General features: G+C 36.9%; 1 protein-coding gene and 1 long non-coding RNA gene across 3 annotated transcripts; both read left to right on the forward strand.

Annotated features, from left to right (window-relative positions):
• The first annotated feature begins 37,454 nt into the window (after positions 1–37,454).
• On the forward strand, positions 37,455–39,389 carry LOC113276151 (elongation factor Tu, chloroplastic-like). Its single transcript, XM_026525729.1, has one exon. The coding sequence runs from the start codon at positions 37,585–37,587 to the stop codon at positions 39,055–39,057; it is 1,473 nt and encodes a 490-aa protein (XP_026381514.1). The 5' UTR covers positions 37,455–37,584; the 3' UTR covers positions 39,058–39,389.
• A 25,252-nt stretch (positions 39,390–64,641) lies between these two features.
• On the forward strand, positions 64,642–68,332 carry LOC113276152. Of its 2 annotated transcripts, XR_003324089.1 has the most exons (4): positions 64,642–65,382; positions 65,535–66,162; positions 66,263–67,032; positions 67,099–68,332. It is a non-coding gene; the product is annotated as an uncharacterized LOC113276152 (long non-coding RNA). The 2 variants fall into 2 exon arrangements; XR_003324088.1 differs by having other exon boundaries at positions 64,642–66,162.
• Positions 68,333–72,089: the final 3,757 nt, after the last annotated feature.

Genomic DNA, 72,089 nt, shown 5'->3' on the forward strand with positions numbered 1-72,089 from the left:
CTGCTGGTGTTGAAGACGAAGATGATGAGATATTTGTTTGCTGCTCGTGTTGAAGATCTCGATTTGTTGATGTTTTTCGTGTTGATGATGATTTATGTTTGTTGCTCGTGTTGGAAATCTCGATTTGTTGATGTTTTTCGTGTTGATGATGATTTGTTGATTTTTTTTCGTGATGATGATGTTTGTTGCTGCTGTTGAAGACGTCGAAGAAGATGAAGATGATGTTGCTGATGTTTTTATATGGAGTTCATTCCAGAAATGAAGTCTGGTTTGTATATGTTTTTATATGGAGTTCATTTCTGGAATGAAGTCTGTCTTTTTAGGATTTTATATGGACTTCATTTCTGGAATGAAGTCTGTTTTTTTAGGTTTTTTATATGGACTTCATTTCTGGAATGAAGTCTGTTTTGTAGGTTTTTATATGGAATTCATTTCTGGAATGAAGTCTGTTTTTTAGGTTTTTATATGGAATTCATTTCTGGAATGAAGTCTGTTTTTTTTAGGTTTTTATATGGACTTCATTTCTGGAATGAAGTCTGTTTTTTAGGTTTTTATATGGACTTTATTTCTGTAATGAAGTTTGTTTTTTTTAGGTTTTTATATGGACTTCATTTCTGGAATAAAGTCTGTTTTTTAGGTTTTTATATGGACTTCATTTCTGGAATGAAGTCTGTTTTTTTTAGGTTTTTATATGGACTTCATTTCTGTTTTTTTTAGGTTTTTATATGGACTTTTGTCAGTTTAATATTTTTAAATAATTATGGACCAAACAGTAAAGGCGTTTTCCTAAAGGACTAAACAGACGTGGGCCCACCTAAAAAAGGACCAAACGATTATTTTCCCAATTTTAAAACCAGGACTTGAATTAAATAAAATTTTATTCTGATACTAAATTAGCCCTAAATATATATATATATATATATATATATATATGTTGTAGCTTACCTTTTTTTCAATCAGAAACCATTATTTCATTTTGAGGAGAGAGAACACACAGATCTCACTCTCACCCAAAAACAGAAACAGATCGACGATCACTCAAAAATCTCGTTAAACTCAGTTGCAGAACGCAAATCGAAATAAATAATACTGATCATTTGCTGGGGAAAAAAATTCAGATTAAAATCAAAACCCTAAAAATAATAAATTCAGATTAACAAATTCAGTTTCAGATTCTGATTCAAAATAGAAAACCCTAAATCGCTGAGAAGATGGGAGGAAAGAGTCTGATAATGAATCAACATGTTTGTTTTACTTTGATTTTTTTAGTTTTGATTCTTGTGATTGAGGGGATAATTCTTTTTTCTTCTGCGAATCACATTTACGGTTTCAAAACCCTAGAAACAATAATCTCATTTCTCTTTTCTTTCGATGTTTTCTTAATCACTTGTTATCTTATTTCAGATTCAAAGAATTCAGTGATACTGCACAATACAAACAACGATCATTTTTGCTGGTAAAAATATTTGAAGATGTTTGTCTGCATGTTTGTCTGATTCAACTGCAGAATTAACATCAACTAATTTGATTTTCTTACTATCTCAACTGCAGACTCAGATTCAATTTTTTCAGAAGATGAAAGGTAAAAAGAACGCAGTTGAAGAAGATCCAGCATTAACAGGTATTAAAATTCAATCAACTATTTTACCCTTAAGATTTACTATTGGAGTATATTTTTGTGATGATCTCATGTTATTTTTTTGTTCTGAGATAAAAAAAAATGAAAATCAAACAAAGGATTAGTTCTTAAATGATTATAACTAATGATTGCGGGTAAATCACCACTGGTTGGTTAGAGAAAATCTTATCAGAAGACTTTGCTCTTTCCTAGTAGTATATATCTAAAAGTCTATGTATTTAGCTTTTATATCTAGAAGTTAGCTTGTGTAACTTATACTTACACATACAAATGAGCATGTGTAACTATTAGTTACACATTCAAAATCTCGCCAATGACTTGTATTATAGTTTATACAGTATTTTGATTGAACAGATGAGCCTGTGTAACTATCAGATACGCATTCAAAATCTCGTCACTGACTTGTATTGTAGTTTGTATATTTCTTGTAACTTATAGTTACACATACAAATGAGCATGTATAACTATCAGTTACTCTTATAGCATTGCTCGGTTGAACCCACCAAGCGTTGGTATGTCAAGTTTGGTTGTCATATTTTAGTGAATCAAAACTCATGTTAAGAGTCTCTTGATTATGTACTAGAGTCAACTTCGTATAGGTTAGCTTGAAAGTATTAGGATATGAGACATTACAAGTATTGCGAAGACTTGAAGATGTGAAGAAGCAAGGAGATACAACGACAATAATCATCCTTCCACTTGAGGTTAGTGATATTTGACTTGAACTGTTTCATTCACTAACGTATCTTTCAAGTCGTGCATATTGAAAACATAACTGCGAAGCATATTTGAACTCTAGATAGACATAGTATTAAGGAATACAATACGAGGTTTATTGCTTAACCATTAAACTTTGTAGATAAGACATCACCATAATCATTTGAATGCTATTGTGATTATGTATGGGTATGAGGTGAGGATTGCATTTTAGGGAACAATTTTTTACATGTGTTCTAAGGAAGTAAGTTCATAAACTTGTTTGTGAACCGAAAAGGAAATTGCCAGGTTTTATTGGTTTTGTTATTCATTGCATATCTTATGAACAACCAATATGTGTGATTGAGTATAACCGCTCACAACTTGTTTGTGTTCTTGGTAGAACTATTCACAAAGGCTTGAATTATGTATTAGTATGACTTTTATTAGTGAAACCGATCTTAAGTAATCACCTGAGATGGTATGATCGGGTTTGTGTTATGTCTGACCAAATTTGGGAAAGGGGAACCTATCCTAGTAAGAGGTGCAATACATCACAAAGGGGAACCGATCCTTGTATGAGGTGCAGCAAAGTTTATAGCAGAAAGGGGAACCGATCCTATGGACATGTGCAACACGTTTTTAGGCAAAGGGGAACCAATCCTATGGACATGTGAAACACGTATAAGTTAGATACCATATATATGTGGGGAACCGATCCTAGTACCTAGTCAACCGAATTTTGGAAAGCTAGTGTGACTATGCATAGTACTCGCATGGAGGTAGAACCGAAACTTGTTTTGGTAGAAAAGTTAAACCCATGATTGTGATTGAATGTTTGTTTGATCAATCACATAGTTCTTTAAATTCAGATGAACCAATTCTAAACTTGTTTGGAAGTGTGGCAAATCGATTTCAAGATTGTAAGTGTGAAAGAGAACTTACAAAGTAAGGATGTCGACATACTTTGAACATGTGTTGTGAATGTTTATTTCTTTAATTGTTCAAAGTTATTCCTTAATAGCTAAAGGAAGAAAATCCCAGGATCGAAACATAAGTAAGTTAAGAATCTTTTAATTAAGGTTATTAATTTCATTTTGTTGGGAAATATAAAAATTAGTAATGTGCATTTACTAATTAGATTTTCCGAGAGATTTCGATCATTATTTTTGGACAGAGCAATTCTAGGAATTATGGAAACCAAATTTGTGCTTTAATGAGTATCTTGAGAATATTTTCGTTCTTGGAAATTTCTTGGTGTCCAAACTTCCTTGTCTATAAATACTTGAAGTTTGCCTTTCTAGCAAACTAATCCTTCGTAACAACAGACTTCCTCTTTTGTTGTTGTTACTGGTGTAGCCGCCTAATCGGAGATGAGAGTAACCTAATTAGGCGAAATCTCTTACGGCCGCTCAGTTTAAAGTCTTCTTTGGGATTGAGAAGCTCTAGCGTGTACCGTTGGTGGGAAACTAGATAATTGCGGTTTATCTTTTGTTTTCAATTGATTTGATTAACTAACGGTGGTTGAAATATTATTGCACCTAGTTTGTTTATGCTTGAGGATCTTCTCTTCTGATATAAGATTCACTCAAACTAGTTCAGAGTTTCGACAGGGATCTTTAGACTGTTGTTAGTTCTAAAGACGATCTTGTGATAATCATTATTAACAGACTCCGTTCTGTGCGTGATTGATCACAAGAGATTCAAGTGATTGTGTGCAAGTTTTTATTGAAGATTTAAGAAGATTTGAAGACAAAGAAGATATTGAAGATCTGACTTGGGTTTATAATCTTTGGTGTGCACAATACTTTTATTGGTAAAAGAAGATCCAATTAATAATCGGTTTATTCTTGTGGTAGATTGGATTGATTAATTGAGTAGATCGGCATCAACACAATTCTTTGGATTAAGAGTGTTGTTGGCTTAATCTTAAATGATTACTTCGGTAATTGAACATAAGATAGATCTAAGGACCTGACGAAGAAGTTTATGTTAAGATAAACGTAAGAGCCTTTGTCCGACTCATATCACTTGGTTGAATAGAGTTGATACCAAACAGATTTGTTGTTCCTTTACTGTTTGGAATACAATCCAAAGGAATTGTTCCAAGTACGTGACTTATTTATAAGTTGGAAGCGTGAGAATACAGACGGAACTAGGTGAACTGTAGTTTAGTTGCTTGGTCTCAACTATACAAAGTTAGGTGTAATTTTGTGTAGCGGCTTAATCCTGAGAGTATTCAATTCTGGACAAGTTCCCGGGGTTTTTCTGCATTTGCGGTTTCCTCGTTAACAAAATCTTGCTGTGTCATTTACTTTATATTTCCGCATTATGATTGTTTTATTATAATTAAAGTAAATTACACAAACGTTAATTTCCTATTTACTTGATAAGCAATCCTATTGTGTTTGGTTAAGTCTGAACCTTTGTATCAAGTAAACATACTTCGTTGTTGCATTGTCTCGATCTCGTATCCATAGGCGATTACACGAAGTGTGAACGGATTAGTTGTATTTTCTCGACTCAGTTCATAGACAATCACTTTCGGAGAAAGGACTTATAGGTAGGAAAAGTTTTAGCTTGTGGTATATTTGGGTACCCTCGCCTTTTCAGTTACAACATTCGCCACTGACTTGTAGTGTAGTTCGTATCTAGCTTGTGTAACTGATAGTTACACATGCAAAATGAACTTGTGTAACTATCATATGGATGTGTAATATGAAGTTACACCTTCATATGCATGTATAAGTTAAAGTTACACCTTCACATGGATGTGTAAGATTAAGCTACACAACACATTATAGCAAGATTCAACTTGTGTACTTGGAAGATACATATTCTTTGTAACATGATTTTGATTTTACGATTAAAAGAGTATATTTGATAAGTACACAACATACTGATTCATGTTGTTTTTTTGTGTGGCGTGAAAAGGAAAGTTAATACATTCGTTCATGCAATTCTGGATTTGGTGAAGGAAATAAAACTAATTGGGATATCTAAAAGAGCAGAAAAGTATCTTCGAAAAGCACCTTAAAGTAAGCTAGTAATGTTATATTATAAGGAATATGATGTTAATACTATTAACAGATCGAAACAAATCACTACAAACAAGCACAGGGTTGTAAAGTTGTTAAATTGCTTTGATTGAGATGGTGAGACACCCTATTCATTCAAATTTTAAAGATATGTTCATACACTCTACACCCGTTAAGTGTGTTGGCATACTTGGAATGCAAAGGGTTGGAAGTAGAAAAGGTCAGAAGTTGTTAGAACGGTTTAATCTAAGTAAATTGGATGACAATATATTATACAACATGTATTTTTTCTGATATTAAAGAAACAACACATCCAACGGTAGTGAGAAAGAAGAAAATTATAGAGATGATAAAACAAGTGATGAACAAAGGGTAAAAACCACAACTTGATGATAAACATGTAGTATGTTTGATAGGTTTGTATCTTTAATTGTTGTGTACTCTTTTTCGACGACATAAATGCTGCAGTGAATGTTCGCTATCTTGTTCTTGTCGAAACTTATGAAATTGTGCTCAAGGTGTCGTGGCCCGATTTAATACACGAGTATTTATTTGACCAAATTCTAGATAACGCTGATTATGTTTCAAAAGTAAAAACTTGTGTGCCATACTTACTGGTAAGGATGATATTTTTACTTGATTGTTGTTCAAGTAGTTTTACTGCTACATTGTTTTTTTTGTTTTTTTTTTTTATCGACTAATTAAATTGATTGATTGTCGTATGTTGCAGATCTTGTTTGCTGAGCATACAAAAGAAGGCTTAGTCCTAAAATTTCCAATCAACGAACAAACGCTCCCAAGGCTTGGAAGGTGGGACGTGCTACAGATATTAGATTTCATATATGAGGCAAACATGACAGAGTTTTCAGTAAGTGTTTTCTATTATTTAAGTTATATGGTATAATTAAGTTACAAATGAAATTAGTAGTAACAAATCAATTTTTTTCATGTGTAGCTATAAGTTACACATGCAAAATATCACTACTGAATTCAATTGTAGAAGTATATGGCTAGTGTAACAATAAGTTACACATGCACATGAGCTTGTGTAATTATCATTTACACATGAAGATTTCACCACTGGATTCTACTGAATTGTATATTTAGATTGTGTAACTTATAGTTACACATGCTTTTTTTTTTTGGTAAATCCAATTGTATTAATAAATAGCAATATGTACAAAGAGTTTACAAGAAAATTACATATGCATCTGTATAAGGAAAATGCATGTGTAACCTGAAGTTACAATTGCATTTTTTTTTTTGAGAAAACATGATTTAACCTCTCCATCTCTTGAATGCAGCCAACTGCCAACTTTGTATGAGAGTTTTCACAACTTGAAAAACAGCTTGGAATATCAACCGTGGAACCAAGCAAGGAACAACTTAAAAGATGGTTGCGGGACACAACGATTGAGAATGGAACTCTAAAAAGAAACTTCTAGCAAACAAAGAAAAGTTTGATAAAGTACGAGCAATTTCCACATAAGGGATAAGAAAAGGGGATAAGAAATGGGGATATTTACGGCACACCAAATTTCAATATGCACGTTTTTTGTTGCGATATTATTAAAGCAACTGGTATTGAACCTTACGTAGTGTCCCATGAACATACTATGCAACACAAAAATGGCGGAGAAGTACATGAAGTGACTGTGCATCAAGCAACTTGTGTTGATCCTAATAAAGAGTCCGACGAAAAGAGTGAGAAATACGAAGATGGTGGGGAAACTTCCTTGCAACAAGAGTGTAAGTGGTTGTTCTTAGTGCATTTTTTTTTAAACTTAACAATATCATCATCTTAATAAAATACATGTCATATTGTTTCTCCTTTCGATCCTTGTGCAGTTCCATGTATCAGTTTTGAAGGTGGAAATACTATCACACTTTTGCAAGGTCAAATAACTGAAGAGGATGGCAAAACACCACGCATAATATACAGTTACAGTAAGAAGAGTGTTACAGATAACAACAAAAGGGCCACTCCAAAGAAAAATCCCACTCCGAAGAAACCTGCATATGTTGTTGATGAGTCGCAGAAGAAAGCCGCAAAAGGTGTTGTTTTGGATGAGTCGCAAAAGGGCCAAGAAGAATAAAGGTACCGCTAATGACGAAACAATGGCTGCAGTTCCGGAAGAATACGATGGAACAATGAGCAAGGATGTCAAAGATTCCATGGTAATTGGAAAGCTGGTTGGCGCTCAAAAGGAGAAAGTAATTGAGTATTTCAATACACATCCTAAAACATAAGTAAATATAACTGAAACTGAAGAAATTATAATTGATTCTGTTATGGTATTTAAATGTAGATTTTAATATTAAACATTATATCTTTATTGCTTGATTTTTTTATGGTGTTTTATTTGTTTCTTATTTCTGATGTAGATACATTAGTTGGATGGAATACAAAAGCGATGGTAGCCCGTTTGTTAATATATTTGGAGAGCTTATGCTTCAGCTTACCAAACAAGAAGAGAACTTGGAGTCAGAATTCATAGATTTATACATTAGCAGGTTAAAGAGAAAGATGAACTCGGGCACCAAGTATGAAAAAGCGATATTCCTCTCGTCGAAAGCATATGTAAGTACTTCAAAAAAGTAAAAATATTCTTGTATGTAACTTTTGATTACACATGCAAAATGCATGTGTAACTTCTTACAAATTCATTACCGCATTTGTAACTTTTGGTTTATGCATTTATATTGCATGTGTAACTTCAGCTTACACATAGTCTATGCTTTGAAAATAAGAAATTGTGTTTGATATTCCAAGCGGTGTATGCAGGAATCTTTTCTGAAAAATGATGGTGATCTCGGTATATTCTGGATTCCCAAGATTGCTAAGGAATTTCTTCATTGCCACCCAGTCAGATTGTGTGCACCAATGTGCAAAGACAAGACACACCACACACCACTGGAGTATGAATTGACCAGCACTGCCAAATGGTCCCACATGAACTCGTCAAATATACCGATGAAAAGTAAAGAACACCTTGTGCAAGCCAAGTTATACGCAGTTGCAATAACTACAACACTGAACTTACACACTCCTCTTGGATTGAATTCAAAGGCCTAAAATCACCCTTCGCCCAAACAAGGTTCATATCCTAATTGGCTTCTATTTTTATGTTGTTATATGAAGCTGAGGATGAATAACGGCCCATTTGAGCATCCAAGTCGCATAATAACACCAATGGTGATGCTAATAGATGAAAAGGTGAACCGCATGAAACAAGCATGCTTTAAAAGATTCTTTCAGATCCATACAGTCTGACTCAATGAACATATATGTAAAGCAGTTCCTTAGATTAAAAAACTTTTATACTTTTGTTAGCTATAAGCTGTTATTAGACATGCAAATATGTTGTTAGAAATTCTATACTTCGTCAGTTAGTAGATCTTTAATTAAATATAAAGTTTTTTTTTGGGGTGTTTGGAATAGTTCAATCATATTTGCTATAAAGTAGTTTAAAATTAATCAAGCACGTATTGATGTATATCGTGGTTGAACATATGGTTAGGAAAAAAGGTTATGTTACTTAATGTTACACATGATAGTAGAGTGTGTAACCTGAGATTGCAGAAGATTCAAACAGGCTAACTAACATGAAGTTACACATCAGATTAAGATATGTAACTTTAAGTTACACATGCTAAATAAAGAATAACAGTGTGCAACAAATAAGTACTTGCCAAATTTTTTGAAATATAACAATGTGTAACCAAAGGTTATATATACATTTATAATGTGTATTTTATAGTTACACATCCATATTTTGTAAGTGTAAACCCAAGTTACACATGCATTTCCCCTCTGTGCTCAAAAGTTACACTAAATAAAAAGAAAATATAAATGCATTTTAAATGTGTGCTCATAAAATAAAATCAGAATGAATTATCCTTGCATATAATCAATTGTTGCACAAATAAACGTTTGGTCCATGCAAACCGACATGAAGAAAACTCTGGGCACCCATTTCCAAAAAAAATATTCATACATGGGCATCTGGCGGCGAATAGAATTGGAATCATAAGATAAGCATTTTCTTGGAAAAGGATGAGGATGAAGGGTGTCCGACCTATTACCCGATAGCTTTTGGAGAAAACAAGGACCTCCTATTGTGGCAGAATGGGCGTTTATTGCGTTACAATGTACTCACCAGAACTTGGACGGAAATTTGGGGGACACTATTGTGGCAGAATGGGCGTTTATTGCGTTACAATGTACTCACCAGAACTTGGAAGGAAATTTGGGGGACACTATTGTGGGAAACAATCAAGGTTGCAATTATTCCTCATATGAGGAGCGTTGTCTCGTTGAAGAATTTTGGTGGACAATGGGAAACATGTACTCATGATGTCCATGCCACCAACACATTCCTTGGGTTATCTGTATAGCTTCTTTTTTTCTTGTAGTTGTGTTGTTTTTTTGTTTTTTTTGGTATTTGGATTTTTTTCTATGTACAATTTATTCCTTGAATTATCTATGTATCTTTTTTTTTTCTCTTATAGTTGTGTTTTTTTTTTTGGTGTTTGGATTATTTTCTATGTTGAAATGTACAATTTAATTAGTTTGGGTCATTGTTTAACTAGCCAACCTTTGATTTTTTCATTTTTTGGCGTTACACCTATGGTCCAGCCGTCCGGGCCACCCCAACCGACCTAGGTAATTAGTCGAAAAGTAGAAAAATTATTTGGGTATTTCCTAAGAGATCATGATTTATTTTAGTTTGTTATGTTCAGAATGTATATTAGATTAAAAAGGAAATTAGATAAACATGAAAATATTCATTCCATATCTCATTATATTGCTACAATATCTCATTTTTTAGTAATATGGAAATTGAAATATTCGGTGTAAATACCAAAGAATAGTGATTTAAGATGGAAAACCTAAAAAAATTAGCCAACAGGTGTATTGGATGTCTATATATATATAAGCTTTACTGGTATCTGCTTGTAGCATTCTACAATAAGAAAATCATAAAATCTTGTAAATTTTTTTTTTTGATAATCTTTCATCAGTATAATAGTGATGGATATGTTGCCGGAATTAACTACCTAGATACTTCAGCGCATCCAAACTGCAGAAAACGTTTTAGCAAGCAAATGTGTAATGCAAAGAATGGAATAATATCCTTGGGGACAAAAGAATTGGATTTATTTTTGGTGTCGTACCAAGAACGGGGAAAGATAAAGTTACCCAACTCTTTTATAGAGAGAAAGATATCAGCCGGATCGTAACAGCCAACAATCACGACGCCCCGAATGATGGAACCCATGATGATTTGACTATGTTTCACCCAATAGTTGGATCTTGCAATGATATGGTATGTTTTTATGTTTCACACCACGACATACAAGATCCTGCATATATTATGAATCCAGAAACTGGTGAGCACCTCCATCTGCCATAACTATGCATCCCAATTGCACCGGATCCAGTACTTTCGTGGCATCCATGATACAACATAATTGGGGGTTTCGGCTACTGTCAACGTACCAATGAGTACAAGGTAGTTCGAATTCACATGGATGGTAAAGTTCAAATACAAACTCTAGGAGACAATAGGGGATGGAGGAACATAGCAGAGGAGATTCCTTATACTTTTAGGAGTTCAGGTGTGTACGTACATGGTTGTATCTTTTGGGAGGATTGTTGTCAGCAGGATATTGGCATAATATCTTTCAATTTGTACACTGAGACGTTCCATCAACATTCGCCACCCCCGCATCATATTCCTGGGAGTGAATTTTGGATAAATACTTACCCATCACTTGGGATGGTCATGTTCGGAGTTCGCACTTTATTTTACTACATCCATGAGGGGATTGATCGGACCCGGATAGATTTCTGGGCTCCCATTTCCGAAGAAAATATTCATAAATGGGCACCTGACGGGGAATGGAATTGGAATTATAAGATAAGCATTTACTATGAAGAGGATGAATGGCGGACATATAACCCGATAGCCTTTGTAAATAACAAGGACCTCTTATTTTGGAAGAATAGGCGTTTATTGCGTTATAATACACTCACCAGAACTTGGAAAGAAATTTGGGGGGCACTACCGTGGGAAACAAGGGTTGCAATTATTCCTCCCATGAGGAGCGCTGTCTCGTTGAAGAATTTTGGTGGACAATCGGAAACGTGTACTCATGATGTTCATGCCGCTTACACATTCCTTGGCTTATCTATGTAGCTTTTTTTCTTGTAGTTGTTTTTTTTTTTTGTTGGTATTTATATTTTTTTCTATGCTGAAATGTACAATTTATTACTTGGGTTATCGATTTTTTTTCTTGTATTTGTGTTGTTGTTGTTTTTGGCGTTTGGATTATTTTCTATATATGTTGAAATGTTCAATTTCGTGTATCAACATGATAGTGTTGCCGCTAAATGTTGGGTCATTGTTTAACTAGCCAACCTTTGGTTTTTTCTTTTTTTTGCGTTACACCTATGGTCCAGCCGGCCGGGCCACCCCAACCGACCTAGGTAATTAGTTGAAAAGTAGAAAAATTATTTGGGAATTTTCTAAGACATCGCGTATATTAAACTAAAAAGGAAATTAGATAAATATGAAAATATTCATTCCATATCTCATGAGATCGTGATTTATTTTTGTTTGTTATGTTCGTAATGTATATTAGATTAAAAAGGAAATTAGATAAACATGAAAATATTCATTCCATATCTCATTATATTGCTACAATACTCAGTGTAAATACCAAAGAATAGGTGATTTAAGAGAATGATGGAAAACCTAAAAAATTAGGGTTTTCCTTACAAATATATATAAATTCCACCGAGCATAGAATAAAATTAACATAGAGTATTAAGAGGAAAATGAGTTCTGCTAAGAGGGATTGTAGAGATGAAACTGAAGAGAGGATCCAAAAATGTCCTCGACTGATGGCTGGTCCTCATAAATTGAGGATTATCATTACTGTGGACGGAGTAACTACTGTTCCTAGCCTCTCGATGTTGTAATTAGTTCTGTTGTTAGTAGTGTTGACAATGATGATGTTCCTATTTATGTTGATGTTATTCCTGGTGTTCCTCTGGACGCTGTAATCAGTAGTGTTGAGAATGTTGATGTTCCTGCTTATGCTGATGTTCCTACTGTGAATGATGATTCTCCTGCTTCTATTATTAAAATTATTGATGAAGATCCCGATGTTCCGGACATGGCAGAGGATCCAAAAGTTAACAAACATGATCTTAACAAGCAGGTGGAGCCCGATGAAGCAGAAAATGGCAAATCTGAGGATGACAAGGCGCCCAAGCCTGCTGGTTGGGGTGATCAAGTTCACCTCAGCATAGCGAAAAGAATTGTTTGAAGATGGGGGATGGTTCATTTGATATGGTTGTTTTTTTTTTTGATGATAGGGTTTGATTTATCGATTTCTTTTTGTGGACGCTTTGAAAGTTGTTTTCATTTCTTGTTTCGTTTGCTAATTTTGTCATTTAGAAGAAGGTGATGTTTATGAATTATTTTATTATTTAGGTATTGGAATCATGAAATAAATCAGATAATTATTTACAAGTTCATAGACTTTGCAGAATGCAATATACTCTTGCAAATTTATTTATTTATGAGGTGTGCATTCTTTTGGCAAACTAAATATAATTAGCTGAAAGAATGGAGGAAATGTAGAAAAATACAGTTATTCCCCCCTGTAAACAATAAGAATCAATTTATCACTTTAGGTATGATCTTATTATCTCCTTGCCAATACTTTTAACAAAAATACGAGTTTGAACAAGTAAAGTGCTATTGAAAGTAAAGTACTGCTATACGACGATGTTAATGATAATGATCTTTGCGTGGATTTGGATGAGAATGAGGAACCAGACTAATCTGACAAAGAACCAGACTCATCTAACAAGTTCTTTGGTTTTCAAACAGGATTTTTGATGTGTGAACTTTTAGTTTACGTATTTTTAATGTAAAGCATTTTGTCTGGCCATTTTGTTTTCAGTGGTGGTTGTATTTATTTTTTAAGTACTGCACTAGATGCAGGCTTTTTACGCTGATAGATAGGTTGACATTTATGTGATGAATGATTCACGATGAACTTTTATGTTTTCTGGAAATGATGAACATGAAAATGGATGGGTTTAGTTTAATTATGTTTAGTAGCTTACTGTATGATTAGAATAATATAATACCTTTCCTACATATGTGCCACTAATAATTCATACGTTTCTTCCGTGAACCAAGAATAATAAGGGAGACAACCCAGCTTAAAATTATTAAGGAAAATATTATTCGAAATAGGAAAGTAATTTTTTTCAATAGCCTCTTCTCGAGTTGGTTAGAGATAGGAAACTAAATTTCGAAAATTTTGAGAAACAATTTTATCATAACTGTCTACGATATATTCTCTCATAAAATAAGGAAACTAACCATATTAGTTACACATCAAAAATTTGGAAATAAAAAAAGAAAAACACCAAAAATCTTTTGTTTGGCGGGTGGTGAAAATGTATTTTACTGGGCGGGATGAATTCAAAAGGAAAATCAATTCCCGCCTGATGGTTTAGTTAAATTCCAAAAAGAAAAAGAAAGATGAGTTTGATCTACTTTTTCAATTTTTATTACTCGATTCATTCTCTCTATGAAATCATAATTTTACTACTATCTCTAATCTTTACAAGGAACCTACCTCTTCAGACTCGATCTTATTGTTGGTATTATTTCTACAACCCATTATCCAATGAATATTAAATTGATGTTAGATTTTTTGTTCGATCTCATGGAATCAGATGTTAGATCTAATAGGTTTACTAGTTAAAGCATGATTAGGGTTTTTATTCTATTAATTCTTATAGGTTTACTAGTTAAAGCATGATTAGGGTTTTTATTTTATTACTATCTCTAATATTTACAAGGAATCTACCTCTTTAAACTCAATCTTTGTTGCTGGTAATATTTCTACAACCCATTATCGAATGAATATTAAATTTATGTAAGATTTTTTGTTTGATCTCATGGAATAAAATGTTAGATATTATAGGTTTACTAGTTAAAGCATGATTAGGGTTTTTATTCGGATGTAACAAAGAACAAGTTAATGACAATCACGGGTTGTACGATGAGATGTGATTTCATTTTGTTACAACAATAATGTTTTAGGCTTAAGTTACATGCATGAACTATTATAAGATTTAGGTAAGGATCTTTCTTTATGTTACTTAGTTAGGATTTACTAGTTAGTTAGGTTTTACAAAATAAAATAAAAAAACTTACCGGTGCTAATTGTTTTCTAGGATTTTTGTTATTATTTGGGTTGGATTTTGATTGAGAGATAATGCATGTACTTTGATCGACGATGTTGTGTCAATCATATATATATACAAGGCTTCTCAAGATTTAATCATTTGAGTTGTTAGAGCATTGCTTGGTCGAACTCGCATGTGTTTCTATCTCAAGCATGTTTGTCAATGTTAGTGATCAAAAATACAAGTCTTGATTTCTAGTCTACTATAGCTAAGGTCTCGGACTAGGATAGAAAGTTCAGTTGAGCTCAAGAACTCCATGGAAATCATCATACAAGACGAACGACTACTCAAGGAACTAGTGGATCTTCGTCGACTAAAAGTTAAGTGGAGAATTGAACTTATCTATCACTCAAAAGTCTATTATCTCTTATCTTGAGACAAAAGTCGTTTTGCTATATAGACTTAGATTATACACATTTGGTATTTCGAGCCGAGTTTACCTCGCCTATCTATTTCTCGAAATATGTCTTGGTAAATCTTTCTCTTTAGCCAAGTTTATCTTTACCTAGTGACGAAAGTCATGTTATGTTTCAATCACTTTGAAAATTGCTCTGACGAAAAATGGTTTCTGAATAACAACTATATAACGTCCTCTGAGAATGTTTCAATGATTGAAATGAGAGTTTATACTATATAACCATTTGGAGGATATAAGCATTATTGTGGAAACACGTATATGTATAAGTCCTTATTGCTTGAATCGAAGTTTGTGAACTTTGTTGATCAAGTGAACTGGAGAAGTGCGTGAGCTAAGTCCGCGAACTGGCAAAGTTATCAAACCCGAGAATTTATGCTGGAGTTTGTGAACTCCATCCGGGAACTTAAGTCCGCGAACCTAGTCCGCGAACTTAAGTAGGTTATGTCTAAAAACGATGTTTAGTGAACTTATTTTTATAAACTAAGGAATGCAATTGCAAACCGTGGCTATAGAGTTCATGAACCGATTCATGTGAATCAAATCGTTTTTGCTTCAATTGTGTCTTGTGTAATACATAAGATTTCCTTACAATTGAACAACTCTCTAACTAGTTCATTTGAGTCATTTGAACTAGTTATGGTGAAGAAGAATATGGTTGATATGAAAGTGATCATATGGCTAACCATTTGGTTAACTATTGTTGAACCAAATAATGTACAAGTTTGGATAAGGTTACACTAGCCCAGGAACGTACATTTCATTTGTGTATAACAAGCTATGTTTTCGATCTAAAGGTTGATAAATATTAGCTTGAATATAAATCAGGTTTTCATCTAATGGTGAATATTGAATGCTTTGTTACCAAGCTAACATTGCAAACCCTGATTTGAAAGGCTATATAAGGGAGAACTCTAGCAACTGGGAAACCTAATCCCCACACATTCTATGTGATACTAGTTGTGCTAAGGTAGAGTCGATTCTCCTTTAACCTTTGGTTTCTTCTTCTAAACCAGGTTAACGACTTAAAGACTTCATACGGATTGTTAAGCCAAACCGATACTACTTTTCTTATAGTTGTGTGATCTGATCTTGTTGTTTCTATCGTACGAGTACAATTGTAAAAATTGGCTTGAGATTTTTATCTCCGATAGGAAAGATAAAAAGTAATCACAAACATCTTCTTCTCATCGTTTGTGATACCACAGTATCTTTTTTCGCTGCGTTGATTAAGACTATTGTGAGGTGATTGATAATACTAGGATGTTATTCGGGAATATAAGTCCGGATTATCGTTTGGTTCTTGTTCACCTTGATTTATCAAAATACGGAACAAAACTCGTAGGTATATTTGTGGGAGACAGATTTATCTATTACCATAGACTTTTCTATACGATACAGATTTGTTTATTAAAGTCTTCGACTTTGGGTCGTGATGAGTGCCAAATAATGTATATGTTTATCCCTTTTTGTTGGCATTTAACTCATCTTTTGTGCATTAATTCTACATTTTATCCCATATTCTGTATTTTCATTGTTTTCAAGAATAAATATTTTTCTTAATTAATTTTGCATTTTTAGGTACCAAATAAAGTCTGGATGATTTGCGGAGCAGAAAAGTAGTGAAAAGCCGGAAGAAATTACGCAAGGAAGCCGCGAAGAATGGTGCGCATAAACCCAAAAGACTAGAAATGGGCTCAAGAAGGAAGATTTGTTCTTAAAGAAGAAGTGGGCTCAAGATTTCCCAAGCCCAAACTCATTTCTCAAACCAATATTCTATACCCAAAATCCTAAAACCCAAATCCATATCCGCTTGCGTTTTCAGCCGTCAGAACAGTTCTCAGAAGCATCCTACGGTCGCTCCCTTGTTGTGCATCAAAGTTTGATATCTCCGATTTACACTACAGTACCTAACTCCACCAAGTGCCGTTCGTTTCGTTGTATCCCTTCATCCGACGGTCGCTCATCGCTTGCCTCCGCATCGCCGTCAGATCTACCTACCATCTTCTCATCCTACGGCGAAGATCGCATAACATCTTCCCTCGCTGAAACCGCTCAACACCATAACATCCGAGCCATATACCCCTACCAAACATCCCCTTCCCCTTCTTCCATCGACCTCTCCTCCTCCATACCCTGTGCAGAACCACCACCACCTTCTCCACCTGCTCTGACCCCGCCATCACCACCACCTGCTCTGCCTATACCGCCACCACTACACTCCATCATTCTCCTATCCCCTAGCCACTCATTACATCAACCCCTCAACCTATTCTTCCCACTGAAACCCTAGTTTTAGGGGTTGATGAAATTAGTGAGCTAGAAACGCAATTAAAGGTGTGGGAAGCATCAGGAGACCATAAGGAAGCATGGGTCGACACACTCAAGAGTTTTCAGAGATTAGGTAAGGGCTAATTCAATTTTTGATAAAACCCTAATTTTAGATTTTTGGGGATTTTATGTTTTAATGATTGTATGTATGAAGTGGAAGCGTGGGTGAGAGCTACTGAGTGAATTCAGAGAATTAGGTGAGGTTAATTTGTAATTTTTACAAACCCTAATTTTGCTGATTTGGGGGAATTTTGGGGTTTCAACTGAATGTATAAATAGGGGACTTTGGGTGTTGTAGAGGATATGCCTGGATTAGCCAGAGCACCACCTTAGAGGCCTGGACTAGCCAGTGCTCTCTACTGTTACCTCTTGTTTAATTTCAAATTCAGTAATTTCAATTGTATTTGTTCACCATGTCTAGTGTGTTTGAATTATCTTGTATGATGAATGTTAATGTTGTTTATATGTTGAGCATGAGCTAAATTGTTGCAGCTGAGGTTTAGATGAAACCTCAGTGCACTGTCTGGTAGTGGAATGCTAGGTTAGAGCCTTAGTGCATTGTTTTGATTGAGCAATGGGAGAAATTAGTGCTCATAGCAAGCTAATTCTCTTTCCATTCCATTTGTATGCTTAGGATCATAAGTTGACCTTAGCTGTCACTTAGTTCCATTAGGAATTCAACCTAGAATTAGATTGTCTGGATAGGTCACAAGGGTGGATTCAAGGCCTTAGCTTAACCCACAATTTGTTTTCACAGTCACTTGCAACTCCGAATCTGTTTTTCTTATTGCTTAGTTAAATTTTCCTTGCTGCTTTGTTTAGTTTTTGTGCAATTTACAGCTTGATGTGCACTGAAATCAGTGCACTGTCTCCCCTGCCCTTGGCTCACAGCCTTGGTTCATGCCATTTGCCCTCTTTGTTTCACTGCCACTATAACATTGTGATCTTGCATCTTGTTTTACATCATCTGCCAGCATAGTTTAACTTCTTTATGCACTCCTAATCCCTGTGGACTGATCCCTTGCTTACTCTCTATACTAAAACTTGGCCTTGTATACTTGCAAGTCTTTTGTGTGTCTTTTCTAACCACACCAGGTCGTAATAACTCTTAGTTGTGGGTGAGATCAGCTAAGGGAATCAAGTACGTAGAATCTTGCTGGGATCAAAGACGTAGGAGCATAATTGTACCTTGAATTAGTGTGAGATTGGTTGGGGTTCAACTACAGTCCATACCGAAGTTAGTTTGGAGTAGGCTAGTGTCTGTAGCGGCTTAATACAGTGTGTGTTCAATCTGGACTAGGTCCCGGGGTTTTTATGCATTTGCGGTTTCCTTGTTAACAAAATTTCCGGTGTTTGTGTTATTTCTTTTTCGCATTATATTTGTTTATATAATTGAAATAATACAGGTTGTGCGTTGTTCAATCAATTAGAATATCCGACCTTTTGGTTGTTGATTTAAATTGATTGACACTTGGATATTGGTCTTTGGTACCATCCAAGTTTATCTCTCTTTTATTTAAATTGAGACTCGCAGTTTGCTTGAGTAAGATTTAAATTGAGAGATAGAGATTTAAACTCTTTGATGTACTTTTATCTAGTTTGAGTCTGACTATCTATCTGATTCTCTAGAAAGTATATTGGAGTTTGTCCATACAGATTGCTAAGAGAAATATCGCTTTTTCATGAGTCTCTGTTACTTGGCGAGCCTGTAACGTCTGCATTTTAAGTTTCCACTTTTAATAATACCATGTTGCTGGTTGGCCAATTTGACTATCATCTTCAAGATAAAAATGGATAATCATTATGTGGTGCTTTAGTGCTCTAGGCTTTTATAACAAAAAGTTATATAATACCATTTAACCGGTACCTTTCCTTTGTGGATAACACAATAATCATGAGGAGATTTTGTGTGTTGCAGTGATGTTTTATCCTCAAGTTACATGCATCAATGGGTTCATGTTTGTTTTCTTTTCATATAATAGAAAATAGGTGCAACACATGTTGCCTATCCTGTTAGGTTTAGCTAATATTTTCCAAAATAAGGTCAAATTCCTAACTGAGATGCACGTACCTACACAAATTTTGTCACGGGAGAAGATGATGATTACAACGTGTCCCCAGAGGATGACCAATGGAGGGAACCAGATGATGAGGGGGATTCTGATGAAGAAACGATGGAGTTAGATGAGAGTCATGATGACATTGTACAATCATATGACGATGACGGTGAAGATATGGTCCCCACTGATAGATTTGAAGAATTAACATATGGTCTACTTAAACATCACATGGTTTCATATGTTTCCTCGATTATTTCCAGAGTTAGAAGATTCTGAAAACGATTATCTCGAAGTGTTAGAAGAAAAAGAATTGGAAAATGCTCCAAAAGCAGAAAAGCAGCCACAACAAGAAGACTCTACAGAAGAGATCATAAAAGAGAGGGGAATGACAAGAACGTTGAAGTTGCATAAACACTTCTCGGAATCTGATGCCAAAAGAAGAGATATTGAATTTGACAAAATGTTCCGGCCTATTGGTGACCATAGAATTGAATTCAGTAGTTACCTAGGCTATTTGTCCCCTGATATGGTTGGCATAAAACATTTATGTTGGAAGGAAGTCTCTCCAACAACAAAACATAATATGTGGGAGAAAATTCTAGTATGCATATGTGGTTATCAATTCGTCGTTTTTGTTGTCTAACTGTGAGTCCGTGATTAACATACATTAGATGTTATTGCAACTTCATTTTAAGGTTCCCCATGAACTGAAGCGAGTGGTCATGAAGCGTCTACCTGTTCAGCTGCGGGACTTCAGAAGGAAATTGTACAAGAATCATGTAAAACCCTTCTTGGAAAGGCCGGACAAACTAAAAACTGTCCCCAAAAAGTACAAAACGGTAATCGACCAAGAAAAATGGGACAATTACCTTAATCATGTACTAACATCGCCTATATTTAAGGTATGGAATACACATTTCTTTTTCTAATTTATGTTTCGTTCTTATTGTCTATCCTAGCATACTAATGAAATTATTTTTATTTCCTCTGCAAGGAAAATTCGGAGAGGGGAAAAGAGGCAATATCACAATCCAAGTTCCCACATCGGACTTGACGAGGAGGATACTCGGGATTAAAACTAAAATTAGTAAGTCCGTTGTCTTATTTATTATACACTGCACAGTAAAACCGGCCATACCAGATACTTCTGTTTTGTATGTCGTTTTGTGTGTCTCATATATGCAGAAACTTATAACGGATTAACGGTATAGGGATGTGTCCTCTTACACCAATCTGTAATTTTGTCACATTAGATGCTTTGGAATTGGTTTTCTGTTTTACACAGTTAATATCTGTGCGGATGTATATCCTTACTTGTTTCTGGTAACTACTAGGTCAAAAGGGGAAATTTTTCCGAAGAAGATCTTGAAGACCGGTGCTTCATGTGGGCAAAAGCACGCGAAAACAAAGATAGAATTGTACCAGACGATTTTGTCAGGGAGAAGACATCTGAAGTTGTGAGAAAATAGAAACTTTACAGTCCTCATGTGTTTAACCAAAGTAAGTGCAAAGTAAGTGCTCAAGGTTTAAATCAGAATTTAACACATTATTTGAACAGGAATAGAAGCGGAAGGTGATTCGAGAGGGAACTCTAACGGTTGGTCATAACGAGGATGCCCTAACACTTGCGATCGTCCCGGATAAAGGTGGACGTGTCAAGGGGCTGGCTTTGGAGTGACAGCAACCCTTTAATTTCCAAATGGAAGAAAACCAAGACACTCGAAAGAGAATGATGAACTGCGTGAAAAGACGAAAGCTAAAGATAAAGAATTAGAGTCTACTCAAAATACGTATCAGAGATTAAAAGATAACTTGTTATCTCAAGGAGTCGACATTGCGAAAATTGTGGGCAACAATATCAGCAAGTCTGGAGTAGAGGTAAGTGAACTGAGTTTGATCAGATTGTGTAAATTTTAAAAAGAATTGGCAGACAGTATCTGATTTTTTTAAACAATGTGTTCAATTACAGTTACAGGATGCAGGACCTAGCAACGCCTCCAATGGTTCTAAGAATAACATAGGTCCAGAATCAGTTAAGCAACTTCCAAAAAAACATGGGAAGTCCTGTCCGCAGAAGTCATCTGAAAGCATCAAAAGGTCCGCGAAGCGACACTCTCCTTGTACTAAAACATCGACTGTTTCTACTGAATCCCCGACGTCTTTAGTATCAAAAAAGAAGTCTCTGTCTCCTTCATCCACTGGGGAGTCTCAGAATGTGGCATCTGAAAAAGTTACCATTGATGTATGGTTTTCCAACGTATTTAAATTTTTAATCTTCCATTTACTATCTCTCATGCGCCTTGTGTTTCTGCAGGGCATAGGATGCAAACTTTGGTTTGGAGAAAAGGACAACATTGTTGCCATTGGTAGATCTTACTCTACAAAGACGGTACTCTATAAAACGAAGTCAGGAATGAAAGGTTCAGTTACATGCTATAACGTCCGGGTTAGTGAAGTACTAAATGAAACCATCAAATTACCCTTTGGAAAATCTGGGATAAAAACTTTAAAAGATGTTGGTGATGCTGAAATTAGTTGGCCATCAATTCAAACCACCTTGGATCAAAAGGTTGGTTGCTTGGATTGTTTGCTTTATTAACTCATTGGATACGTTTTTACACAAACCAGTTATATATATCTTGTTTGATATAAGAGACGAATATGTTATCAGCTATATGAATGTGTATATTTTAGAGAACCATATAGAACGAGATATGTGGTTAGCTATTTGATTGTGAGTCAGTTGTGCATTGTGCTTAAATGGTTTCACTGCAAAAATAAGGTACATCTGATCATTTCAATTTTATGATGCAGGTAAGTAAACCAAAGCATTCCGAGGCTTTGAAATCACCGGCTTTACTCAACGGAAGCCAATCTCATATGGAAATATCTGAAAAAGTTCCGAAGGTATGTGTTTTAAACCAGTTACATAATCTTAAGACCATATGAGTCTGAAATATGCTATCAACTATATGAATCATGGATGCTAGGCTGTATTTTAGAGAACCTTGTATATTTGTTACCTATTCAATTCATCAGTGTCTTCGCATTCATGGTGGAATTTGGTATATTTGTTACCCGAATATGGAATATTACTCTACTGCTGCAGGTAACTCAACCAAATTCGGGGAAACATACTCTGGATGTGACATCAAAAGCTACATCTAATCGGAGCAAATCTGAGATCACGACAAGTGCAGCAGTTCATCCGGTATCTGTTTTAATTTACATGCATTTTAAATCTCAAATTTGCTTTGAAGTTTTCGCTTGAAGATGTTCATATGCCATATATTTCCGCAGGGTAGAATGTCCTACCTTTTTGACCAGCTGTCTAAGGAAAACGTCCTTGCTAGAGGTAGAGCTTTTCTGTTAGCAGGAAAACAACAATTACATGAAAAGGATCGGGTGGAGGTTGATTACCACAAAATACTGATTGAGGAAGTAAAAAACCGAATTTATGTCTACCCGTACGATTTGATAGTATGGAAACATTAGGACAAACTCTTGGAAAAGCGATTCCTTGGCCAAAATATGGTGTTAAGCTTACCGAGCCTGCTGAGAAGGTTAGTTGATTGGCTTGTTTGATTTGTAAGTCGAATATACATAAACCAGTCTATCAATTATATGAATCACCGATCCAAGTGTAAATTAGAGAACCTAGAAAAATAGAGATATGTGTAACTTTCAAAAGTAACTAACTCTTTTAATCTTATGCAGAACCCTACCAGTAATTCACAACCAACTACTTCTCTGCGGAAGTCTCCTGCACGTAGCAACCCTTCTGATGGATCTAAGAAGCAGTCTCCTAATCTTATGCAGAACTCTACCAGTAATTCCCAACCAAATCCTTCAATATCTCTAGAGAAGTCGTGCACATCTACGGCAGAACCTCCGACTAAGACATCTAATGGAGTATGTCTTTTTTTTTGATTTTTTTTTCTTCGTAAATCTATATTGCTAATTCTAGCATCTTCTTTTTATATGATGTTCATATTCCCTATATCTCCGCAGAAAGCAAAATAAGACTTTTGGAATGGATAGGGGAAACGTCGTTGCTAGAGGCAGTATTTTACCTATGGTGCCTAACCAAAAATACATGGACAAGATCTTACTAAAAACTGTTATGTTGTCAATATTCAGGAGGTTATAGTTCCATCGTTCATGTTAACCGAACCAAGCGGTGACTTTAAGTTATTAGGGGAAGCTGAAAATAGTTTTATGGCATGACCGAAAGATAACTGTTCAATCTCTGATGACAAGGTTAGTTTCTTAGCTCTTTTACTTTGTTAATCAAGTATATAAATATTTTTACATAAATCGTGTATTCAGTTTGATTAAAGAATAAGTACGAGACAGAAATATATTAACACCTAAATGGAACATGAATGCCAGTATAAATTAAAAAATTGATATTTGGTTACGGATTTTATTATGGGCAGCTGTGAAAAATGGCGCCGCCTTCAGTGAAGTTGGCTTTATTACATTGTTGGAAAAATGACTTTTGTCTGTCTCTTGTTGAGAATTCACATGACAGACGAATTCACCTTGGATTTAGAATATATATATATAATACATTTAATATCTTGTTGCTGGAAACTCCACAGCATAGAAAACCTCATAAGCAACCCGAACCAATTTTAGATTCTGAGAAGAAATCGGACAGTGACCTAAAAACAACTAGCAACCTTGCAGATGATAAACGGAATGAGGAGCACCTAGCCGTCAATCCACATTCGGGGGGTCATGAAGCCTCTGAAAAGCTTCCTCAGAAGACTAAAAAGGCGTAGAGAAAGTTATATGTACCAATTGTAGATCATGCATACCAACTTCCAGATGGGAAACAGAGGATGACAAGGTTTGGCGCGTTGAGAATGTCACAACCTGATCCATTGCATGCAGAGACACCACCATCAAAAAAGTTGAAGAAAAACTGATGATTTTTGGATAAATGTTCTTTAATATTTTCTTTTGCAAACTGTTAGACCAAAGCTCAATATTTTTTAATGTGTTATTAATAATAATATTAATTTTCGGCATATATGAATTTCAGATTTAACCACAATTTATAAAGTATAAGAGAAATTGGATAATGCTAGGTGGATGGTTTAGATGTGTCATATCTGAACGGCTTAGAGGCGTCACACGCGTAATATACACGTTTCGAGATTAATTGGCGTGGCTAAACATAACATAAAGACACATTAAGCATATGTAAATTGGCGTGGCTAGATAGCACATAAAGCCACGCTATATGGCATGTCTATAGGATCTCCAATAAACGGCTCGCAACATTACATGTGGACGGTGAAGGATGCAAATAATTTAACGCTCAATATTGCATAATCTTAAATGAGATCCAACGATTCCTAATACGGCCATGTGGATCAAGGTAATTGTAAATTGGCATGGCTAAATATCACATATAGCCACCCTATATGGCGCGTCTATGGGATATCCAATGAACGGCTCACAACGTTACATGTGGACGATGAAGGATGCATATAATTTAACGATCAATATTGCATCATCTTAAATGAGATTCAACGATTCCTAATACGGCCACGTGGATCAAGGTAATTGTAAATTGGCGTGGCTAAATATCACATATAGCCATACTATATGGTGTGTCTATAGGATATCCAATGAAGGGCTCACAACGTTACATGTGGATGTTATTCAACAACTCCTAATACATCCACGTGGATGAAGGTTATTGAAATTGGCGTGGCTAAAACATAACATATAGCCACGTTAAACCTATATGGGGCGTATCTATAGGATATCCAATGAACGGCTCACAACGTTACATGTGGATGGTATTCAACGGTTCCTAACACAGCCACGTGGATGAAGGTTATTGAAATTGGCGTGGCTAAAACATACCATATGGCCACGTTAAACCTATATGAGGCGTGTCTATAGGATATCCAATGAACGGCTCACAACGTTACATGTGGATGGTATTCAACGGTTCCTAATACAGCCACGTGGATGAAGGTAAGTGAAATTGGCGTGGCTAAAACATAACATATAAACACGTTAAACGTATATGGCATGTCTATTAGATAACCAATGGCTACACCAACAAGCAATTTGTGTGTCTAAAGTGAACCAAATAGCCACGCCAAAATGCAATTTACGTGTCTATAGTGAATCAAATAGCCACGCCAAAAGAAATTTGCGTGTCTATAGTGAATCAAATAGCCACGCCAAAACAATAAATCGGGTGTCTATAGAGTACCAGTACTTGAGTTTTTGGGACGTAGAAATAGACACGGAAGGAAGGCGTGGCTATAAGCTACCTAAAACCACTCCGTCATACCTAAAACCACATGAGCAAAAACCACGCCAAGTCCAAACCAAATTGGCGTGTCAAAACCCCTATGGACACGCCAATTTGGCGTGGCAAAAGGGTCTGTTTGTACTAGTGAGATTCCATAAAAGGAATGAGAAAGCCATAGATGCACGTGTTTCCGAAAAATTGGCTAAACTCAATAATGCTTCTCATGCTAAATCATGACATCATTGTCCAAAAAATGAGCAAAAGCATTATTATAATGATAGTTCAAAGTTTGCTTATCAGGCTTCTAAAAAGTTTTTTCATTATCGCTCAAACAATAAAAGGAGTGATAACTTTGTAACGACAAGATCTGATATTCCAAATTGGAATAAGACTAGCTCTCAGAATTTTCAACATTTCAGTTACCCTAATGTTTCCTTAAGAGATTCATCTTGGATTTCAGGAGGAAATAATAGGAAGAACAAAGTTGCTTCTGTAAAACCCATTTCTAAATGGAGTCCAAAGTCTTCTCTAAAGACAACCAGGAAGGTATCAAAAGATTGTCACAATGAATGATAAGTTTAAACACTCATGACATTCATAATATTTCGTTAAACGTTCTTGATCAAATGAATGTAGCTCCATGTCGTTATAGTTATATGAGATAATCAGGTCTTATATCGGTTACCTTTTTATGATTTTGTGACTTTTGATTTAGCAAATTTCATATATAACCTTTTGGGTTGCTTAATAAAATAATCATAAAAGGATGATGACAATTAATCTCATATGTGAGTCACAATTATACTATTATCAATTTATTTCTCATAAGTTGTGTATATAGTATACATATGAGTCCTTGGTATTAGCTTATTACTATTGGCACGTAATAGTTAAAAAACCTTTTCAACCTTTCACTGGAAAAGGTTGCTTTTGCTGTTCTTATGTCCTTGCAAAAGGATGAGAAAACATATTGGAGAACTGGATGCGAAATTTGAGGTAACGAGTTTGTTAGTTAATCGTTTTCCTGTTTAAGAAAATCCTGAGTTTATTTCATATATATTTATTTCTTTTGGTTAACAAAATTTCAGTACAATTAATGTTTATTCCATTATATGTCTATGGATGTATGTGTGATTCAATTGGTTCCGGTTAAGAAAGACTATTGTTATCTTGCTTTATTGTGTGGTATCAATTGTTTAGGCTTACAAAATTTCGGTGCAATTACGGTGCTATAATGTCTATGTTGTTTCAATTGCTTCCGGTTGAGGTGAATAATTATGCAAGTTGATTTATTTGGTTTGTATGAATTATTTATGGATTAATGAAAGAAAAGGTTTACGGGATGAGTTTTTTAGTCCAATTCGATTCCGGATAAGAGAAACTAAGTTAATTCTGATCTTAGTTAGACTTATCGAAGTGAGGTTTCGGTTAATCAAGTCTAATCGAATGCCTTAACAAAAAATTCTAGTTAACTAACTTAGTACTTGTCTTGTTTAAAATTGAAAGGTCTAAGTTTATGGATAATTAGAACCTGATGAGAAAAATAGAGTTATCTTTATTTTGGTCTTATCGAATAAGCAACTGTTTTTGTACAATCGGTTTAGCAAAGGAACTAAGATGCTTAGTTGATTTTTGTTTTGCTAAACTAAAGTGGAAAAATTGTTTCGGACAATTGTTTCCTTGGTAACATATCAAAATAAAACTACTTTTAGTTTCAGTTTTGATATTGGTTATCAGAATATGGTGTGTGGAACCCTCGTGCTTAACTCTACAGGTTGCAAGTTTATTTTGAGATTTGTAAGATTCTTTTCATGTTGTCCTTTATTTTTTCGCTTCTTTGTCATTTTGTGACAAAAACGGGGAGAAATATATGGAGTAAACAAGTGATACTGGCATTGATTTTTTATCGATTGGTATCACTAAGGAAAAGAACATTGGTGCTTAAACGTTTATCTAAACGAAAGAGTGAAAGCACGGACTAAGGGGGAGTAACATATCATATTAATTGGCATAACAAAGACGTGCGGATCGAAAATCTACCTATCTCACCTTTAGGGGGAGTATTAGCTTTGTTATTATAATGTCAAAAACGACATTTATTTTTGAATACATGCAGATTAGTATGAGTTATTTTTGTAATTCGTTTACCTCCATATGTAATAGAGTTTTGTCACTAAATTGACAAAGGGGGAGATTGTTAGAGCACTGCTCGGTTGAACCCACCAAGCGTTGGTATGTCAAGATTGGTTGTCATATTTAGTTCCAAAACTCGAGTCGCTTAATTTGTAAACTACAATCAAATTCAATAGGTTAGACTAGAAATGATAGAAGTATTGTGCTCCAGTTACTCACAAAGATCTGAAGATGGATTGAATAAAACAAAGACATTATCCTTCAGCTTGAGGTTAGTAACTACGACTTGACTTGTTCCATATCTATCTTGTGTCTTTCAAGTTGTGCATATTGAAAACAAAACTCCGAAGCATGTTTGAACTCTAGATAGACATAGTATTAAGGAATACAATACGAGGTTTATTTCTTAACCATTAAACTTTGTAGATAAGACATCGCCATAATCATTTGAATTCTCTTGTGATTATGTATGGGGATGAGGTGAGGATTTCATCCCAGGGAATAATGTTTACATGTGTTCTAAGGAAGTAAATTCATGAACTTGGTTTTGTTATTCATTGCATATCTTATGAACAACCAATATGTGTGATTAGTAAAACTGCTCATGACTTGTTTGTGTTCTTGGTAAAACTATTCACAAAGGCCTGACTTATGTATTGGTATGACTTTTATTAGTGAAACCAATCTTAAGTAATCACCTGAGATGGTTTGATCGAGTTTGTGATTTTATGTTTGGCCAAATCTGGGAAAAGGGGAACCGATCCTAGTAAGAGGTGTAGTGCATCACAAAGGGGAATCGATCCTTGTATTAGGTGCAGCAGGTTTATAGCAGAAAGGGGAACCGATCCTATGGACATGTGCAACACGTTTTTAGGAAAAGGGGAACCGATCCTATGGACATTTGCAACACATTCAAGTTAGATACCATATATGTGTGGGGAACTGATCTTAGTACCTAGTCAACCGAATTTTGGAAAGCTAGAGTGACTATGCACAATACTTACATGGAGGTAGAACCGAAACTTGTCTTGGTAGAACTGTTACACCCATGATTTGTGATTGAATGTTATTCGATCAATCACATAGTTCTTGAAAGTCATATGAACCAATTCTAAACTTTTTTGGAAGTGTGGCAAATTGGTTTCAAGGTTGTAAGTATGAAAGAGGACTTACAAAGTAAGGATGTTGATATACTTTGAACACGTGCTGTGAATATTTATTATTTAATTATTCAAAGTTATTCCTTAATAGCTAAGGGAAGATAATCTCAGCATCGAAACATAAATAAGTTAAGAATCTTTTAATTAAGGTTATTAATTTCATTTTTAGGAAAATAAGAATTAGTAATGTGCATTTACTAATTAAAAATTTTCTGAGAGATCGATCATTATTTTTGGACAGGGCATTTCCAGGAATTATGGAAACCGAATTTGTTCTTTAATGAATATCTTGAGAATATTTTCGGTTTTGGAAATTCCTTGGTGTCCAAACTTCCTTGTCTATAAATACTTGAAGTTTGCATTTATAGCAAACTAATCATTCGTAACAGCAAACTACCTCTTGTTGTGCTGCTACTGGTGAAGCCGCCTATTCAGAGAGGAGAGTAACCTAATTAGGAGAAATCCCTTACGACCGCTCAGTTTAAAGTCTTCTTTGGGATTGATAAGCTCTATTAGTACCGTTGGTGGGAAACTAGATAATTGCGGTTTATCTTTTGTTTTCGATTGATTTGATTGACTAACGGTTGTTGAATCTTTGATTGCACCTAATTTGTTTATTCTTGAGAACCTTCTATTCTGATATAATTCTCACTCAAACTAGATCAAAGACTTAACGTTTGTACGGATCTAAGTTTTTCTAGATTCATAAGATATATTCATTGATTTTCCATTGTTAACAGACTCCGTTCTGTGCAACAAATCAATAAGGAATCAAGTTTATTTTTGCAGATTGTTACTTTGAAGATTAAATCGAAGATTGAAGATTTTGAAGATTTGAAGAAGAAGTTGTTGTGAACCATTAAGAAGATATATTAGATTTAGTTCTAAAGAGAACGCCTGTTCTGCTAGGATATCTGGTATCAAATATCTATTGAGAACTTCGGTTCTGCTAGATATTATCAAATCAAGAATACTGCTGAAGCTGAGAAACTAGGATTTTAGTTTACTTAGTATTGCCTACACGAAGTTGCATGTTTACTTTTTATAGCGTTTTAATTCAATTGAGTATTCAAAACTAGACTAGGTCCCGGGGTTTTTCTGCATTTGCCGTTTCCTCGTTAACAAAATTCTGGTGTGTGTGCTTAACTTTATTTCCGCGTTATAATTGTTTTTATATTATAATTAAAGTAAATACACTTGTACGTTAATTAGGCACTTGATATTTATCTTATAAGGTTTTGGTTATCAAGTGAACACTTTATCGTAGTATTGTCTTGATTTCATATCCATAGATGATCATACAAAGTGTATTGGATTTCTCCACTTGTTTGATATAATTATTCACGTGTTAGGCCAGTCCGGACTAACCCTATTTCAAATGGACACTGTGTTGAAATATTCCTTGAATGATTGTTTCTCCAAGAGGTTTATACACGGTAGAGATTGAATAAGTTGTGATCAAATAAAAAGATTGTGGTGTATTTGGGTACCGTCGTCTTTTCATCCAGCAATCAACATCTTGATTAATTATATAATATTCGGTCCAGCTGCCAATATTTTAATTTAATATTTTATTTGGTTCGGTTACTAATAATTCATGAATCGAGCAATATTGCTCAAACAGGCAAAAATTTGCTCAAACGAGCAATATTCTCTTAAACTAGCAATATTTATTTTGCTCATCTATCAACAATAAATTGCTTAAAACATCAAAGTATGATCAACTGGGTTCAGAACTCATTGATTCAACTATCAATTGCCTGACTAAGCAATATTCCTCATGTTTGGATTCAACTTTCAACATTCGAGAATCATATTGATCCAGCAATCAATATTCTAATTTATATTTAATGTCTGGTCCTGCTCCCAACATTTTTGCTCGACTTAGCAACATGGTTTGAACGGACGACCATCCAATATTTCTGATTCCTACTTCATCATTCGATCATTCATGATATATTAGAACATTCTGTATAATTTAACAATATCTTTGATTTCCTGTCGAATATTTGACATATCAAAATAAGTCCTCGATCGAGCAACTTCGTCGGACGATCGATCCAAATTATCAAAATATCATTATTATCTCGACTGGTAAAATGATATCAAGACTCAATGTCTGAACATCATTACTGTCCCAGCAGACATCTTATCTTCAATCCATGAGTCTCAGAGCATACCACATTCGTAAATCATGCTCAACTCAACAATACTTAGACTCATAGTCTAATCAAGTCAACAACTGAATAATTAAATACACTTCTGCTTTGCAGACTCCACAATCATGAGACATCAATCATGTCGCATGGGGAGATATTAATTAGGGTTTTGGTCTGGCGGCCTACGCCACGTGTGTTCATCCACGACGAGAAATGTGAGTAAGTCGTGCAAGCAGTTGAGGGAGTTATCAAAGTAGTGGGTGGACAATCAACCAAGTCTCCGCACGACCTGGAACTGGTTTAACCACGATTTCCCACTTTCCCACTCTTCCACTCGTGTAACCGTCACACTTACTGGAAATCAATGTGTCTAGATTCTCGCAATATAAATAAGTCTATGAATTCATGATTAAAGACAAGAAAAATATACGAGAATTATCACAAGAATTCTCATCTGAACAATCACTCTCAACTGAGCAGAATTCAAACTTATTCGAACTCAGCAGTTCATTTGCAGAAACCTATAACACATTCTTGATCACCATTGAGCTCACACAATTCTCATTTTACCTTATACAGATCGACCATCTTCCCTCTTTGTGACCATTTGAATCTGGAACGACCATTGTCTTGGTTTAGATCGGAGTTCTACAGATTGATCTCTCGAACTCAAAGCACTCTCGTGCAGTGCATCTGTTTGAGGTTAAGAAATTTGCTTGGTCTAGGAGGCCCGTTCGCACGGTCGTTTCTTCACTTTCCTAAAAAACCAAAAAATTATTTTTCCCCATCAACAGAGGTGAATAATTATTTAGGCTGCACTTCGGGTTGCATAAGTCCGGATTTTGAGGTTAGCTAGACTTTTCCTATTGCTATCGATTTCCATATCATCTTGATCAAAATATTTTTGATCTTAAAGGAAATCATATTTATATGATTAATCTATGGGAGAAAGATTTTTTCAAAGTCTTCAATTGAGTTGAAGCAACTCTTAGTTGGTGTGACGTCATCTAAGGGAATCAATTACATGGAGTCCTACTGAGACTCAAGAGGCGTAAGGAGCGCGAATGTACTATAACCGGTGGGATACCTTTTAGTGCCCAACTACGTTCCAGTACGAAGTTAATTGGTAGTAGGCTAGTGTTTGTAGCGGCTTAATACAGTTTGATGTTCAATATGGACTTTGTACGGGGGTTTCCCTGCATTTGCGGTTTCCTCGTTAACAAAATTTCCGGTATCTGTGTTATTTCTTTTTCCGCATTATATTGCTTATCTTTATAATTGAAATATCACATGTTGTGCATTGATCAATCATAGTAGATACATCCGACCTAGTTTGTTGGATACGACTTGATTGATTCTTGGACATTGGTCTTTGGTACCGTCCAAGTTATCTCTTTGTGACTAGGTTCACGGATTTGATTCTGTAAACGTTTCTAATCGAAAGAGATAGAGATATAACTCTAGAAAATATTCCTTGATTGAGCTTAGATCTCGAAGTTGTATTAAATTTGTCCATACAGATTGCATGAGAAAAAGTTGGTGGTGTATTTTGGTACCTCCGCATATTTTCAAACATATATGGAGAAATTTAGTTTGTGCTTGAATAAAAAGAAATCCATAAACATGGTAACTAGTCTTTATTTGTTTAGCATTGTTCATCAATATAAATAGAGGACTCCCTGGACTCTAAAATATTATTCCTATAATTTATATGTCCTAGTTGCGGATAGAGTCGTCCTCTAAAACCTAGGTTTTCTCTAGTAAAACTGCATTAGCTTATGATTTTGAAAGACTTCAATCATGGATTCATGAAGCTCGGCCAGAATATATTTTACCTGATAGTTCACATTATCCAGATCTTGTTCTTAATGATCTTTTAGTTTCCGAACTTTAGATCAGGAACGAGATATATATAAATCAGAAAGTACTATTTGTCTCGGAAATTTTTGATTCCACAAGATAGATATCTAGATCACTTTTGGTTGATTTGATTAGATTGTTTTTGTGAGGTGGTAGTAATCTTGGGTACTCTTTGTTAAGAGTGTAAGTGTTCTAGATCCTTGATGTTTTCCGAACTTGTTTTACTGCAAACAAATTTTTAAATTTAATTGAAATATACCTAAAGGGAATCAAATGCTTTTTGTTAGAGGAAGAATATTTATGAAAGTCTTCACATAGGTCGAAGCAACTACTAGGCCTGTAAAGAATTAAATCTAGGGGAATCGTGTTGCGTAGGGTCATGTGAGATATGAGACATAAATGAGACAACTGAAGATGAATTGCTTATAGGGTCGATTCAGTCTTAATTACAGTCCAGACCGAAGTTTTATAGTAGGCTAGTGTCTGTAAATGCTTATTATATTCTGGACTAGGTCCCAGACTGCTTTGCAGTTTTCCTCATTAGCAAAATTCTAGTTTGTGTGTGCTTTTCTTTTTCACATTAAAAGTTCTGTATAGTTTTAATTGTTAAAAGTAATACACAGGTTCCTATCGAATGAAAAGGTAAGTGGTTTACTTGGTACCCTCTCCTTTCCAAGAATAACCACTAACTGTGGAAAGGTCACCATATTATTGTGAATGAAAAAGCGAATCCAACAAGCTAAGAACCACTCAATCATAAATTATAACGAAGAAGTTATGAGTGATTTACTAAAGCTGAAAAGTGCGAATAAAGGTTCAACATGTGAATAGGAAACAATATACAAACTTTCAGTGAAAGTTCGCGACAAAACCTCAAAAACGTGACTTTATGCCTATTTTAGTCAAATTTTTGATGTTTCTTTTCCTAGAAAATGTAGCTTGAATTTTAAGAAACCTAGCCTTGGTTATTCACCATAAAATGAAGTTTCATGTAATTACACAAACTACCCCTTAGAAAAATGTGTGTGTGAATTGCATAAAAGTCGTTTTCCAAATATTTTTCCTGTATGAACAAAAGTGAGATTTTGAAGTCTTTACTTGAGGATCATAAAACACATGTAAGTTATATCTTTCATTGATAATCAGGAAAATTATACCTAGGTGATTACAATAATCCTCGTCTATTTCTAAGGATTATTTAAATAATCCCATCCTTGTCCATTCTAGGTGAAGAATTTCCAGTGCTGGCACTACAAGCGTCAGGGATGGGATTCCAGCGCTGGAAGTTGGTTATAAGTACTGGTGCTACAACAAGGAGGACTGCTAACGCTGGATTGTCAGTGGTGCGAGGTGCAATATATACCACTGCAAGGTGAGGCAATGATACCCATGTCCTGGCCGCTGGCTCTTGCGCACGAGCAGCATTCGATCTTCGACTTTGACTTCGACGACTGTATCCATACATCCATACAAGTCTTATTAATATGTGATTTAGAAAGAAAAAAAATTGTAGAATAATTGTACCCGAGGTTGTTATAATGATGAAATCGTATGTTCGGCAGTGTACTTACTTATCTTTGTGGAGTAGTAGATTAGCCCAAAAATAATTTAGACTAAACAGTGAAAACATGCTTTATTTTGGATCAAAAACCGTATTTTTCCGTTTTTTTTTACTTCTCACTTATTTTTTTCTGGGGAAATTATCGTTTGGTCCTTTTTCAGGTGGTCCCAAGACTGTTTGGTCCAGCAGGAAAAGGGGTTTCCTGTTTGGTCCATAATTATTTGAAAATATAAGATGGACAAAAATACCCTTCTATACTATTTTATTATTATCTGAGTTTATTTTCTCTGATGAATTCTAAACTTACTACTTAATTTCTTGTAGGAGTTCATTATGTTTGATGAACTATCAGATGTTTGGTAATGTTTTTGTAGATTCAAATTCAATCTTAAAAATGACACACAACAAAAAATTCATTATTATGAACAAAAGCAGAGTTCATTCATTCGAATGAACACCTAATCAAAACCAAAACTAAATCAAATCTGAAAACAGAGTTCATTCTTTCAAATGAACACCCAATCAGTTTATTATTAGGGGGATTTTGTGTTTCCTCCTCAAAATAAATAGCTATTTTGTATTTCCCTCTTTATAAATTGATAATTGGTGAAACCCCTTATCTGTTATAACAGCCGTGACAGGCTAGTTAATTGTGCACGTGCAATGCGCGTGTGTACCATAAATAATTATTTTATTTTAAGACACCTTAAAATGCCGAAACCCTCCACCCCCATCGTCCCCTACCCATCACCGATTCCATTTGGTTCCCTGCAAGTGTAATCAAAGCAGTGAATACACCAACTCCTCTTTGATTCAATCGCTTACTATTCTCTCTCACACACGGCAAAACCAACATCATTCCTGTTTAAAAAAATCCTGAATTTTATTTAACCTAACCTTAATTTCAAAATGGATAAGAAATTGTTAGTAGATTTTTGAAATTAAAATCATGGGTTTAAGTATATTGTTGTTATATATGAAGGGTTTGAAAGACGAAGACGAATCAGACAAAGGGTTTCATTAATTTGTAGTTTCAAATTTGATGAAACTCTAACCTTTAAAGATGAGGACAATAATTTGGAAGTTTCGTTCGTCACTGCGTACTCGAATTTTACAGAGAGAATTGATTCTTTGTTGCTGCACCAACCCGAATTCTACAAAGAATTGGTTCTTCAATATTTCACCTACTGCTGCTTTTTCTAGGGTTCCCTAAATTGGTTCTTCACCAATTGGATTTTACAGAGAATTGAATATCTTTTCTAATGAATTAGGTTCTCTGAGTCTGAGGTAAAGTTTATTTTTTGGGCGTACTAACCGGGTGAAAATCAGAAGAAAAAAATGGCATGGTTTTGTTTTGTTGTGGGGTTTAGGTTTTTGTATGAGTTTGGGGATTCTTATGTAAAATTTCAGTATGAATCAGGTTTTCGTAACTCAAATTAGAGTTTTTTGTTTTTGTCGTTGTTAAGATGGAAAGCAGCTCTTTATGTTAAAATAAATAAATAAATGACAAATCGTTTCATTTCCGATTGATTCGTTATCGATTTGGAGAATTTTAATTGTGATTTACTGAAATTCAGAACTTGATCTCGATTTCTAAAATAGGGGATCACGTGGTGGTCGTAGTGGTGAAGGAGGTGGTGATCCAGGGATAAGTATGTCTTGTTAGAAATAAAAATTTATCCTGACACACACGCGCACTGCACTGCACGTGTTCAGATAACCCTGCGGTTACGAACATCTAAGTTAAAGGGTGTTTTACCAATTATCGATTTATAAAGGGGGAAATGAAAAATAACTATTTATTTTGAGGGGGAAATACAAAATCAGAGTCCATTCTTTCAAATGAAAATCTATCAAAACAAACTAATTCAAATTTAGAACAGAATTCAAATTTAGAACATGAATACACATCAAAAATCCATAAAACTGAAAGTTCATTTGACATCGAAGAACAAAATATTCAGAGAAACGTAAATCTTCGTCATCTTCATCATCTCCATCACATATGTACTTTATTGTCTTCATCATCTTCACCAGAAAACCTAGAAAAAACGGAAGAAGAAGAATTATTTTCATCATCGTCTTCATCATCATCACCGTCGTCTTCTTCATCATCATCATAATCGTCGTCGTTTTCATCATTATCGTCATGAAGATCTTCATCAACAAAAGAAGAAAAACACAGAGAGAGAAAGTATATATGGAAAAAAGAGGAAAAAGAAAACAAATCTGAAAATGATTCCCTACTCTGTTAATAATCGAGTATATATACGGTGCTGAAAGGGTATTTCTGCCACTATCAAAAGATAATTACATCATTGATGACATCATCCCACGTGAAAATTGTCCATCCTTAGACCAAACAATAATTTCCATAACCAAACAATAATATATAAATTTAAAAATGTCCAAAGAAACAGTTAACTAGGTCAACATGATGAAACTTACTCCATATTATATTTATTCCTAGTATTACACCGTAGTTTCAACTTCTTTATTTTGCTATATTATATTTACCCTATATTATATTTATATGATGAAACTTGCATTTTATTCCAGTATCACGTTGTTGTAGATTCCTTGCCTACCGATTTCTTTTGTAATCGACCAATCTTGGAGTATGACATACCCTCGTGTAATAGCCTATTAGTAGATTAATACTCCAAATTTTATGTTTCAAAAAAAAAAAAAAACTTTATTTGGTGGTAAGTCTCTTTTACTTTAGGAGTACCAAATTTCATTATATCTCGCGTTACATAATATCAGTTTGTCAGATGGAAATGGATAGAACAATTGAACGGATACGAGAGACTCTATCTAAATGAACCCAATCCCTTATTTCGTTTCTTCATATTCTTCTATTCCAGTATTTTCTTCTCTCTTTATGTTATCTCTTTGGGTTCTTTCTTCAAACACATTGTAGACAAAACCCACAAGAAGCAAAACCAAACCCTAATTCCGTTTCCATGGCTACTTCAGCTACCCCAACTGCTTCATCAAGCCTCCTCTTCTCAATAAACTCTTCAATCCATTCTTCATCTTCTTCTCCTTCATCATCCGGTGTTTCATTTTCATCAATCCGTAAATCAACTCCACTTCTTTCTTCATCTTTCACTACTCCTTCTTCAAGCATTTTCTACTGGACTTCAAATTCAGTTTCCACCACCACTACAACAACAAGAAGAAGTAACCGCTCACTCACAGTTAAAGCAGCGAGAGGCAAATTTGAGAGAAAAAAACCTCATGTTAATATTGGTACGATTGGTCATGTCGACCATGGAAAAACCACACTTACTGCTGCTTTAACTATGGCTTTAGCTTCTATTGGTGGTAGTCAATCTAAGAAATACGATGAAATTGATGCTGCTCCTGAGGAAAGAGCTAGAGGTATTACTATTAACACTGCTACTGTTGAATATGAAACTGAAAATCGTCATTATGCTCACGTCGATTGTCCCGGTCACGCTGATTATGTTAAGAATATGATTACTGGTGCTGCTCAAATGGATGGTGCGATATTGGTCGTGTCTGGTGCTGATGGTCCAATGCCACAAACTAAGGAGCATATTTTACTAGCCAAACAAGTAGGTGTTCCTAATATGGTTGTTTTTCTTAATAAGCAAGACCAAGTTGATGATGAGGAATTACTTGAGTTGGTTGATTTAGAGGTTCGTGACCTTTTAACTTCTTATGAATTTCCTGGTGATGATACTCCTATCATATCTGGTTCTGCTTTATTAGCATTAGAAGCTTTAATGGCTAATCCTGCTATTAAGAGAGGAGAAAATAAATGGGTTGATAAAATTTATGAACTTATGGATAATGTTGATAGTTATATTCCAATTCCTCAACGTCAAACCGAGTTACCATTTCTTCTCGCAGTAGAAGATGTTTTCTCAATTACAGGTCGTGGTACTGTTGCTACTGGCCGTGTCGAAAGAGGTACTGTAAGAATTGGTGAAACTGTTGAACTTGTTGGTCTTAGAGAGACTAGAAATACTACTGTCACTGGTGTTGAGATGTTCCAGAAACTTCTTGATGAAGCACTAGCTGGTGACAATGTTGGAATTCTGCTTCGTGGTATGCAAAAAGCTGATATTCAGAGGGGAATGGTTCTTGCAAAACCTGGTTCTATTACTCCACACACAAAATTCACTGCCATTGTTTATGTTCTTAAGAAAGAAGAAGGTGGTAGGCATTCACCCTTTTTCGCTGGTTACAGACCACAATTTTACATGAGAACTACTGATGTTACAGGAAGAGTTGCCACAATTATGAATGATAAAGATGAGGAGTCGAAAATGGTTATGCCTGGTGATCGTGTTAAGATGATTGTTGAGCTTATAGTGCCTGTTGCTTGTGAGTCAGGTATGAGGTTTGCTATTAGAGAAGGTGGGAAAACTGTTGGAGCGGGTGTGATTCAGGAAATTCTTGAGTAATTGATAATAATTTTGAACTTCATTGATTCACCTCGAAGTCTCAATCTTTTTGAATCAAACTGCGGTCTCAATTAAAAATGTACACTGTGAGTGTCATCACTGTTTGCTGTTCTGATATCTTTTTTGTTGTCATATATTTTGCAGTTTTCTTCTCCCGTGTTTTATTGAATTTGAACTTAGTTTAGTTAGAGCGATGAACTGGCAATGCTTCTATGTAATTCATCAAATTCTGTCTGTTGTTTCTGTTCATTTCGAAGTTTGCTGCGAAGTGCCTATTTATATTGCGCTTGAATAACTAATGAATGAGATGATTTTCATAATGTTCCTCCTTATAGTTTATGCTCTGCTAAGTCTTTGGTGTGATCATATATATATTTTTGAAGCTGTTGTCACTTGTCTGCTAAGATTAAGTTGGCACTGAAACTGTATGTCCTGGTATTTCATCAATACCTATGGGTTGGTGTTTCTTGACTCCATCTACCTATGGGTCTGTTTCTTATTCTTTGTTCTTGACTACTTTTTTATACCTATTGATATTTTCTTATTCCTTGTCAGTACATGATAAGTGAAAATCCAAAATCCTGTTAATTTGCAATTAGAAATGTTGAATTAAGATTATTGACTTGTTTTTGTCAGTTCTAGTTTCCCCATGCTTTTATGTTGTGTCCCTTCTTGAATAAACCACTCTATGGTCTGCCCTTATAATTTTAGTTGAGTTCCTTAGTAGTGCAGACAGGCTGTAATTGGGTGAGTTGTGGACCGTTGATGGCTTGCCACGCGTCTGTCACCGATTGAGTCTGTTTAGGGTTCAATTATTTGCTACTTAAATGTGGAAGAAGAGTTATCCCTTCAGCACCTGAATCCTGTTTTAATGAAATGTTATTTGGCTGCGCCTCTGGCACAGATTTTGGCTTGAATCTTTGATTCAGGAGGTGATTCTTCACCATTCTATCCATCTCTGTTTGTTAAATTGTTGTAGGGGTACAACAACTGGCATCAGAGCCATTCAATCCATCCAAATTTTTTTCTTTTCCGATGACTCTCAAGGAGGTTTCCGATAAGGCTGAAGCTAATGCTGCTGCAATCACTCAACTCCGTTCAGAATTCAAAACCCTCTCCACAGATCTTACTTCTCAGATAGATACAGTAAAGACTAGATTCAAAGAGGCATTACAAGTAAATAATCGAAATCTCATCTCCTTATTGAATAGACCTGTACATCCTAATCGTCCTGAAGATACTGGTGGGTCTAACATACATGATACTTAAAGTTCAAACTACAATCATCAAAATCGATCTCACTCAGGTAATATTCATCGTCTTCCCAAGTTAGATTTTCCTCGTTTTGATGGTAATGATCCTCGGGGTTGGATCCGCAAGAGCGAAAGATACTTTCAATTAATGATATTGAGGAACACAAGAAAGTGGATATTGCTGCAATTTATTTAGAGGCTAAGGCGGAGAACTGGTTTCTCAATTTTTAGGTGAATCGACCACGTATTACTTGGTCAGATTTAACCAGACATTTATGTGCTCGTTTTGAGAATCCTATAGAAGAAAACTTTGTAGGCAGTTTCAATAAGTTAATTCAGATATCCACAATTGATGACTATTATGAGGAATTTGAATCTCTAAAAGCCTTAATGCTGAATATGAATCCTACACTCACTGAGACCTATTTTGTAATGAGTTTTCTTAGTGGCCTAAAGGATGAAATAGGAAAATCCGTGTCTATGTTTCACTCACAAACCTTAGCTGTTGCTTTTTCATTAGCCAGATTACAAGAGCATAAACTCAGTTCATCCAACCAATTCACTAAACCTTATACAAAATCATTTAATAACCCTTTCAGTTCCTCAAAAAAAATTCAATATACCAATTTCTCTCCTAGGCCAATTCTCACATCACCTAAATCTGCTCCAGTAACCCCAAAATCTTCCTTCCACAACAATCCAAAACCTACACCCACCACTCCCATGATTCAATATACCAATTTCTGTCCATGCTTTAACTGGTCATGCCACAGGTGATACTATCAGAATCCCTGGAGTCCTTAACAATCACAAGGTATCCATACTTATTGATTCTGGCAGCACAACAAGTTTTATTGACAGTGTATTGGATGCTTCCCTCCATTGCCACATTGAATCAACTACAACAATGAAGGTCACTGTTATAAATGGAAAGAAAACACTCAGTAATGGTATTTGTCCTCAACTACAATGGAGCATGCAGGGCCATACATTTGTTGAGAATATCAAAATTCTACCATTGGGAGGCTGTGATATTGTCTTAGGTGCAGATTGGCTCAAGACATTAGGTGATGTTCTCTTTAACTTTTCAAAACTGATAAGGTAAGAAAATCACCTTACAGGGTATTGTGCAACACACTTCTTTACTCCAGTTGAGTGGTGAAGCTGTTAAGAAATTTTTTTCTAGCACTTCTCATGGCATGGTGGGCCACTTATTTTCCATTTCAACACCTACTTCACCACCTACCACTCCTGATATTCTTTTACCCTTGTTACATGAGTTTGATGACATTTTCCAAGAGCCAACTCAATTGCCTCCACAAAGATACTTGGACCATAAAATTACCTTGCATCCTAATTCAACACCTGTAAACCCCAGAGCTCACAAGTGTCCATACATTCATAAAGGTGTGGTAGAACAACTGGTTCAGGAAATGCTGCAGTCTGGCATCATCCAGCCAAGCAATAGTCCCTTTGCATCACCTATACTTCTAGTTAAGAAGAAAGACAACACATGGATATTTTGTGTTGACTATAGAAAACTAAACAACATTAAAGTCAAGGACAAGTTTCCCATTCCAATTATTGAAGAGTTATTGGATGAACTGAATGGAGCTATTGTCTTCACCAGAATTGACTTGAGAACTGGATATCACCAAATTAGAGTGCATCTATCAGACATTTTCAAAACTGCCTTCAGAACACATCAAGGCCATTATGAATTTAAGGTGATGTCATTTTGCCTTACTAATGCTCCAGCCACTTTTCAAGCCTTAATGAATGAGATATTTCAACCTGCATTGAGGAAATTTATACTAGTATTTTTTGATGATATTCTAATCTACAGTAAGAGCATGTCTGAGCATTTGGAGCATCTCAAGTTTACATTCTCCCTGCTCAGAAAACATCAACTCTATGCTAAGCTCTCTAAATGTTGTTTTGGTCAACCTTCTCTGGAATACTTGGCCATATTATTACAACTGTTGGTGTTTAGATCCAAGTAAAATTGCTTGTATGCAATCTTGGCCAACACCCTCCACCCTCAAAGAATTAAGGGGATTCCTTGGCCTTACAGGCTACTATAGGGAGTTTGTCAGGAATTATGGAGCAATCAGTAAACCACTTACTGATCTTCTCAAGAAGAAATCCTTCCTCTGGACTTCAGCAGCCACATCAGCTTTTGAGCAACTCAATATGGCCATGTCAACAACTCCAGTATTGGCCTTGTCAGACTTCACTAAACCTTTTGCGGTTGAAAGTGATGCCAGTGACTCATGTATTGGAGCTGTATTACTCCAAGAAGGCAAGCCAATTGCTTACTTTAGCAAACCAATGGGTCCAAAAGCTAGAGCATTATCCACATATGAAAAGGAGTTTCTAGCCATTGTCATGGAAGTTCAAAGATGGAGATATTACTTACAAGGTGCTAAGTTCATAATCCAAAGTGATCATCAAAGTATCAAGTATTTTTTTGGAGCAAAGGATCATCACACCATTATAGTAAAGATACTTAATCAAACTGTTAGGATTTCATTATGTCATCAAATACAAGAAAGGAGCTGAAAATGTAGTGGCAGATACACTTTCTAGAAGAACTCCTGATTCAGATCATTGTAATTTATTGGATGCCTCTAAACCAGCATGGGCTCAGTAAGTACTTGCCAGTTATACTGATGATGAGACAGCTCAGGGTATAATTTCTAAACTTCTCCTCAGTCCTTCTAGTGTTGAAAACTTCACCTACAAGGAGGGCATATTGAGGTACCAAACAAAACTCTATATCGGTACTGGTGGTAATATTAGGCAAGCACCATTACATTCTCTACATAATTCTGTTGTGGGAGGCCATTCTGGTATTCAAGCTACATATGCAAGAGCAAAATCACATTTCTATTGGCAAGGCCTCAAAAAGGAAGTTTTACTCTTTGTGTCTCAATGTGATACATGTCAAAGGAACAAAAGTGACACCACAAACTCTACAGGCCTTCTCCAACCCCTCCCTGTGCCATATTATGCTTGGTAACATATAACAATAGACTTCATTGATGGTCTACCAACAAGCAACAAGAAGAATGTCATCCTAATTGTGGTAGACAGACTCACTAAGTATGCTCATTTTATTTCCCTGCAACACCCCTACACTGCTTCCTCTGTGGCACAAGTTTTTATCAGTCAAATTTTCAAGCTACATGAATTTCCAGCCTCAATTGTGTCAGATAGAGACAAGGTATTTACAAGCAAATTTTGGACTGATTTATTCAAGGCTTTGGGCACAAGTTTGAATTTTAAGCTATGTTTATCACCCTCAAACTGATGGTCATACTGAGAGGGTGAATGCTTGTTTGGAAAATTATTTAAGATGTGTAGCAGGTCATAAACCAAGCATCTGGAGAAATTGGTTGTCACTTGCATAGTGGTGGTACAACACCAGCTTCCACAGGGGTCTAAAAATGTCTCCATTTCAAGCTTTTTATGGCTATTTACCACCCCATCCAGCATTCCCATCTAATGCTAATACTTCTGTGGATGTTGTGGAAGCTTAGTTAAAATCCAGAGACTCTATGCTTGACATCATCAAAGAATCACTATATCAAGCACAAGCCAGTATGAAGCTCTATGCTGATTCTTCCAGAGTGGAAAGAACTTTTACAGAGGGATATCTAGTCTACCTCAAACTTCAACCATATAGACAAGCTTCGGTGTCTCTCAGAAGAAACTTTAAACTATTTTCCAAATACTATGGACCCTTCAAAATCTTACAAAAGGTAGGTGTTGTAGCTTACAAACTGGAGCTACCTTCACATTCAAGGATACATCCAGTTTTCCATGTCTCCCACCTGAAACAACACATTGGTATGAAACACATTCCCTCTACTACTCTACCTGTTGTTGATCTCAATAGTGAAGTTATCATGCTGCCAGAGAAGGTGTTGAAGACTAGAACAATGCTCAGGGGTAGCAGATTGGTGCGCCAAATTCTCATCCAATGGACCAACTCATCTTCCGAGGATGCCACCCGGGAGAACTTTTCTAATATTAGGTCTCATTACCCTAGATTTGTCCTTGAGGACAAGGACAATTTTCAGGGGTAGGAAATGTTGTGTCCCTTCTTGAATAAACCACTCTATGGTCTGCCCTTATAATTTTAGTTGAGTGCGTTAGTAGTTCAGACAGGCTGTAATTGGGTGAGTTGTGGACCGTTGATGGCTTGCCACGCGTCTGTCACCGATTGAGTCTGTTTAGGGTTCAATTATTTGCTACTTAAATGTGTAAGAAGAGTTGTCTCTTCATCACCTGAATCCTGTTTTTAATGAAATGTTATTTGGCTGCACCTCTGGCACAGTTTTTGGTTTGAATATTTGATTCAAGAGGTGATTCTTCACCATTCTATCCATCTTTGTTTGTTAAATTGTTGTAGGGATACAACATTTTACAACTATAGGTTGTTTTTATCTTCTGAAACACTTCTACAGGAAGTGGTTAAATACATAGTTGAAATTAGAACTGAAGTTTCAAGGAAACAAAAATAAATTAGAACTGAAAATCAGGATCGTATGAGGTTTTTACTTTAATGGTTGTTTTTTCGAGATTACTGATACATATTTGATGCTATTCTCGAATTCCCAGCCTGATACATTTCAAATTTATGGCAACTAGTTGGATTTGTGGTTCCTCATGGATGTGAAGGAGGACCCGTCGATGCTCGCTGTCTGCGTAGAGTGTGAATTTGGATGTGGGACTGGAACAGTGATCCGTAATTTGAGTTTTTTTTTTGCCTCCCATTTTCCTGTTAATTGATTATTAAAAATAAACATAAGTTTGCAAGGTCCCTGTAAGCTTGAAATGTATGGTTATTAATGTCATAGATGTGGCCATTGTGGGATCAATTCCTCTGTTCAAGAAAAAAAAATCTTGTTGTAGGCAAATCTAGGTGCGTATGAGTGTTGCATGCTTAAGCTGTAACAACTAGATTTAGGCTGCCCTTATCTATCTGTCGAGTGCGTTAATACAATCAGTCATGTCCATTTGATTCTCGTCACTTGGCGTCCATCCATTGTGCCTCTCTAGGGTCATCGATTGGTTAAATATTGTAAGAGAAACACTTATCTGTTTATGATGAGAAATAAATGAACTTATTGGCTGCGCTGTTTACAACCATATTTGGTCCAAATCTTTGACTTGGGAGCTACTAATTTCAATCTATCTATCATTTCTTCCATTTCTGTTCTTAATTTGTTATAACTATACAACAATTAGTATCAGAGCCAACCACCACGACCCATGCCCGCTCCACGGAAGGGTGACCTATATGCTAGATTAAAGTGTTGGGGCACCTATGTATGGGCGTAGTTGTCACCCGCATTGAATACTTATAGGGGAGTGAAGCCGCCATAAGAGAAAGGGCTACCTTCGGGTCAATGTCGACAGAGTGGGACAACGAGGACGTTGGGTCTGGAAGTGTGGTGGGATGTTGGGATCCTAGTCCCACATTGGTTAGATGGGGCTTAATTGGTAGCTTATAAGTCAACGGGTTCCCTCATCTAGTCAACCGGTTTTCGAGTTGAGTTCTACCCATGGGCTTATGACGAGTTTAGGGTCGGTGCCCTAACAATTGGCATCAGAGCCGTTCTTTCCACCTAAAAAAATCACCCAATTTTTTTTCCACCATGACTTTGAAGGAGGTTGAAACTGAGGTCAAACAATTGAAGACATCTCAGACTGTTCTTCATTCTCAAATCACATATCTAAGTGGTTCAGTTGATGCTCTAACTATTAAGTTTGATAATATTATGAAATTGCTTGAGAGATCGAATTTTCTTCAATCCACACCTGAGAAACCATCTGGTTCTCACACTGAAAACAATACTCAGTTTCAATGTACCACAAATCCCCACTATCACCACTCTCGAATACCAAAGCTAGACTTCCCCAGATTTGATGGTGATAATCCAAGAGGCTGGATTCAGAAAAGTAAACGGTATTTCAAGATCAATGATACTGAAGAGCATCTCAAGGTAAATATTGCTTCAATTTAATTAGAAGGTAGAGCTGAGAGGTGGTTCCTAAATTTCCAGGTTAATCGACCTCGTATTACATGACCTGACTTAGCTGCTCATATTTTTGCTCGATTTGAAAATCCCATTGAGGAAAATTTTGTGGGTAGTTTTAATAAACTTATTCAGAGTTCAACTGTGGATGATTATTATGAAAAATTTGAATCATTGAAAGCCTTGATGTTAACATGAATCCTTCACTTTCTGAGAACTATTTTATCATGAGTTTTCTTAGTGGCCTCAAGGAGGAAATTGGTAGATATGTTTCACCCTTCTACTTTATCTGAAGCTTTTTCCCTAGCTAGATTGCTAGAGCAGAAAGTCAATATCGCAGCTACTGCCACTAAGCCATTCACTAGATCTTTCAATACTTTTTTTCAGCATAACAAATCATTTTCCTCACCCAATTTTCCTGCTAAGCCAATTATTACTTCACCTAAATCTGCACCAGTGACACCAAAATATTTTTCTCGTACTCAATCCAAATCCAATTCTGCAAGTCCTATTATTAAGAGGCAAACTCAAGAGGAAATGCAGAAGAGAAGAGATCAAGGGTTGTGCTACAATTATGATGCAGTTTATAGGCCAGACCATTTTTCCAAGGGGAAACAAAAAATATTCATGCTCCAAATGGAAACTTCTAAGTCACATAACACTGAAGATGAGGAGGAAGTTTTTTAGGAAGCTGTTGAGTCTCCACTCAACTCTGATATTGAGATATCCTTTCATCATGCTCTAACTAGCACAGTTACAGGTGACACCATAAGGATTCCTGGTATCCTCAACAAGCAGAAGGTATCAATTCTAATTGACTCTGGGAGTACCACTAGTTTCATTGATAGCAGTTTAGCTTCTATACTTTATTGTACTATTACTCCTACTGCTCCAATGTTGGTTACTGTTGCTAATGGGGATAAAAAAAGTAGCACTCGCATATATTCTCAGCTTCCCTGGAGTATGCAAGGGCACATATTTGTAGAAGATCTGAGATTTTACCTTTGGGGGGTTGTGATATTGTCATGGGAGTTGATTGGTTGAGAAAGTTAGGTGGTGTGGTTTTCAACTTCTCTAAACTGAGCATTACCTTTAAGTACCACAATAAGAAGATCACCTTACAAGGAGATACCCCAGACAATACATTACTCATGATGAGTAGCTCAGAATCTAAGAAATTCCTTGCCAACACTACTCGCGGTGTTGTGGGTCATTTATATTCTATTTCTGCCACTGCAACACCCACTTCCCCCCCTGAACCTCTTATGCCCTTACTACATGAATTCACAGATATTTTTCAAGAACCTACCACCCTTCCTCCTAAGAGAAGTATAGACCACACAATTCCATTACAGCCAAATGCCACTCCTGTCAACCAAAGGGCTTACAGATGCCCCTACACCCAAAAATCAGTGGTAGAACAACTAATTCAGGAGATGTTGAATTCTGGTATTATTCAGCCCATCCACAGCCGATTTGCTTCCCCTATACTTTTGGTGAAAAAGAAAGATGGGTCTTGGAGGTTTTGTGTGACGGACCGGAAAATTACGCTTTGGCGCGTTGCCCCGCAGGATGTAACTCCCACGGTGCGCCATGATGAAGCTACGTGATAGGATCCGGAGATGCCTATATGTAATAACCGCAATCGCACGGTGCCCAACTAGTAGACAGAGGCAAGTACGGGTCGTTTCCATGAGGAGCGGTGGAAATACGTGATCAATATCTCTAATGGACCAACAAATAAAGATGTTTTCAGATTTTTGAAAGAATAAAGACAATGAGAAACATAAACTAAAGTAACAAAACGAATCAAATGGGAGAGTTGGTAACCAGGGTTTAATGTATCCACCACTATTTCTATTCAAATACTGAAATGAAACATAATTCATGAATTATTTATTGTCCGTTCTATTGATTTCATCTATTATATATATTAGAGTCGCAAATATCACTGGGACGCCCTAAGCACGGCACATCAAAAGAGTAAACCAAAGCATGCACCATCAATTGCATTAGCGAGAAATTTATACGAAACTAAATACAGGTTCTCAAATAATACCTGGCTATTCTAAGCATACCCCATCAAAGGATTTAACCCAAACATGAAATATCAAATAAGTAGACAAATATATTTTCGATCCTAACAATTATGCACAAAGGTTATACGAAATCGGTGAAGCAACAACTCATATTATCATTAAATCAATATATATAAAATCATGGAATTATTTATTCAAATCAAAATGGTATATTGCTATATAATCCAATCAATCAAAAATGGCCTAATACCTATGTAGTTTCAACCATAAAAACCTAAACAAATATATTAGAGATTCACCCGCTAATCGAAATGGAATTGGATTAACGAAAGAACGAAAACCCTTATCCGTCTCTCCTTCACGGCTCTGTAGCCACCTCCCTTCTGTTCGTCTCCAACCCCCCCCCCCCCCCCCCCCCCCTTCTTTTCTCCCTGTTGAAAGATATACCTGCTGTTGCGAGAATCTCATTGAATCTAGTAGATTGCCAAGGCCCAGTTCGTCATCAGAAACCCATGTCCAGAACCGGACCCAGCTCCAAATTCAGACTTTGTCAAAATTCCGAATTCCATCATCTTCAGGCCACACTCGGATACGGCAGCTAGTTCTACTTCCGTCTAGCCACCAGCTGCAACTTCTCTGACCAGCTCTCAACTCCAAATTCAGGCCAACAACAACTCCCAGATCGAGCTACAGCAAACCCATCTTCTGTCCATTGGCTACAGCATTACTTCCATTCACCGGCAAAACCAACTCGTCATGCTCAGGCCACTCCTCCGATTCCAAACCCTGACCGTCCATGAAAAGCACCATACTGCACTCGATTCACATCAACCAACAACATACAGTCCATCTATCTTCGAATGCTACCAACTCAGCCAACACACGCATCCTTTTTTCTTCCTCTCTTTGGCAGAACATCGAATCAGGCAACAACAAACCTTGTCTCGCCGCCATCTTAGCCACAGCATCACAACTGCAACCATGTACTACTTTCTTGTTCTCTAACCAACTGTGCAATACCTCCATTTCAGTCGATCCCTTCCATCTCCTACTTCATTGATCGACACTTTCAAAATGCTTACTGCCAAGCTCAAATACCACCACCAACTTGTTGTACAAACTCCAGCGACTGCCATTGCTTACGTCCTCCTTCTTTCGGCTAAAGCACCATCACTGCAGCCATTGATTCCGTTCTTTGCTGATTTATCCATCTCAAGAACTTGTCAAACACCCACTCTAATCATCATTCTCTCTGTCTCGATCTCGCTCGATGATTGATTTCAATTCCACCCGATCTAAATGAAAGAGAACGAATGCTTCCGAGATTACAAAATGTTGGTGCTCAAACTTCGTTTCTCTGATAAGAACGAAATTAGTTTATTACTCATCTTAAAATGTAATGGAAATATATCCACGTCCATCCACTCCTTTGACTCAACAACACCACATCATACCCCTTCAATTGCTCAACTCTTCACGTGCATGACAAACAAAGAAAATCCTTTGCTCCATTAGTAACATTCTGGCTGTGAGTTGGTGAAATAGTGGTAGCCAAATTAATCCTTGCTCCTTGGTGCCTTGAGCAGCATTAGGTGCGTTTTGAGGCGAACACCATCTTGGCTGCCAAATTTGGCCCTTTATTATCCGAATGAATGGATTCCCTTGTAATTCCTGTAAAGGATCTAAAACAGCAGTATTAGCCAAAATATCGAGTCCTACCAATATTAATTTGGGTACAAAATATAGCATTTACGTGCTTATCAGTACGATCCGGGCCTTAAGGCTAGGAAAATGCACATCCATCTGTCCTTGCAGGCATGCTCGTGGAGCACGATGCAGCTAACTTAGATTCCACACCGTTCCAACTCATCCTTGTTCCGTGAAGGGTTTATTAAGAAAACCAAAAACCTTCCTAAAACGGCAAAAGCGGCCTCTTGAGGCCCTAAACGAATGAATTTGGCTAAATTCTGGTGACCACATGGATCTATAGAGCAACATGTCTTGATCTTTGGGTCGTTTCCCATCAAAATGGACTCCTCTTGAGCTAAATTACGACACTCGGGTCCTTAACTTCCAAATAATCCAGTGCGCGTGCTATAACTTGCTCTTTGTAGCTTGATAGGAAGTATGAGCATCCACTTGCTGGCATTCAACTAAGCCTCATCAAGCTTGAACACAATCATCTCTTGCATCGAGGTACCGATCTTAGATGATATGAGGGACCACTCTGCCGCAATCATCTCGCAATTAGATGATATAAGTGATAAAGTGCTGGACCGGCAATGCTGCAACTCATTGCGGCTGCCTACGTATCCTTCCTTACTCTAAAGGGATCAAGCACATACCGTAGTTCATCCACGAACGGACAACAACTCAAACCAACTCATTTGCAAAGGCGTGGCCAAGTAAACGCATAGACCGTTCCGTCATGATGCACAATGATTATGCATCATCGGGTCCGCGGCATGGCATATTGATGCCTAAGCATCAAATGCCTCTTCGAAAGGCTAGCAACGATAAATGATCCTTGGTCATCATTTATACTCTTCCGGCTAAGCTATGAAGCTTACTTGTTATATAGTCCGCATATGCACCTTCAACCAACTACCCCTCCCTATATATGTCTTAATGGAATTTCCACAAGTTAGAAAATGGGAGGAGATTGACATGCTTGCTTCACTGTTCATCGCAATGATTGCGTGTAATGATTGTGCACAATGATTAAGCGTAATGATTGCGCACAATGATTACGCGTAATGATTGCGCAACACACCTTTGGCCATCCCTCTCTGACCTGATGCACAGTGATTGTGCACTACACGTTCTGCCAGCCCTCTCTGGAATGATGCACAATGATTGTGCAATACTCGTTCTGCCAGCCCTCTCTGGCATGATGCAGAATGATTGTGCGCAATGATTGCGCTGCAACGCTCAAGATCACTTACCCCACTGGCCTAATGCATCATAATGATGCAAGATTTGGCTCTTGGCCAAATGCCACACATAATGCATCATTTTGGCGCGGTATTGGCCTTAAGCCAATCTACCTCTTGCCAAACAACGGAAGCTTTGAAAGAAGCTTCATTTCAAGCCATGACGCATCTTTTAGCATGCGCCATGCTAAAAACACATGGTGTTACACTCTTCACCCCTTTAAAGAATTTCGTCCCCGAAATACAAAACCAAAACTATTGTGGACAATCTCTTCGGTTTGGATTTCCTGAGAAAAAGTCCCATACCAGATGCTCAAAAATCATGGGTTTCTTCAAGTTGTCATGAACAACAATTTAGGCCTTCTGAGAAAACATCCCATACTGCCTACTCAGGAATCCAAAAAGAGTCAACAACATTACCAAGATTCTCAATTGTCCAGTGCCAAAAGGATATCTCAACAAGGTATCCTAAATGTGCATCTCATACTACATACTCAGGAGTTCCTAAAGTTCACCAGGTTGAAAGATATCATCGAAATGACAAGGTTTTTGCGCAGTACTGTGTGGAACATCTTCCAGTTTCCCGCCGTCCCTGACGGTCATCCAGGTTACCATTCGTAAGTGGGATGCTAGCCAGGACTGACAACGCACACCCTTGGCCAGTTGCCAACGTGTGGGGATGATCAGTCTCATTGTCTACCCACCGTCCCAGACGGTCTTCCGGATATCCACTCGTAAGTGGGGTGCCACTTAGGCTAGGAAAAATCACAACACTCAAACAAGCTCACTCCATTCACAAAGTAACCGGCATAGCAGTTACAAACTCCTTTTCTCGCAAAAGTTGGCCTACTCTCCAACTTTAGTTTCCATTAAGGAAAATACTCGCCAATGGGTCCACTCCGAACAAGTCCCTAGAGTTTTCTCGGAACTTGCTCTGATACCAACTGTGACGGACCGGAAAATTACGCGTTTGGCGCGTTGCCCCGCAGGCCGTAACTCCCCTGGTACGCCATGATGAAGCTACGATCCGAGCCTTAAGGCTAGGCAAATGCACATCCATACGCCCTTGAAGGCATGCTCGTGGAGCATGATGTAGATAACTTAGCTTCCACACCGTTCCAACTCACCCTTGTTCCGCGAAGGGTTTATTAAGAAAACCAAAAACCTTCCTAAAACGGCAAAAACGGTCTTTTGAGGCCCTAAACGAATGAATTTGGCTAAATTCTGGTGACCATGTACATGTCTTGATCTTTGGGCCGTTTCCCATAAAAATGGACTCCTCTTGAACTAAATTACGATACTCGGGTCCTTAACTTCCAAATAATCCAGCGCGCGTGCTATAACTTGCTCTATGTAGCTTGATAGGAAGTATGGGCATCCACTTGCTGGCATTCAACTAAGCCTCATCAAGCTTGACAGCTTGACCACAATCATCTCTTGCATCGAGCTACCGATCTTAGATGATATGAGGGGCTAATCTTCCGCAATCATCTCGCAATTAGATGATATGAGCGACAAAGTGCTGGACCGGCAATGATGCAACTCATTGCGGCTGCCTACGTACCCTTCCCTACTCTAAAGGAATCAAGCACAGACCGTAGTTCATCCACGAACGGACAACAACTCAAACAAACTCATTTGCAAGGCCGTGGCCAAGAAAACGCATAGGCTGTTCCGTCATGATGCACAATGATTATGCATCATCGGGTCTGCGACATGGCATAGTGATGCCTAAGCATCAAATGTTCTCTTCGAAAGGCTACACAACTATAAATGAGCCTTGGGCATCATTTATACTCTTCCGGCTAAGGTATGAAGCTTACTTGTTACATAGTGCTCATATGCACCTTCAACCAACTACCCTTCCCTATATATATGTCTTGATGTAATTTCTACAAGTTAGAAAAGGGGAGGAGATTGACATGCTTGCTTCACTGTTCATCGCAATGACTGCGTGTAATGATTGCGCAAAATTATTGAGCGTAATGATTGCGCAACACACCTTTGGCCATCCCTCTCTGTCCTGATGCACAATGATTGTGCACTACACGTTCTGCCATCCCTCTCTGGCATGATGCACAATGATTGTGCAATACTCGTTCTGCCAGCCCTCTCTGGCATGATGCATAATGATTGTGCGCGATGATTGCGCACAATGATTGCGCTGCAACCCTCAAGGCCACCTACCCAGCTGGCCTAATGCATCATAATGATGCAAGATTTAACTCTTGGCCAAATGCCACATATAATGTGCCATTTTGGCGCGGTATTGGCCTTAAGCCAATCTACCTCTTGCCAAACAACGAAAGCTTTGAAAGAAGCTTCATCTCAGGCCATGGCGCATCTTTTAGCATGCGCCATGCTAAAAACACAGGGTGTTAGATTTTGTGTGGATTATAGGAAGCTCAACAACATTACTATTAAAGACAAATTTCTTATATCCATTATTGATGAGTTATTAGATGATCTTAAAGGTGCAGTTATTTTGACAAAGACTGATATTAGAGTTGGATATTTTCAAATCAGAGTCCATGATTTGGACATTTTCAAAACTGCATTTAGGATACATCAAGGTCATTATGAATTCAAAGTCATGCCTTTTGGGCTTACCAATGCCCCTACCATTTTCCAAGCACTCATGAATGAAATCTTTCAACCATATCTCAGAAAATTTGTTTTGGTGTTCTTTGATGATATCCTCATTTACAGTTCTAGTATGTCTGAGCATTTGGAACATCTCAGGTTGGTTTTTTCTCTCCTCAGATAAAACCAACTATTTGCAAAGCAGTATAAATGTTGTTTTGGTCAACATTCTTTAGAATATTTAGGGCATATAATTACAGCTGAAGGAGCGCCTGCAGATCCTAACAAGATTTCTTGTATGCAACAATGGCCAACTCCTACAACTATTAAAGAACTCAGAGGATTTCTTGGTCTTATTGGATATTATAGGAAGTTTGTAAGAGGATATGGTGCCATTGGTAAACCATTAACTGATTTACTTAAGAAGAATTCATTCATATGGAGTCAAGAAGCTACTACTGCATTCAATAAACTCAAGGAAACAATGACTCAAACCCCAATATTAGCTCTACCAGATTTCACTAAACCATTTGTGGTTGAGAGTGATGCCAGTGATGCTTGCATTGGAGCTGTTCTACTTCAAGACAATAAACCAATTGCTTATTATAGCAAACCATTGGGCCCAAGAGCTCAGGAATTGTCCAACTATGAGAAGGAGTTTTTAGCAATTGTAATGGCAGCGCAAAGATGGAGGTATTATCTGCAGGATAAGAAATTTATCATCAAGACTGATCATCAAAGCATTTAGTACTTCCTCAATCAGAAGATTACCACCACTCTACAACAAAAATGGCTCATTAAACTGTTTGGCTTTGATTATGAAATCCAGTACAAGAAGGGCTCTGACAATGTGGTGGCTGATGCTCTCTCCAGAATTCCATCTCCTTATTCACAATGAAATTCTCTATCACTCTCTACCCTAGCATGGATGCAGGAGGTGTTACTCAGCTATGAAAATGATTCTAATGCTCAACAGCTCACTTCACAATTACTGCTCCAGTCAAACTCCACTCCTCCTTTTACACTTGCTGAAGGTATCTTGAGATGTAAAACCAGAATCTATCTTGGTTCTGGTCATGATACCAGAACAAAGGTTTTGGATTCTTTATATGCCTCCACTGTGGGTGGCCATTCTGGCATCCAGGCTACTTATGTGAGACCCAAACACCATTTCTATTGGCCAGGAATGAAGAAGTATATCCTACTTTTTGTGTCTCACTGTGATATATGTCAGAGAAATAAGAGTGATTCCACCACTCATGCTGGTCTTCTCCAACCTCTCCATGTTCCAGATCACTCTTGGCAGCACGTTTCTATGGATTTTATTGAAGGACTACCTATCAGTGATAGGAAGAGTGTGATTTTGGTCATTGTGGATAGACTCACCAAGTATGCACACTTCATTGCTCTACAACATCCTTATACAGCTGCATCTGTGGCCAAGGCGTTTATTAATCAGGTATTCAAACTTCATGGCTTACCATCTTCAATTGTATCTGATAGAGATAAGGTGTTTACAAGCAATTTTTGGCAAGACTTATTCAAGGCTCTAGGCACTAGCTTGAACTTAAGAACAACTTATCACCCACAAACAGATGGCCAAACTGAAAGGGTCAATGCTTGCTTGGAAAACTATTTAAGATGCATCACTGGTCACAAACCTAGTCAATGGATTGCTCTTGCTGAATGGTGGTATAATACCAATTTCCGTAGAGGCTTAAGAATGTCCCCTTTTCAAGCTCTCTATGGCTATGTACCACCTCACATGGCATTTCCTACTTCTGCCACCACATCTGTAGCAGCTGTTGAAACTTATCTTAAAGAAAGAGCTGCCATGCTGGACCTACTTAAGGAGTCACTCCACAAAGATCAAAAGAGGATGAAGTTGTATGCAGACACCACTAGAGTACAAAGATCCTTCAATGTGGGTGATCTGGTGTACCTTAAACTGCAACCTTACAGGAAGGCATCTATTGCAGTTAGAAGAAATTTTAAGCTTTCTACAAGATACTATGGACCATTTCCTATACTGTAGAAAATTGGCCCAGTAGCTTACAAGTTGGAGTTACCTTCTCATTCACGCATACACCTAGTATTCCATGTCTCTCAACTGAAGAAACACATTGGTACTCAGCTCATTCCTTCTCCTACTCTGCCAGTGGTAAATCTTCATGGTGATATCATTATGGTTCCTGAAAGAGTGTTGCAGCAGAAGACTGTGCTGATTGGCAGCAAATTGATACGCCAGGTCCTAATCCAGTGAACCAATTCATCACCAGATAATGCTACTTGGAAGGCCATCAAAAATATCAGAACAAACTATCCAAGATTCATCCTTGAGGACATGGATGCTTCTCAGGGGGAGGAAATGTTGCATACGTAAGCTGTAACGGCTAGATTTAGGCTGCCCTTATCTATCTGTCGAGTGCCTTAATACAATCAGTCATATCCATTTGATTCTCGTCACGTGTCGTCCATCCATTGTGCCTATCTAGGGTTATCGATTGGTTAAATATTGTAAGAGAAACTCTTATCTGTTTATGATGAGAAATAAATGAACTTAGTGGCTGCGCTGTTTACAACCAGATTTGGTCCAAATTTTTGATTTGGGAGCTACTAATTTCAATTTATCTATCATTTCTTCCATTTCTGTTGTTAATTTGTTGTAACTATACAACAATGAGTCTCTGTCTGCTCGTTAATTATACGATATGAGAGGATGTCATGTCATTGTTACATTGGTAGATTGGGCCTGTCTGCCTGAACTGGTCTGATAGTTTCTCTGGATTCTACATAGCTTATGTTCATGTTGTTTCGGGTTTCTAGTCTATACATAGTGGCTTCAAACCGATGTCGTATATGTTCACAATTTCAGTTCCGCAACAGTATCCTCGCTGGTGAACTAACTTTGGTTGGGGAATGATTCAGAAGTTGATTATAACCAACCTATATTGTCTAGATAGTTGTACACACTGAATCAGGTTGCTAAGTTTGAACTAGAGAGGATAAAATTATAAAATGTGAGGTGTTGAGAATATTTGAGAGCCTAGCAACGACAAATACGTTCTGGATAATGGAGAATAAACTTACATATTCGGGGTTTTGGGTGATTGCAAAAACGCCAAAAAACTAATAGATTTTATTTTCTAAATGCAAGTAACAAGTTTTGTGTAGGAAAACTTACTGAAGAACTAGATGTTCTAACTAAGGTGGACTGCAGACAGCCAAATACTTCGATGTTATCTTTTTTTTTATCAGACATCTCAATCAAAGAGATATGAAAGATAAAATTGATGGCACCGCCTACGGATAGCAAGTAAACAAACTAAATCAATCTCTCAATTAGGATCCTAATACGTAAAAGAGGAAGGTCAGAAAAGAGTGAGAGAAAGAGTATGGACCGTGCTTGAGCGGATAGATGTATTGAGCTTGAAGAAACCCTTTCAATCAATCAATCAATCAATTAGGCCTTGTTCAGCTTCATCAGACGAATTCTCAGGCCGCAAAAACACGAAATTCGCTTTCCTACGGAAAACCTGTTTTTTTTCTAGTGTTTTTCTTCTTCACCGTTTTTCACCTGGTTTTCCCTATCGCCATGAGCGGCTAATCTGCCGTTCATAGGCTCTGATGATAGGAAAACACTTAAATATATAGATTTCTGCTTAATGGGGTCATATTAGATTAGGGTCAGGTTTAATTTTTAATTGAAAGCTTATTAGTGGTGGTGGCAGTCGAGAAAATCTCAATTTTTTGCAAAATCTACACGGTTGCGGTTGATTATCAATCTCCCTTTTCAGGTAATGATTATGATTATCCCTTCTCAGTCTGATTTCACGTTATAATCTCCCCTCTGTTCTGCCGGATTTAGAGAAATCTTTTTCAATTTTTAACTCTCAATTGACATTTGTTTCAATTCCTGAGTTCTTCCATTATACCTGTTTGATTTTGATTATTAACCTAATTTCTACCCAATTGCTGTTAGATTAGGCTCTGTGAATTCATCATATCTAATTTATCAGTGATGCAATTTTTTAATCTTTCCCAAACCCTAATTTCCACTATATAATCGCCTTATCAAGATGTATTCAAAAACCTTGTTATGCTATCCTCTCTCTGATTATCTTACAAACTTCTCCCCTTTACCTCAAATTTTCTTCATAACCCTTGAAGTAGCTTCCCAGCTGAGTTTCAGTATCACCATGCAAGCTGTTTGGCATGGTGATGTTTTCAACTTAACAAACATGTTACAAGCCTCTTTGAATCTGAGTAATGGTAGGAAGTTTGCTTTAGAAGACATAATTCCCCCAAGGTTCATGAATAATGAAAAATTTGGACAAGTTGCTTGTTAGGAGTCTTTGCTGAACCAGTTGAAAGAAACAGCTGGGATGTCAGAAATGCTCTCTTATTTCAGTGGAAGATTCAAGGAGGACTTTCTGTCAAGTCTCTTAGTGAAATGATGTTTCTGGTTAGATTTGAGAGAGATGAGGAAATGCATAGTCTTAGCAGTGGCTACAAGAGTAGTCTACGGTGATCTATTCTGCATCAAGAAATCAGATAAGACAGCGAGAGTGGTAAATTGGATTCCAACTGAAGAAAAATTCTTCATTAAAGTTCACAATCTAACCCAAGAACAGGTGTCCAGTGAGAACTTAATAAGATACATTTCATGCATGGGAGAAATTCTTTATTTCTCTTATCCTGTGAGAAAAGAAAATGGGAGCTACTCTATAACTATTAGAGCTAGCATTAGATTCAGGCAGAGAATTATTTTCAGTGTGTATCCTAAAAATGAGATGGGATACAACAATGAAGTCACATTCCAATTCCATCATTTCCCAAATAACTATTGTGATTTCTACAAGGTGATTGGTCATAAACTGGATAACTGTGAACATTTTGTAGCTTACCAGCAACAGATTGAAGAGAAACAAGCTGAAGCAGATGTTGTTATGGCTGCTATGCAGAACATTGTTGAACATCAAATGTAACAAGAGAATTTACAGCAGCCAGCACAGCAGGTCATGCAGAATGACATGATGGGTTTTGATGAAGACAGTTTAGTAGACTCTGAGGAAAAGCAAGCTGCTTCTGAGATCACTTGTTCTGAATATCTAAAGAAGTTTGAAGTAGATCATGCTAGCCAAGGAAGTACTGGTGATACTCATCAACAAAATGAGAGTACTATACCTCATGTTATTGGTACTTCTAATACAAATGCAACTACTCTTCCTTCTGGTGGCTGTGATAACAAAGATTCATACATGTGGAAGGTGGTACACAAAAGAGATAGACCTGGTCAATCTTTGAACATGGAAGCTGGTTTTTGGGGTAATAATTGGTCTTCACAGAAGCCAATCAACTTGGATTTGGATTATACCAGAAACTGGCAACTAATGCAGTCATATTTCTACTGGGATGTACCTCTACCAGCTTCTAAGAAATTGAAGATCACTGAAATCGAGATGAACTGTCATCCACTTGAACAAGTTCATGAGCTTCCAAAAGACATCCATGTTATTGAAGAGCAAGACAAGACCAATATTACACGATCTCATCCTCATCAGTGGTTTAGTGGCGAAGGTTCTTCTGCCACTCAAGCAAATGTAGACCCTAAGGCTAAGGGTAAAGGGATAGCCAAATTTGGTTGAAGCCTATATGACTTCTCATGAATCAGCAGAAATCTATATGACTCAAAGTGCAGACCTAATATCAGAGTCTATGACCCTTTTTTTGGTTGTTTTTGCTTAAATCTGCTATCTTGTTGTTTTTAGTCTTTTTTCTGCTGTTCTTATTTGTTTCTTATCTATAACTTTTTTTGTTGTAGCTCTGTAACTAGTAGTTTTTGCTTTCTTAGTCTGTGTAAATCTTTTTCCAGTTCTTACTGTATTGTAACTTCCCTTCTTAGTGTTATTTTGTTATCCTATTTCTCTTCTGTGCCTTTTTTAATTTCCATTGCTTTAGTGCTTTTCTCCCTAATTAAGCCTATTATGTTAAGGATATGGTTAAATTTTAATTTATGCTTCCTATGCTTTCATTTTTCTTTAATTCCCTTCCTTTAATTCCTTAATTCTCTTCATTTACTTCTTCGTAATTTTAGAAATTTCCTTATATTTTGTTAAACCGAAATCTTTTGTTGTTCCCTGATATCTCTGTTAGAGATTGTTCTCCTCTTGCAACTCTCATACCTTTCGCTTCTTTCCTTCTCGCTCGATCTCTTGCGTTTCTCCTAACAAATTTTTAGCTAATCTCCTGGACATTATGAAAATTCTGTCATGGAACGTCCAGGGTATAGGCACCCCCATCACTAAGGATCGTCTCAATTATCTTTGCCAATTCTATAACCCTGACATTGTTTTCCTAGCGGAGACAAAATCGCCATTGTCTCAAATGGATTTTTTTTTAAAAATCCAAGTTTCATGACTGGTTTATTATTCCTTCCATGGGATTAACGAAAGGATTAGCAATCTCATGGCATAATAACATAGATATGAAATTAATTTCAGCACAATTCAATGTTTGTCATTTTGAAGTAAATATAGGCGACGAAAAATCTTTGCTCACTTGCGTTTACAGTGCAATTGATACTGATGAAAAAATTGAACAATGGAATTATATCTCAGAACTGGCCTAGCAAGTGAATACGCCTTGGGCCTTGATTGGCGATCTAAACATCATTCTGGATCCGGAGGAAAAACCAAGGGGAAACAAGGCCAGTTCTAGCAGCAAGAATACCATCATCCAAATAATAGACGCAATTGGATTGCAAGATGCGGGATATGAAGGTGCGCCATTCACATGGTTAAGTAACAGAAAAGGAGAATCAAACATTTGCGAAAGAATTGATAGAGCATTGACCTCCTTTCGCTGGGCTCAGGTATTCCCGGAACTAAAGTATTACATTTACCTAGAGTTGGACCAGACCACACTCCCATTTTATTAGATACCAAACCCGAACAAATAAAACTCCAAAAACCCTTTAGATGTATCAGATCTTGGCTACATCACTCAGGCTTACACGAGGTAGTAAAAGCTTCTTGGGAACTACACTCCAACTTCACAACAAATGAAAATTTTTCCTTAAAACTTCAACTCCTGTCCTCGGATCTCTCCTAGTGGAATTCAGACATCTTCGGCAATATACATAAAAATATCAAGATCTTAAATAATAAAATTGAGAGCATCCATAAAACCGGAAACATCGCCAGATACATAGAAAAGCTAAAAAACTTTCAAGCGGAGCTAGGAAAATGGTATGAGATTAAAAATGATTTCTACCATCAACTGTCTAGAGATAAATTTTTCAAAGAATATGACAGAAACACGCAACTTCCATGCCACTTCCTCCAATAGGAAAGGAATCAATTCCATCAATACCCTTAGAGAACCTTCTGGGCTTTGGCACTCGAACAGAGATCAAATCTACTCTCTCCTGACAAACCACTTTACTCATATCGGAACTTCTCAGATAAACCATTATAAATTTGACTTTTCCAGCGTCATAAAACTGTGCATATCGGAAGAATAAAATCTATTCTTACTGAAAATCCCTTCAAAAAAATGAAATCTGGCTCACTCTTTCCAATATGAATCAATGGGGTTCACCGGGGCCAGATGGATTTCAACCGGGCTTTTTCAAGGCTAATTGGGAAGTATTTGGACCGGATATTGTAAACACGGTGCATGACTTCTTTAAAACGGGTATTCTCGACGAGGACTTAAATTATTCTTTCATTACCCTTATCCCAAAGATTTCAACTCCACAAACACCGGCTGATTTTAGACCAATAAGCCTAAGCAACACCATATACAAATTGATCTCAAAAATTCTAGCTAATAGATTAAAGCCCATTCTCAACAAAATTATATCCCCCAATCAATCGACTTTCCTCCCGGGAAGACAAATCACCGACAATATCATCATAGCTCATGAGATCATCTATTCTATGAAAACCTCAAAGAAAACAAAAGGACCTCTATCCTTGAAATTGGATATTTATAAACCTTTTGATAGGGTGGAGTGAAATTTATTGAAAAAACTCTACTTAGCTTTGGCTTCGATGAAAGGTGGACTGATCTTATTATGCAATGCATCTCCACCACTTCTTTCTCAATACTCCTAATCGGTTCGCCTGGGTCAAAATTTAAAATCTCAAGAGGATTAAGACAAGGGGACCCACTCTCGCCTTATCTTTTTCTGATTTGCATTGAAATTCTTTCCAGGCTTCTCGATAATGCAATATCTGAGAAAAAATACGGCTTCCAAATCAATAAAAATGCCCCAAATATTTCCCATCTTTTTTCGCAGATGATTGCTTTCTCTTTACAAAAGCTGATCTGGGGGAAGCAAAAAATCTTTTGGAAATTCTATCCTTTTTCGGAGATATAATCGGCCAAATGATAAACTTACAAAAATACAGTGTATACTTCAGCCCAAAAATCCATCCTAAACATGGAAAAATCATAGCTAAGATCCTTAAAGTTACCCTAATGATGAAAAACAACAGATATCTTGGCACACCACTTTTCATTGATAAGAATAGGTGTTGAAACCGAGGGGCAGAGTGATGGTGTCGTGCAAAGATACACATTCGTTTGTGAATGTGGTAGTGCACATGAGATATAAAGATAATTTCTTAACGGTTCGTGATTAAAAAGTTAAATTTTGTAGAGATCTTTTGAAGTCGCCACCTGACTAAGAGGAGTCAGGACCATTTTAACTAGTTTGTGTTCTTTCGGGAACAACAATATAGCTGTGACTTACTTATTCCTGGTCTGCTATCAGAGAATCTAAGTAAAGAGTTTCTAGTACGGGATGGGAAGGTATTAGGAACCCATGAACCGCCCAATCAAATGACTGGCCTCTACTTCATGATTAAGGGAAAAATTATTACAATTTATTTTATCGAAATATACATATGTCTGCTTGTGACTTATTTAGCCCATAACATAAGACTTGCTAAAATGATAAGGAACCTTCATGTTCCGGACATACAAAACCATGGTAAATTATAGTGAGTTCAAAGTCTCGTGTGACTATGAATTTGGTTCCTAGAGTTTACAACAACCCTAGATGCGATGACTAAGAATTTTAGAGTGATTCTAAGCATGAAAAAGTATCATCTAATAGTCTCGTGTGACTATAAGTTCAACGTTAGAGTTGAGGACAACTCTATATATGATAGTAAAGAATTAAGAGTAATTCAAAACATGAAGAAGTATTATCTAATAGTATCATGTTATTATAGATTCAACGTTAGAGTCGAAGACAACTCAAAATGCGGTTTGGTAATATAAAGAGTTTTCTGTATTTCGTGCAATAAAACATAAAATAATGCCTAGTAAAGACTTTTGAAACGTTAAGGTTGTGTGACCTCAGAGTGAACTAATGGAAGACCATTTCGATATTCGCACCTAGACGGACACAGTAATGAAAAAATCATTTTCGTTAATGTTATTCATTAACATAGAAAAATTCACAAGTATGATATTAGTGGGAGAGGGTAAAACCGCTCTAAACTCACACTTCGAAGAACTCACTTAAAGTAACGTAAAATAACAAGTAAGTTTAAGAAAAAAATTAATGATCAAGTATGTATGTGTGACCTTAATATGAGATTGGAAGACCATTTTACACTCGCGTTCCGGTTCGTCCATATAAAATAATAATAAATAAATAAATTCTCAAGTATGTATGTGTGACCTTAAAACGAGATTGGAAGACCATTTTATACTCGTGTTCCGGTTCGCCCACATAAAATAATAATAAATAAATAAATTCTCAAGTATGTATGTGTGACCTTAAAACGAGACTGGAAGACCATTTTATACTCGTGTTCCGGTTGGCCCACATAAAATAATAATAAATAAATAAATTCTCAAGCTATGTATGTGTAATCTTAAAACGAGATTGGAAGACCATTTGATACTCGTGTCCCGGTTCGCTCACATAAAATAATAATAAATAAATAAATTCTCAAGCTAATTAATTAAATTCCATTTTTAGTATCAGTAAATATAAGTCCAATCTAAATGTGGGGTGAAAAGACATTTGCGTCCGTTGAAATTTACCAGCATGGTTGATAAAGAAAACTATATATAGATTTGGCTTAGGAACGGGGAGTTATTATTTTCCTCATTTTTTATCGTACCATAATTAACATAAAAATGTAGAGGAGTTAAGTTATTATACCTTGAATACGACAAAATTTGGAGGAATCCTTGCTTTGGGGTAAGTATGCTGTAAAGTAGTTAAAATACTAGCAATGTAATGCTAATCTCTTAACTTAAAAACAATACTCGGTTGATTAATCTATTTTTTTTTTTTGGATTTTATTGACAATAACAGATTACAACTGGTATTAAGTAACTAGATACTATTGAAAAGCAAATGACTATCTTTTTTTTTTAATGTTACAAGATTTTTTGTAGTTGTAAATGGGTTGGTAAGGGACCATGTGAAGTGGAAGTATTTTTATAGAAATGGTTTAGAAAATAAGTGGGGTGAACATTCGGTGAAGGTATTGAGAGGGGGATGATGTTTTTCTTCTCTGTCTTTGGGTGAAGTATTTGGGGGTTTATAAAGGTAGGAGTAGGGCATATGGGTATGTAGAGAATAGTGTATGGAATAGTAAGGGGATTTGATAGAATATTGGGAGGGTGGAATATGAGTGGTTTTTGGTGAAAGTTTTGATTTCCTTTGCATGTTATACGGAATGGTTAGGAGGGAAAGATGGGTAAAGTAAATGAATTTTTGGTTTCTAGTTCTTTTGTCTTTTTCTTGTTTGTTTTGTTTTGTGGTAAAAGTGGAGTAGAATTGTTTGTACCAGTATTGGTCCTGAAGCACTATTTCTGGTATCCGGCTCTGAAGCAGTATTTCTGGAAAAAAGATACATAACCGGCTACGACGTAGTGTTTTTGGTATTCGTCCCTGACACAATATTTCTGATATCCGGCTCTGTGGTGCAAAATTGGGGTATCAACAGTTGCCCCTCAAGAGCCCGATTTCGCACCAATAATCTTGTTTGTATTTCAAAATGATTTGAAAAATTGATAAAGAGGTTCCGGCGTTGGCCAGATTTCGTCTTGGTTGAGCTTTGTCGGTCCCGTTTAAACCAGGAGGTTTTGAATCATGTGTTGTTGATCTTCGTGTATCCCTTTTTGAGCTGTATCTTCTCGCTTTCAATGCTGTTTTTTTTTTTTTTTTGCAAATTCTATAGAGGTGTGTTTATGAGTTTATCTTCCAATCTTGTTGTAGAAGCTAAAGATTCCTTTATAAAATAGAGAAAGGAAATTATACCTCATGAAACAACCCATTTTTTCTTTTTATCATTATTTCTTCAGCATGTCATACCAACGTCCGAGAACCGTTCTATCGAGAATTCCACCTCTTCCAACTGTGGGTGAAATGAGAAACGTGGGGCCTTTAACTGATGTTGAGCATCACATTTCGGCAAAGATCCGCGACGACACGGTGAGTTTTACCATTTTCGGCTCCATGGTATCTTGTTCTCTCTATCCTCAGTGTCTACCCTTCAATCAATTCTTATTAACCTTCAGTTTATTTTTTTATTGGACTGCCATTGGGTGTACCCCCGTGGTTCAAATACTGGAGTGGCTGAATAGTGGACAATACTGAGAAGATGAAGAGGTGTCCGTGAGATTGTACGAGGGACCGGCTGGTTTGACTTTATCCATGCTTTGAAACCATTCCATGACCGGGAGAATGTAGTTACTGTGACCGAACGATGGTGGAATGATACCAACTCCTTTCATCTCCCACACTGCGAGCTTACCATCACTCCTTTGGATGTTTATATGATTACCGGACTAAGCGTGGGAATAGGAGTCCCGGTGCCTTGGGAACTAGGGATGACAGAGGAGAGGATACGATTGATATTAGGGCCGTGGTGCGGGGATGTATTCCCTCATAAGGGAGCGATCAACTTATCTGCGTTGAAAACCTGTTTTTCTAGCGTTGTACTACAACTCGCTGATGATGCTCCAAAAGATGACGCCAAAGTTGTTGATGTTACAAGAGCCTTCCTTGTTTATACCATGGTCCATGGGTAATACTTTTCTTTCTTCGGCTAGTGGTCAACTCAAATCGGGTTACCTGGATGCCTTTGTTGATCTGGATTTGGTGGGATTTTATGGTTGGGGAAGTTGTGCGATGGCATACCTCTACAAATATCTTTCTCGAGTAACTCGATCCCGAACAAAATCTTTGTGCAGGTTTTGGCCTGTCCTGCAGGTGAGCACCTTGTTATATCGTACTATGTTGGCTTGATCGATTTCAGTCTTCCCTTCTCGTGTTGACCATTGTTCTTTTTTTTTTTTTTTTTTTGGGACAGTTCCGGTGCTATGAATATATCCCTGCCAGCAGCCCAGTCTTCAATGATGGTTATTTCGATATCCAAACATTTCCTCGAATGGCCATATGGAATAATACACAACGACAAAATTCATCAGCATATATGCGCCTTTGTTTGGATGAGACTACGATTGATTCCGTAATATACTGATTTCTTTTTTTTTTTAATTATATTCCTTTGTTTCAGATTTGCTGGGACCCTTGGAGTAACTACCCGATCGGTCAGGATCAAAAAGCAAGTTATGCCGCTGTGTGTAACCCACTACGTTACCTGTTAAGAGGTCCGAATTACTGTGCTTGGTATCTTGGTGATAGATTTGGGCGACAAATCGGTCAGCCGGACGCTACACCCCGCTTTCATCCCCTAAGAAGACATGCTTCAGTAATGCGTCATTTTACGAGATGGATGGTATGTCACGTGAACCGCAACTCTCGTATGAAGACTCAGTTGATCGCGGGTTAGATTTTGACACGTATTGGAGAACTGTTTCTCTTGGTCCACTTCATCGCACTCGGTCCAGTACCAAAAATCGCGTGCTGGGAGGTCCTGATTTTGCTTGTCGACTATTATTGATGGGGTCTTCTAGTACTTCTACTCAGCATGCTTCACCACTTGATTCTGGTCACTTGATTCCTCCATGGGATTTCAAAGTATCTATCTTTGGCACTTCAAATGTGATTTCTTTTCAAGGTGGCCCATTTGACATTCAAGACGTCGTTGGCCTACCCCTTCCGGATGATATCCCTAAGGTACCGCTACTTCAGTCATCTTGTTCAAATCATTTGATCCTCTTATTAACTTGAATCTTTTTCCAGGCTTACAAGGATTTTATCGAGTATTTGCTTCGTTTAGTGGATAGCCGCGAACGTCGATTGAAGTCTGTAGTGAATGAAATGTACGGTATCATGACGAAGTATGATAACATCAGCATGGAATCCTTGAGGCAGCAAACACGCATCGACTTTCTTTCTGAAGAATTGTCTACGCTTCAGATGTTCTATGAAGTATGCCAGCATTTACATTTTGTTTTTCCCTTTATTTATTTTCTTTCCTTTTTTCCTTTTTTTTCTTTAATAGGGTAGAGGGCCGAGTGGGTCTGATGATGACACTAATGGGTCGGGTAGCCCACGAGGTCGTGGGCTTTATTTTTCCAACACCCGGATATGTCTGATGGAACTCTAATTGTCTCCATTTAAATACCTAGTATTCTTCTTCTCGGCCATCAACTTATCATTTCTCTGCACATCCGCCTCCTTCACCTTCAGCGTTCATCAGAGACCCTGAAACCATCTTGAATCCTTCTCATCATCATCGGATCCGAGTTTCAATCTTCTTTTCCTTCTGATCGTCGCTTTTATTTGTAGATTAAGAATATATTCTTTTACTTCCTGCTCATTTGGTTTATCGCTGTTGTTATCATCTACTGGTGGATGAAAGATATCGAAACAAGAGGAGGTTAGATGAAGAACAACTTCTCCGTCGCTGAGTTAACCAAAATGATGTTTCAGCCGGAATCTCATTACAGATCCGCACAAGGTACATTTTTTCAGCATTCGAGGTGAAGACATCTCAAGGTTTAACTTAATATTGGTTGGAAGATGGAGATCTGATGAGTTGGGGATTTTGTATGTATCTGCAGAGTATATCTAATGATAAATCAGGGTTTCTAAGGTTGAAGCCAGATTTGGATTTTGATGTTCTTTGACTAAATGGACGGTCATGCATATGATGAAGATGTCTGTCCCATGCGTATAAGGTACTGATCTTGCATCCAGAGTTTGTTGGTGTTGATCAGTGGGAAATGGTGATGAACTCGAGGCTCAGGACATGTTCAGACTTAACCATCGTCTTCATGCATTAGATCCTCCCTTCTTCCTTTTGATTTATTGCTTGTTGTTGTTTCCACTTTTTCTATATATTTTTGTTTGTTTTTGGATATGCCAAGATCATACAATGTATCCTCAAAATGGGCGACTTTTCTAATGTAATTGTATGACGATGATATTGTAAACTCCTTCCATGTGAATGAAACGTCTCGTTCTTGTGGTGTCCTCGTCTCGACTTCGACTTGCAGTGCCGGGAAAATCTGGAATCCGATGAAGAAACCTTCCTGCATAAATATCATCTAAAATGCCGAAGAGCTTGATTAGACAAGATTATTACCTAAAAAAGTGTACTCAATTTATTTATTTTTCGTGCCTCAGTTGCCTATTTGGTACGTGCATTGCACAATATCACCCTAAGGTCTTCCTCATTGGCATTATTTATTTATTTTTCAATTTTTTTTAAATTATTTTATTGATAGTTTTTTTTTTTGTAATAAAACTTCTCAAATTCTATTTATTCGACCACAAACTTAAGCAAAAACTATCAAGAATTCCAAAATTAAATGATTTTTTTTCATACACATCAAAAAACCTGCTAAACTGAAAGTCGGTGAAATTTTGAACTTTGAAAATTTTGTCTCCGTTGCCTATCTAATTGCACATAACACCATATCCAATCCTAAGGCTTTCCTCATCGACATTTTTTTTCTATTTTTTTTTAAACAAAAGTTTTTTTTTCCGAAAATAAAGAGAAACGATGGGCGAAAAAACCAACAAAAGAAACAAGGTCGAAGGTTCGAAACAAACTGTACGTAATGCTGAAAAGGTTGAATCTTGGTGGATGTGTCGAGACACGATGTAGCTGCAAAGTTACCATCAATCAATTGGGTTGATACAATAGACTTTTATCTTCTAACTTGCATGTTGAGAAGGAAACCGATGTATGTATAACTTGCCGCAGTATCTTGGAAACAAATACGAAGCCATCTTTTGGGAAACCGATGTGCATTATTCTTTAGGCGTAATACCTTTTGAGTTGATCTGCATTAGTAGGCCTTGGATGTTCTTCGCTATTTAAGTCCATCAATTGTACTGCCATTCCTTGAAAGATCTTTTTGACGATGAACGAGCCTTCCCACTTTGGCTTGAACTTTCCCCTAGGGTCTGAATGTTTCAGTAGACGAATTTCTTTGAGCACGATATCTCCTTCATTGAAATTGTTTGGTCGCACATGTTTGTTGAAGTTGCGTGCAACTCTATTTTGGTATGCTTTTAAATGGAAAGCTGCGGTAAGTCTCCTTTCATCGATCAAATTTAGTTGCTCAACTATTACCTTGACCCATTCGTCTTTGGATAACTGACTCTCCTTTAGGACCCTCAGTGTTGGAATTTCTACCTCAATAGGATGCATTGCCTCCATGCCATATGCAAGTGAGAAAGGCGTATCCCAGGTTGCAGTGCGGATGGAGGTTCTGTAAGCCCACAAAGCAAAGGGTAAATTTTCACTCTAGTCTGTATATGTCTCGGTCATTTTTTTCAAGATTTTGACCATTGTTTTGTTGGCTGCTTCTACCGCTCCATTGGTTTGAGGCCGATATGGTGATGCCAGATGGTGTTGAATCTTGTACTTGTCTAACATTTCTTTGGTTTCCTCGCCGATGAAATTTGATCCATTATCTGATATTATTTCGTGTGGGATTCTGTATCTGCAAATGAGGTGGTTCCGTATAAAATCAACGGTCGGCTTTTCTTTGAAGCTTTTGGTGGGGATGGCTTCAACCCACTTGGTGAAGTAGTCAATTGCAACGAAAATATATTTGTGGCCCTTGGAAGACGGGTTAATTTTTCCTATGAAATCGATTCCCCAGGTGGAGAATGGCCATGGATAAGACAAGGTATGCAGTTGAGAAGGAGGCACATGCATGAGATTCCCATGTATCTGGCATTGGTGACACTTCCGAACAAAGTTGCATCAATCTGTCATCATCGTTGTCCAGTAATACCCGAGGCAAGCTATCTTATTACACATCATGTGTGCATTCATGTGGGGACCGCAATCACCGCTATGTACTGTTTCCAAGATTTTCCTTGCTTCATGATCATTCACACATCGTAACAATGTTCCGTCTCTTGATACTTTGTAGAGGATATCTGCGTAGATGGTATACTGGCATGTCATTCATCTGATGTATCTCCTTTGTTGTTTTGTTGAACTTTCCGGGTAGGATTGATCTTCGAGGTACCTCTGGATGTCGACGAACCAAGGGGCACCGTCTAATTGTTCAGCAAATTGAAAGAAACTATGCCAGTATCCCACTGACAACAATCCTTCCCAAAATACAACCATGTGCGTACACACCTGAACTACGAAAAGTATAAGGAATCTTTCCTTCTATGTTCCTCTATCTTGTCTACTATAGTGTGTATTTGAACTTCACCATCCACGAGAATTAGAACTACCTTGTACTCATTGGTACGTTGACAGTAGCCGAAACCCCCAACTACTTTGTATGGTGGATACTACGAAAGTACTTGATCTCGTGCAATTGGGATGCATAGTTGTGGCAGATTTAGGTGCTCACCAGTTTCTGGATTCATAACATATACAGGATCTTGTATGTCGTGGTGTGAAACATAAAAACATACCATACCATTGCAAGATCCAACTATTCGGTGCAACTTAGTCAAATCTTCATGGGTTCCATCATTCAAGGCGTCGTGATTGTTGGTTATTGCGATCGGGATGAAATCTTCCTCTCTATAAAAGAGTTGAGTAGATTCTTTCCCTATTCTTGGTGTGACACCAAAAAGGAGTCCAATTATTTTGTCCCCGAGGATAGTATTCCATTCTTTGCATGCACATTTTCTTGCTAAAACGCTTTCAATTATAGTCTGCGGGTATTCGACTCAAAACCAATTGGAAATGAGTGGAGTGGCCCTTCCATTTTATATTTTAAGTTTATTAAGGGGACACTAACAGTGTGGGACTATTATCCTTCATACGCCCCCTAACGTGTATCCTCGTTGGGTCTAACACGTGGACCTATATTGTGTCGTGACCGTTGGGCCTAATCACACACGGGGCTAGCTCTCATACCAAATTAAAGTCTGCGGGTATCCAACTCAAAACCAATTGGAAATGAGTGGAGTGACCCTTCCATTTTATATTTTAAGATTATTAAGGGAACATTAACAGTGTGGGACTATTATCCTTCACACTTTCGGCAGTTTGGATGCGATGAAGTATCTCGGTAGTTAATTCCGACAACATATCCATCATTATTATACTGATGAAAAATTATCAAAAAAAAATAACTCAAAAGCATTTAGGATTTTCTTAATATTGTAGAATGCTTCAAGCAGATATGAGTAAAGCTTATGTAGACATCCAATACACTTGTTGGCGAATGGTCGCGTCCTTGATGAACATGCATTATTTGAATGGTCGCGTCTTTAATTAGCAGGCAAGTAACGCATATTTGCACGTTTTATATTATAAGCGGTTATAGCTTAAACTTATAACTGATTTTTATTTAAAAGGGAACAAAATCTAAAGGATAACCATTACGTCATGAAGTAGGTCTGAAAGGACATGACATTTTAGTAGGGTGTTATTATTTCTTTGAATTCAATCGCTGCATGCGTCTCTTGGGAATAGGTCTCAGAAGAAAAAAGAAAAAAAATGTGAAAGAATAATTAGGGATTATATTCATTTTCCAGAGAGAAAATTAAGCCAAGAAAGGAGAAGAAGAAGAAAAGTTTCAGAGATAACAATGGCTCCAAATAACCCAGAAAAATGGAGTGGTTCCAAACCATCAAAAGGCAAGACCCCAATGACAGAGGAAGAAGTTGATAAGGAGGAGTGCTTGAAGAGAAAGGAAGTGATGATGGGGTTCAAATTAGCAGTATGTGAAATGGATTTGGAGCAATTATAGAAAGCTAAGTGCCATATATAGAAAGCAATAAGATTGAATAAAAAT

This window comes from Papaver somniferum, chromosome 4 (genome assembly GCF_003573695.1).
Source record: "Papaver somniferum cultivar HN1 chromosome 4, ASM357369v1, whole genome shotgun sequence".
NCBI classification, from domain to species: domain Eukaryota; kingdom Viridiplantae; phylum Streptophyta; class Magnoliopsida; order Ranunculales; family Papaveraceae; genus Papaver; species Papaver somniferum.

Excerpts from the sequence above, each read along its gene's own strand:
- LOC113276151 (XM_026525729.1), top strand. The coding sequence starts at position 37,585 with ATGGCTACTTCAGCTACCCCAACTGCTTCATCAAGCCTCCTCTTCTCA.